At 51.0% G+C, this 69,862-nt stretch overlaps 2 protein-coding genes and 1 long non-coding RNA gene across 38 annotated transcripts; all 3 read right to left on the bottom strand.

The window, feature by feature from the left end:
• Nucleotides 1-26,947: 26,947 nt before the first annotated feature.
• LOC128145747 (uncharacterized) lies at nucleotides 26,948-45,864 on the bottom strand. 32 transcript variants are annotated; one of them, XM_052796359.1, is made up of 6 exons: nucleotides 45,722-45,864; nucleotides 45,073-45,156; nucleotides 42,274-42,338; nucleotides 42,155-42,191; nucleotides 31,349-31,509; nucleotides 26,948-30,783 (listed from the first exon to the last, which is right to left on the bottom strand). In XM_052796359.1, the coding sequence occupies exons 1-6, from the start codon at nucleotides 45,775-45,777 to the stop codon at nucleotides 30,695-30,697; spliced, it is 492 nt and encodes a 163-aa protein (XP_052652319.1). In that variant the 5' UTR covers nucleotides 45,778-45,864; the 3' UTR covers nucleotides 26,948-30,694. The 32 variants fall into 32 exon arrangements, 10 of the variants coding, with proteins under 10 accessions (XP_052652319.1, XP_052652315.1, XP_052652314.1 ...); XM_052796355.1 differs by having other exon boundaries at nucleotides 26,948-30,757; nucleotides 45,073-45,264; nucleotides 45,722-45,861; XM_052796354.1 differs by having other exon boundaries at nucleotides 45,073-45,264; nucleotides 45,722-45,860.
• Nucleotides 45,865-46,345: 481 nt separating this feature from the next.
• Nucleotides 46,346-55,168, bottom strand: LOC128145720 (uncharacterized). Of its 5 annotated transcripts, none has more exons than XR_008236559.1 (5): nucleotides 51,402-51,922; nucleotides 50,781-50,912; nucleotides 50,177-50,397; nucleotides 49,744-49,935; nucleotides 46,346-46,631 (listed from the first exon to the last, which is right to left on the bottom strand). It is a non-coding gene; the product is annotated as an uncharacterized LOC128145720 (long non-coding RNA). The 5 variants fall into 5 exon arrangements; XR_008236558.1 differs by lacking the exon at nucleotides 46,346-46,631 and adding an exon at nucleotides 52,634-55,168 and having other exon boundaries at nucleotides 48,254-49,935; nucleotides 51,402-51,465; XR_008236557.1 differs by lacking the exon at nucleotides 46,346-46,631 and adding an exon at nucleotides 48,255-49,645.
• A 6,061-nt stretch (nucleotides 55,169-61,229) lies between these two features.
• Nucleotides 61,230-65,954, bottom strand: MCL1 (MCL1 apoptosis regulator, BCL2 family member). Its single transcript, XM_052796291.1, has 3 exons — nucleotides 65,347-65,954; nucleotides 63,186-63,433; nucleotides 61,230-62,688 (listed from the first exon to the last, which is right to left on the bottom strand). Exons 1-3 carry the CDS (start codon nucleotides 65,918-65,920, stop codon nucleotides 62,572-62,574), a joined length of 939 nt encoding a protein of 312 aa, XP_052652251.1. The 5' UTR covers nucleotides 65,921-65,954; the 3' UTR covers nucleotides 61,230-62,571.
• Nucleotides 65,955-69,862: the final 3,908 nt, after the last annotated feature.

Genomic DNA, 69,862 nt, shown 5'->3' with positions numbered 1-69,862 from the left:
GGCTCGGCTGCCGGGACCATTTCTTCGACGAGGGCTCGGTTGCCGGGGACCTTTTCTTCGATGAGGTTTTGCCTGCTAAAGAAAAAATTTTCGACGAGGGCTCGGCTGCCGGGGACCTTTTCTTCGACGAGAGCTCGGCTGCTGGGGACCTTTTCTTCGACGAGGTTTTGCCTGCTAAAGAAAAAATTGTCGACGAGGGCTCGGCTGCAAGGGACATTTTCTTCAACGAGGGCTCGGCTGCCGGGGACCTTTTCTTTGACGAGGTTTTGCCTGCTAAAGAAAAAATTTTCGACGAGGGCTCGGCTGCCGGGGACCTTTTCTTCGACGAGGGCTCGGATGCCGGGAACCTTTTCTTCGACGAGGTTTTGCCTGCTGAAGAAAAAATATTCGACGAGGGCTCGGCTGCCGGGGACCTTTTCTTTGATGAGGTTTTGCTTGCTAAAGAAAAAATTTTCGACGAGGGCTCGGCTGCCGGGGACCTTTTCTTCAACGAGGGCTCGGCTGCCGGGGACCTTTTCTTCGACGAGGGCTCGGCTGCCAGGGACCTTTTCTTCGACGAGGTTTTGCCTGCTAAACAGAAATTTTTGAACGAGGGCTCGGCTGCCGGGGACCTTTTCTTCGACGAGGGCTCGGCTGCCGGGGAACTTTTGTTCGACGAGCTATTCCCTACTAAAGAAAAAATTTTCGGCGAGTGCTCGGCTGCCAGGGACCTTTTCTTCGATGAGGTTTTGCCTGCTAAAGAAAAAATTTTCGACGAGGGCTCGGCTGCCGGGGACCTTTTCTTCGACGAGGGCTCGGCTGCCGGGGACCTTTTCTTCGACGAGGTTTTGCCTGCTAAAGAAAAAATTTTCAATGAGGGCTGGGCTGCCGGGGACCTTTTCTACAACGAGGGCTCGGCTGCCAAGGACCTTTTCTTCGACGAGGGCTCGGCTGCCGGGGACCTTTTCTTCGACGAGCTTTTGCCTACTAAAGAAAAAATTTTCGATGAGGGCTCGGCTGCCAGGGACCTTTTCTTCGACGAGGTTTTGCCTGCTAAAGAAAAAATTTTCGACGAGGGCTCGGCTTCCGGGGACCATTTCTTCGACGAGGTTTTGCCTGCTAAACAAAAAATTTTCGACGAGGGCTCGGCTGCCGGGGACCATTTCTTCGACGAGGGCTCGGCTGCCGGGGACCTTTTCTTCGACGAGGGCTCGGCTGCGGGGGACCTATTCTTCGACGAGCTTTTGCCTGCTAAAGAAAAAATTTTCGACGAGGTCTCGGCTGCCAGGGACCTTTTCTTCGACGAGGTTTTGCCTGCTAAAGAAAAAATTTTCGACGAGGGCTCGGCTGTAGGGGACCTTTTCTTCGACGAGCGCTCGGCTGCCGGGGACCTTTTCTTCGATGAGGGCTCCACTGCCGGGGACCTTTTCTTCGACGAGGCTTTGCCTGCTAAAGTAAAAATTTTCGACGAGGGCTCAGATTCCGGGGACCTTTTCTACGACGAGGGCTCCACTGCCGGGGACCTTTTCTTCGACGAGGTTTTGCCTGCTAAAGAAAAAATATTCGACGAGGGGTCGGCTGCCGGGGACATTTTCTTCGACGAGGGCTCCACTCCCGGGGACCTTTTCTTCGACGAGGTTTTGCCTGCTAAAGTAAAAATTTTCGACGAGGGCTCGGCTGCCAGGCACCTTTTCTTCGACGAGGGCTTGGCTGCCGGGGACCTTTTCTTCGACGAGGTTTTGCCTGCTAAAGAAAAAATTTTTGACGAGGGCTCGGCTGCCAGGGACCTTTTCTTTGACGAGGTTTTGCCTGCTAAAGACAAAATTTTCAACGAGGGCTCGGATGCTGGGGACCTTTTCTTCGACGAGGTTTTGCCTGCTAAAGAAAAAATTTTCGACGAGGGCTCGGCTGCCGGGGACCTTTTCTTCGACGAGGGCTCGGCTGCCGGGGACCTTTTCTTTGGCGAGGTTTTGCCTGCTAAATAAAAAATTTTCGACGAGGTCTCGGCTGCTGGGGACCTTTTCTTCGACGAGGGCTCGGCTGCCGGGGACCTTTTCTTCGACGAGGTTTTGCCTGCTAAAGACCAAATTTTCGACGAGGGCTCGGCTGCCGGGGACCTTTTCTTCAACGAGGGCTCGGCTGCCGGGAACCTTTTCTTCGACGAGGTTTTGCCTGCTAAAGAAAAAATTTTCAACGAGGGCTCGGCTGCCGGGGACCTTTTCTTCGAGGAGGGCTCGGCTACTGGGGACCTGTTCTTCGACGAGGTTTTGCCTGCTAAAGTAAAAATTTTCGACGAGGGCTCGGCTGCTGGGGACCTTTTCTTCGACGAGGGCTCGGCTGCCGGGGACCTTTTCTTCGACGAGCTTTTGCCTACTAAAGAAAAAATTTTCGACGAGGGCTCAGATGCCAGGGACCTTTTCTTCGACGAGGTTTTCCCTGCTAAAGAAAAAATTTTCGACGAGGGCTCGGCTGCCGGGGACCATTTCTTCGACGAGGGCTCGGCTGCCGGGGACCTTTTCTTTGACGAGGTTTTGCCTGCTAAAGAAAAAATTTTCGACGAGGTCTCGGATGACGGGGACCTTTTCTTCGACGAGGTTTTGCCTGCTGAAGAAAAAATTTTCGACGAGGGCTCGGATGCCGGGGACCTTTTCTTCGACAAGGGCTCGGCTGCCGGGGACCTTTTCTTCGACGAGATTTTGCCTGCTAAAGAAATAATTTTCGACGAGGGCTCGGCTGCCGGGGACCTTTTCTTCGAGGAGGGCTCGGCTGCCGGGGACCTTTTCTTCGACGATGGCTCGGCTGCCAGGGACCTTTTCTTCGATGAGGGCTCGGCTGCCGGGGACCTTTTCTACAACGAGGGTTCGGCTGCCAAGGACCTTTTCTTCGACGAGGGCTCGGCTGCCGGGGACCTTTTCTTCGACGAGGTTTTGCCTACTAAAGAAAAAATTTTCGACGAGGTCTCGGCTGCCAGGGACCTTTTCTTCGACGAGGTTTTGCCTGCTAAAGAAAAAATTTTCGACGAGGGCTCGGCTGCCGGGGACCATTTCTTCGACGACGTTTTCCCTGCTAAAGAAAAAATTTTCTACGAGGGCTCGGCTGCAGGGGACCATTTCTTCGACGAGGGCTCGGCTGCCGGGGACCTTTTCTTTGACGAGGTTTTGCCTGCTAAAGAAAAAATTTTCGACGAGGGCTCGGCTGCCGGGGACCTTTTCTTCGACGAGAGCTCGGCTGCTGGGGACCTTTTCTTCGACGAGGTTTTGCCTGCTAAAGAAAAAATTGTCGACAAGGGCTCGGCTGCAAGGGACATTTTCTTCAACGAGGGCTCGGCTGCCGGGGACCTTTTCTTCGACGAGGGCTCGGCTGCCAGGGACCTTTTCTTCGACGAGGTTTTGCCTGCTAAACAGAAATTTTTGAACGAGGGCTCGGCTGCCGGGGACCTTTTCTTCGACGAGGGCTCGGCTGCCGGGGAACTTTTGTTCGACGAGCTATTCCCTACTAAAGAAAAAATTTTCGGCGAGTGCTCGGCTGCCAGGGACCTTTTCTTCGATGAGGTTTTGCCTGCTAAAGAAAAAATTTTCGACGAGGGCTCGGCTGCCGGGGACCTTTTCTTCGACGAGGGCTCAGCTGCCGGGGACCTTTTCTTCGACGAGGTTTTGCCTGCTAAAGAAAAAATTTTCGACGAGGGCTGGGCTGCCGGGGACCTTTTCTTTGACGACGGCTCGGCTGCCGGGGACCTTTTCTTCGACGATGGCTCGGCTGCCAGGGACCTTTTCTTCGATGAGGGCTCGGCTGCCGGGGACCTTTTCTACAACGAGGGCTCGGCTGCCAAGGACCTTTTCTTCGACGAGGGCTCGGCTGCCGGGGACCTTTTCTTCGACGAGCTTTTGCCTACTAAAGAAAAAATTTTCGATGAGGGCTCGGCTGTCAGGGACCTTTTCTTCGACGAGGTTTTGCCTGCTAAAGAAAAAATTTTCGACGAGGGCTCGGCTGCCGGGGACCATTTCTTCGACGAGGTTTTGCCTGCTAAACAAAAAATTTTCGACGAGGGCTCGGCTGCCGGGGACCATTTCTTCGACGAGGGCTCGGCTGCCGGGGACCTTTTCTTCGACGAGGGCTCGGCTGCCGGGGACCTATTCTTCGACGAGCTTTTGCCTGCTAAAGAAAAAATTTTCGACGAGGGCTCGGCTGCCAGGGACCTTTTCTTCGACGAGGTTTTGCCTGCTAAAGTAAAAATTTTCGACGAGGGCTCGGCTGCCGGGGACCATTTCTTCGACGACGTTTTCCCTGCTAAAGAAAAAATTTTCGACGAGGGCTCGGCTGCCGGGGACCATTTCTTCGATGAGGGCTCGGCTGCCGGGGACCTTTTCTTCGACGAGGTTTTGCGTGCTAAGGAAAAAATTTTCGACGAGGGCTCGGCTGCCAGGGACCTTTTCTTCAATGAGGGCTCGGCTGCCGGGAACCTTTTCTTCGACGAGGTATTGCCTGCTAAAGAAAAAATTGTCGACGAGGGCTGGGCTGCCGGGGACCTTTTCTTCGACGAGGGCTCGGCTGCCGGGGACCTTTTCTTCGACGAGGTTTTGCCTGCTGAAGAAAAAATATTCGACGAGGGCTCGGCTGCCGGGGACCTTTTCTTCAACGAGGGCTCGGCAGCCGGGGACCTTTTCTTCGACAAGGTTTTGCCTGCTGAAGAAAAAATTTTCGACGAGGGCTCGGCTGCCGGGGACCTTTTCTTCGACGAGGGCTCGGCTGCCGGGGACCTTTTCTTCGACGAGGTTTTGCCTGCTAAAGAAATAATTTTCGACGAGGGCTCGGCTGCCGGGGACCTTTTCTTCGACGAGGGCTCGGCTGCTGGTGACCTTTTCTTCGATGAAGTTTTGTCTGCTAAAGAAAAAATTTTCGACGGGGGCTCGGCTGCCGGGGACCTTTTCTTCGACGAGGGCTCGGCTGCCGGGGACCTTTTCTTCAACGAGGTTTTGTCTGCTAAAGAAAAAATTTTCGTCGAGGGCTTGGCTGCCAGGGACCTTTTCTTCGACGAGGGCTCGGCTGCCGGGGACCTTTTCTTCGACGAGGGCTCGGCTGCCGGAGACCTTTTCTTCGACGATGGCTCGGCTGCCAGGGACCTTTTCTTCGACAAGGTTTTGCCTGCTAAAGAAAAAATTTTCGACTAGGGCTCGGCTGCCAGTGTCCTTTTCTTCGACGAGCTTTTGCCTGCTAAATAAACAATTTTCGACGAGGGCTCGGCTGCCGGGGACCTTTTCTTCGACGAGGGCTCGGCTGCCGGGGACCTTTTCTTCGACGAGGTTTTGCCTGCTAAACAGAAATTTTTGAACTAGGGCTCGGCTGCCGGGGACCTTTTCTTCGACGAGGTTTTGCCTGCTAAAGAAAAAATTTTCGACGAGGGCTCGGCTGCCGGGGACCTTTTCTTCAACGAGGTTTTGCCTGCTAAAGAAAAAATTTTCGACGAGGGCTCGGCTGCCGGGGACCTTTTCTTCGACGAGGGCTCGGCTGCCGGGGACCTTTTCTTCGTCGAGGTTTTGCCTGCTAAAGAAAAAATTTTCGACGAGGTCTGGGCTGCCGGGGACCTTTTCTTCGACGAGGGCTCGGCTGCCGGGGACCTTTTCTTCGACGAGATTTTGCCTGCTAAAGAAAAAATTTTCGACGAGGGCTCGGCTGCCGGGGACCTTTTCTTCGACTAGGGCTCAGGTGCCGGGGACCTTTTCTTCAACGAGGTTTTGCCTGCTAAAGAAAAAATTTTCGACGAGGGCTGGGCTGCCGGGGACCTTTTGTTCGACGAGGGCTCAGCTGCCGGGGACCTTTTCTTCGACGAGGGCTCGGCTGCCGGGGACCTTTTCTTCAACGAGGGCTCGGCTGCCGGGGACCTTTTCTTCGACGACGGCTCGGCTGCCGGGGACCTTTTCTTCGACGAGGTTTTGCCTGCTAAAGAAAAAATTTTCGACGAGGGCTCGGCTGCTGGGGACCTTTTCTTCGATGAGGTTTTGCCTGCTAAAGAAAAAATTTTCTACGAGGGCTCGGCTGCCGGGGACCTTTTCTTCGACTAGGGCTCGGGTGCCGGGGACCTTTTCTTCGACGAGGTTTTGCCTGCTAAAGAAAAAATTTTCGACGAGGGCTGGGCTGCCGGGGACCTTTTCTTCGACGAGGGCTCAGCTGCCGGGGACCTTTTCTTCGACGAGGGCTCGGCTGCTGGGGACCTTTTCTTCGACGAGGGCTCGGCTGCTGGGGACCTTTTCTTCGACGAGGGCTCGGCTGCCGGGGACCTTTTCTTCGACGAGGGCTCGGCTGCCGGGGACCTTTTCTTCGACGAGGTTTTGCCTGCTAAAGAAAAAATTTTCGACGAGGGCTCGGCTGCTGGGGACCTTTTCTTCGACGAGGTTTTGCCTGCTAAAGAAAAAATTTTCGACGAGGGCTCGGCTTCCGGGGACCTTTTCTTCGACGAGGGCTCGGCTGCCGGGTACCTTTTCTTCGACGAGGGCTCGGCTTCCGAAGAATAAATTTTCTATTAGGACTCGGCTGCTGGGAACATTTTTTTCGACGAGGGTGTCGTGGTTTAACCCCAGCCAGCAACTAAACACCACGCAGCCGCTCACTCACTCCCCCCCAACCAGTGGGATGGGGGAATAAATCGGGAAAAGAAGCAAAACCCGTGGGTTGAGATAAGAACGGTTTAATAGAACAGAAAAGAAGAAACTAATAATGATAATGATAACACCAATAAAATGACAACAGCAATAATGAAAGGATTGGAATGTACAAATGATGCGCAGTGCAATTGCTCACCACCCGCCGACCGACACCCCGCCAGTCCCCGAGCGGCAAATACCTGCCCCCACTTCCCCGTTCCTATACTAGATGGGACGTCACATGGTATGGAATACACCGTTGGCCAGTTTGGGTCAGGTGCCCTGGCTGTGTCCTGTGCCAACTTCTTGTGCCCCTCCAGCTTTCTCACTGGCTGGGCATGAGAAGCTGAAAAATCCTTGACATTAGTCTAAACACTACTGAGCAACAACTGAAAACATCAGTGTGTTATCAACATTCTTCGCATAATGAACTCAAAACATAGCACTGTACCAGCTACTAGGAAGACAGTTAACTCTATCCCAGCTGAACCCAGCACAGAGGGTTTGGCTGCCGGGGACCTTTTCTTCGACGAGGGCTCGGCTGCCGCGGACCTTTTCTTCAACGAGGTCTTGGCTGCCGGGGACCATTTCTTCAACGAGGGCTCAGCTGCCGAAGGAAAAATTTTCAGTGAGGGCTCGGCTGCCGAAGAACAAATTTTCAACGAGGGCTCGGCTGCCGAAGAACAAACTTTCGACCAGGGCTCGGCTGCCGAAGAACAAATTTTCGACCAGGGCTCGTCTGCCGGCGACCTTTTCTTTGACGAGGATTCGGCTGCAGAAGAAAAAAATTTCGACGAGGGTTCGGCTGTGGGGATCGTCTCTTCGATGAGGGCTCAGCTGCTGAAGAAAAAAGTTTTGACGAGGGATCGGCTGCCGAAGAAATAATTTTCGACGAGGGCTCGGCCCCCGGGGACCTTTTCTTCGACGAGGTCTCGGCTGCCGAAGAAAAAACTTTTGACGAGGAATCGGCTGCCGGAAATAATTTTTTCGACGAGGGCTCGGCTGCCGGGGACCTTTGCTTCGACGAGGGCTGGGCTGCCGGGGACCTTTCCTTCGACGAGGGCTGGGCTGCCGGGGACCTTTCCTTCGACGAGGGCTGGGCTGCCGGGGACCTTTCCTTCGACGAGGGCTCGGCTGCCGAAGAAAAAATTTTCGACAAGGGCTCGGCTGCGGACAAAAAATTTTCGATGAGGGCTCGGCTGCCGGGCACCTTTTCTTCGACGAGGGCTCGGCTGCCGAAGAAAAAATTTTCGACAAGGGCTTGGCTGCCGGGGACCTTTTCTTCGACAAGGGCTCGGCTGCCGAAGAAAAAATTTTCGACCAGGGCTCGGCTGCCAAAGAAAAAATTTTTGACGAGTGCTCGGCTGCCGGGGACCTTTTCTTCGATGAGGTCTCGGCTGCTGAAGACAAAATTTTTGACGGGGGCTCGTCTGCCAGGGACCTTTTTTTCGACAGGGGCTCGGCTGCCGAAGAAAAAATTTTCGACGGGAGCTCGGCTGCTGAAGAAAAAATTTTCGACAGGGGCTTGACTGCCGGGGACCTTTTTTTCGACGAGGGCTTGGCTGCCGAAGAAAAAATTTTCGACGACGGCTCGGCTGCCGAAGAAAAGATTTTCAACAGGGGATCGGCTGCCGGGGACCTTTTTTTCAATGGGGCCTCGGCTGCATAAGAAAACATATTCGACGGGGGCTCGGCTGATGAAGCAAAAATTTTCGACGGGGCATCGGCTGCCAAAGAAAAAATTTTCGATGGGGGCTTGGCTTCCGGGGACCTTTATTTCAATGGGGGCTCAACTGCCGAAGAAAAACTTTTCGACGGGGGCTCGGCTGCCGAAGAAAAACTTTTCGACTGGGACTCGGCTGCCGGGGACATATTTTTCAATCCGGGCTTGGCTGCAGAAAAAAAATATTCGACGGGGGCTTGGCTGCCAGGGACCTTTATTTCAATGGGGGCTCGGCTGCCGAAGAAAAACTTTTCAACGGGGGCTCAGCTGCCGAAGAAAAAATTTTCGACAGGGGCTCAGCTGCTGAAGCAAAAATTTTCGACGAGGGCTCGGCAGCCGAAGAAAAAATTTTCGACAGGGGCTTGGCTTCCGGGGACCTTTTTTTCAATGGGGGCTCGGCTGCCGAAGAAAAACTTTTCAACGGGGGCTCGGCTGCCGAAGAAAAAATTTTTGACGAGGGCTCGGCAGCCAAAGAAAAAATTTTCGACAGGGGCTCGGCTGCTGAAGAAAAAATTTTCGATGGGTGCTCGGCTGCCGAAGAAAAGATTTTCGACGGGGGCTCGGCTGCCGAAGAAATAATTTTCAATGGGGTTCGGCTGCTGAAGAAAAAATTTTCGACGGGGGCTTGACTGCCGCAGACCTTTTTTTCGACGGGGGCTCGGCTGCCGAAGAAAAAATTTTCGACGACGGCTCGGCTGCCGGGGACATATTTTTCGATGGGGCCTCAGCTGCCGACGCAAAAATTTTCGACAGGGGATCGGCTGCCGGAGACCTTTTTTTTGATGGGGCCTCGGCTGCCGACGCAAAAATTTTTGACGGGGGCTCGGCTGCCGAAGAAAAAAATTTCGACGGGGGATTGGCTGCCAGGGACCTGTTTTTCGATGGGTGCTCGGCTGCCGAAGAGAAAATTTTCGACGGGGGCTCGGCTGACAAAGAAAAAATTTTCGATGGGAGCTCGGCTGCTGAAGAAAAAATTTTCGACAGGGGCTTGACTGCCGGGGACCTTTTTTTCGACAAGGGCTTGGCTGCCGAAGAAAAAATTTTCGACGACGGCTCGGCTGCCGAAGAAAAGATTTTCGACAGGGGATCGGCTGCCGGGGACCTTTTTTTCAATGGGGCCTCGGCTGCATAAGAAAACATATTCGACAGGGGCTCGGCTGATGAAGACAAAATTTTTGATGGGGGCTCGGCTGCCAGGGATCTTTTTATCGACGGGGGCTCAGCTGGCAAAGAAAATATTTTTGACGGGGGCTCGGCTGCCAGGGACCTTTATTTTGACATGGGCTCGGCTGCCGAAGAAAAAATTTTCGACGGGGGCTTGGCTGCCAAGGACCTTTATTTCAACGGGGGCTCAGCTGCCAAAGAAAAAATTTTCGACAGCGTTCAGATGCCAAAGAAAAAATTTTCGACGGGGGCTCGGCTGCTGAAGCAAAAATTTTCGACGGGCGCTCGGCTGCTGAAGAAAAAATTTTCAACGGGGGCTTGGCTGCCGGGGACCTTTATTTCAATGGGGGCTCGGCTGCCGAAGAAAAACTTTTCGACGGGGGCTCGGCTGCTGAAGAAAAGATTTTCGACCCGGGCTCAGCTGCCAAAGAAATAATTTTCAACGGGGATCGGCTGCTGAAGAAAAAATTTTCGACGGGGGCTTGACTGCCGGCGACCTTTTTTTCGACGAGGGCTTGGCTGCCAAAGAAAAAATTTTCGACGACGGCTCGGCTGCCGAAGAAAAAATTTTCGACGGGGGGCTCGGCTGCTGAAGAAAAAATTTTCCACGGGGGCTCGGCTGCCGAGGACCTTTTCTTCGATGGGGCCTCGGCTGCCGAAGAAAAAATATTTGACGGGGGTTCGGCTGCCGAAGAAAAAATTTTCGACTGCGGCTCGGCTGCCGAAGAAAAGATTTTCGACGGGGCCTCGGCTGCCGGGGACCTTTTTTTCGATGGGGCCTCGCCTGCCGAAGAAAAGATTTTCGACGGGGGCTCAGCTGCCGAATAAAAAATTTTCGACGGGGGCTCGGCTGCTGAAGACAAAATTTTTGACGGGGGATCAGCTGCCGGGGACCTTTTTTTCGACGGGTGCTCGGCTGCCGAAGAAAAAATTTTCAACGAGGGCTCGGCTGCTGAAGAAAAAATTTTCGACGGTGCTCGGCTGCCGAGGTAAAGATTTTCGACAGGGGCTCGGCTGCTGAAGAAATAATTTTCAACGGGGTTCAGCTGCTGAAGAAAAAATTTTCGACGGGGGCTTGACTGCCACGGACCTTTTTTTCGACGGGGGCTCGGCTGCCGAAGAAAAAATTTTCGACGACGGCTCGGCTGCCGAAGAAAAGATTTTCGACGGGGGCTCGGCTGCTGAAGACAAAATTTTTGACGGGGGCTCGGCTGCCAGGGATCTTTTTTTCGACTGGGGCTCAGCTGGCAAAGACAAAATTTTTGACGGGGGCTCGGCTGCCAGGGACCTTTATTTCGACAGGGGCTCGGCTGCCGAAGAAAAAATTTTTGACGGGGTCTCGGCTGCCAAGGACCTTTATTTCAACGGGGGCTCAGCTGCCAAAGAAAAAATTTTCAACAGCGTTCGGCTGCTGAAGAAAAAATTTTTCACGGGGGCTCAGCTGCTGAAGCAAAAATTTTCGACGGGGCCTCGGCTGCCGAAGCAAAAATTTTCGACGGGGCCTCGGCTGCCGAAGAAAAAATTTTCGACGGGGCCTCGGCTGCCGAAGAAAAAAATTTCGACGGGGGCTTGGTTTCCAGGGACCTTTATTTCAATGGGTGCTCGGCTGCCGAAGAAAAACTTTTCGACGGGGCTCGGCTGCCGAAGAAAAGATTTTCGACAACAGCTCGGCTGCCGAAGAAAAAATTTTCGATGGGGGCTCGGCTGCCGAAGAAAAACTTTTCGACGGGGGCTCGGCTGCCAAAGAAAAACTTTTCGACTGGGACTCAGCTGCCGGGGACATGATTTTCGATGCGGACTCGGCTGCCGAAGAAAAAATATTCGAAGGGAGCTCGGCTGCTGAAGAAAAAAATTTTGACGGCGGATTGGCTGCCGGGGACCTGTTTTTCGATGGGTGCTTGGCTGCCGAAGAAAAAATTTTCGACGGGGGCTCGGCTGCCGAAGAAAAAAATTTCGACGGGAGATCGGCTGCCGGGGACCTGTTTTTCGATGGCTGCTCGGCTGCCGAAGAGAAAATTTTCGACGGGGGCTCAGCTGCCGAGGACCTTTTTTTCGATGGGGCCTCGGCTGCCGAAGAAAAAATATTCGACGGGGGTTCAGCTGCTGAAGACAAAATTTTTGATGGGGGCTCGTCTGCCAGGGACCTTTTTTTCAACGGGGGCTCAGCTGGCAAAGAAAAAATTTTTGACGGGGGCTCGGCTGCCGGGGACCTTTTTTTTGATGGGGGCTCGGCTGCCGGGGACCTTTTTTTTGATGGGGCCTCAGCTGCCGAAGAAAAAATTTTCGACTGGGGCTCGGCTGCCGGGGACCTTTTTCTCGACAGGGCCTCGGCTGCCGAAGAAAAAATTTTCGACTGCGGCTTGGCTGCCTGACAAATAATTTTCGACGGGGGCTCTTCTGCTGGGGACCTTTTTTTCGACGGGGGCTCGGCTGCCGAAAAAAAAAATTTTGATTGGGGCTTGGCTGCCAGGGACCTTTATTTCAACGGGGGCTCAGGTACCAAAGAAAAGATTTTCGACGGGGGCTCAGCTGCAGAAGAAAACATTTTTGACGGGGCCTCAGCTGCCGAAGAAAAAATTTTCAACGGGGGCTCGGCTACCCGGGACCTTTATTTCGAAGGGGGATCAGCTGCCGAAGAAAAAATTTTCGACGGGGCCTCAGCTGCCGAAAAAAAATTTTCGACGGGGGCTCGTCTTCCCGGGACCTTTATTTTAACAGGGGCTCGGCTGCTGAAAAAAAAACTTTCAATGGGGGCTTGGATGCCGCGGACCTTTATTTTGACGGGGGCTCGGCTGCCAAAAAAAAATTTTCGAAGTGGGCTCGGTTGCTGGGGACCTTTTTTTCGATGGGGGCTCCGCTGCGAAAGAAAAATTTTCGACGGGGCCTCGGCTGCCGAAGAAAAAATTTTCGACGGGGGCTCGGCTGCCGGGGACCTTTATTTTGACGGGGGCTCGGCTGCCGAAGAAACTGAGAGGGTTGCAAAAGATGCTCCAGAGATAAAAGCATGCTGAGGCGACCCTCTAAAGCCTTAGGGTGAACCTGCAGAAAAGGGGAAAAAATAAAGAAAAAAACCTCTAAGTAAACTTAAAAAGCAATGGGGTATGTGACAAACAAGAAAGAAGTCAAAAATAGGGATAGAGAGCTTGATAAATGTAGACATAGAAAGAAAATTTTTAAAATGACTGCACTAAGACAAGAAACACTTAAATAAAGACAGTGAATGGGATAAATGTAGACATAGAAAGAGCATTTTAAAAAAAGGATTAAGAAAATAAGGGGGGGGGGAATGAAAAATAAGGACAGCCAACCAACCAACCAGAAACATAGAAAGTAAATTTTTAAAGTGATGGGGATTAAGAGAGGAAAAAATTAAAAAATAAGTACAGCAAACTAAATAAATGGAGATATAACAAGTACATTTTAAAAGTGACAGGGTACATGACAGACAGGAAAGAAATAAAATACAGAGATAGGGAGCTTGATAAAAGTAGACATAGAAACAAAAGGGAGTAAGAGAGGAAAACATGAAAAAATAGGGAGAGCAAACTAAATAACATAGAAAATTTAAAGAATGAGGGCACTACAAATTGCAAGAAATAATAAAAAACAAAGACAGTGAACTGGATAAGAGCAGACACAGAAAGATAATTTAAAAGCAACATGTTAAATGACAGACAGGAAAGAATTAAAAACTAAGGATAGGCCTGTTCATAAATGTGGTCACGGAGAGAACACTTTAAAAGCTATGGGGTACAGGGCAGACAGGACAAAATTTAAAATAGGGACACCAAAATAGGTTAAAGTAGACAGAAAAACAAAATTTTAAAAGTCAACGGATTAAGAGATGAAAAGATTAAGAAATAGGGACAGCAACTAGAAGGTAGACATAGAAATAAAATTTTTAAAAGAGAGGGCACTAAGGAAGGACAAGAAATAATTCAAAACTAAAGACATTAAACAGGATGAAAGCAGACATAGAACATTTTAAAAGTGAGAAGGACTAGGAGAAGTAAAGAAAAAAAGCCTGAAGTATAGAGAAAACAAACTAAATGGAGACATATAAAGTAAATATTTTAAGCAATGGGGTATGTGAAAGGCAGGAAACAATTAAAAAATAGGGATAGGGAGCATAGTAGGCATAGAAGAATAATTTAAAAAGCGATGAGGTACAGAACAGACAGGAAAGAATTACAACTAGGGACAGCAAACTAGATAACGGTATACATAGAAGCAACATTTTAAAAGCCAAGGGATTAAGAGAGGAAAGAATTAAACAATATTGATAGCAAATGAAAATGCAGACATAGAAAGAACATTTTAAAAGGGAGGACACTAAGGTGATGTGCAGAAAACAGACTCCACAGTCAGTGAGATTGTAAAGTAGGTATGTTCATTCAGCGCTGGGCCGCACGGGGGGTAGTCCCACCAAAGTCGTGCGCACCCGACTCGGCAGTTTGTCTCAAGTTTATACAGTCAAGTGTTACATATTCACAATACGCCTATACATATGCATGAGCTATCCCCGCTTCGCATTAAAATTAGCTCCGAGAGGTCATTTCCATAGTCTCCTCTCAACTGCGCTTGCGCAGTGCCTCTTTATGGTGGTTGTCTGGTGGTCGCAGAGATGAAGATAGATGACTCCGTCACCACTAGTAACCTTTTTTCTTGCGCAGGCTCAGTGATTTCTTAGTATTCACCCAAGTTGCAAGACCAGTCTTAGCTGGCTCTTGGGGCCTGCTCCTGCTTCTTATCAGGAACTGTCTCTACCTCATTGGCTGGTCCTTGGGACCAGCTCTTCTTATCAAAGACTGTCTTTGCCTCAGCTAATTTCAGCTAATTTCAACAATGTAAGCACTAAACATCATCTCTCATCCCCCTTTATTATGTCTACTGAGATTCTTTTGACTCCCCTTGTCTCAAAGGAAAGACAAGAAATAGTAAAGAAATTAAAACAGCAAATGGGATAAAGGTAGAAAGAAAGTTTAAGGAAATAAGAAAAAATGGCAAAGGCAAATTAAAATGGAGATGTAGAAATGAAATCTAAAAAGCAACAGTGTAAGAAAAGACAAGAAATAATTTTTAAAAGACAGTGAAGGAAATAAAAGTAGGCATAGAAACAACATTTAAAAAGCAATAGGATTAGGGAAATAAAGGAAAAACTTATGAAATCAGGACAGCAATCTAAAACAGATGTAGAAAGAAAATTTAAAAAGCAACAGCACTAAGGAAAGACAAGAAAAAAGTAAAAAAAAAAAATAAAGACAGTGAAATAAAGACATCAAATAGGATAAAAGTAGGCAGAAAAATTTAAAAGAAACAGGGACTAAGGAAAGAAGAAAAAATAAAAATTAGCGATGGTTGTCATGGTTTAACCCCAGGCAGCAACTAAGTGCCTCACAGCTGCTCACTCACTGCAGTTGTCAGATCCAAAGACCTTCTCTTCCCTTTGAGGGTACTGAATAGTGTTGAACAGGGCTCGATAGGCATGGGGCCAGGCCCCAGTATATTGCAGGGATTTGTATCTCTCTGGAATTGTTGGGGTGACAGCATACTTCTTCCAAATGTTCTACTAGTTTTTCAGGATTCTGCACTTGTTCAAGGGTGAATTTCCAAAACATTGGAGGTGCCCAGTGTTCTAGGTACTTGCCCATACTATCCCACACACCCTGCCACTCATAATTATCCAGCCTCAGGGCAGATCTCTGGGTGATACTCTTAAATAGTTGTTTAACCCTAAACAAGACCAGAACTGCATTTAGGAACATGCTAGTTCCTAGCAAGAGGACCATATCCTAAAGATATTGAAATTTTTCAAAATTCTCAAATGCTGTTGTAATTAGCCTGGAGGAGAAGGGAAAGGTGTCTTGCCCATAGATTGGCGCTCTGAGGAGAAAAGGTAAATGGTGTAATTAATAGTTTCCCACAGGTGGTTCCCAAAGTATAGAGTTGATGACCATGCTGAGTACAAATACCGGGTTAGTCCATGACCGATAATTTTATCATACCGTAAGCCAGTGTTACATAGTACATCAAAGCAAAAACCTTACTCCACCTCCCATGGATGATAAGCAGCAGCACAGAGACTATATACAGCAAGTGAGGTGGTACATAACAAAACTCTAAAAATGAGCACCACAACTCTAAGAGCCAATAAATCAACATTGTGACCAGTGAATATTAAACTAATATAATGAATGCTTGTAACAAATTTGTTTTAAGATGCTCTGGTCAGATCTGTCATTATCTCAACCCTTTGTGCCCCATGTTGGGTGCCAAAAAGGACTGTCATGGTTTAACGCCAGCCAGCAACTAAGCACCATGCAGCCGCTTGTGCACTTGTCCCCTACCCAGGGGCATGGGTGAGAGAACTGGGGGGGGGGGGGGGGGAGTAAAACTCATGGGTTGAGATAAGAACAGTTTAATAGGACAGAAAGGAAGAAAATAATGATAATAATAACAGCAATAAAATGACAATAGTAATAATAAAATAATTGGAATATACAAACCAAGTGATGCACAATGCAATTGCTCACCACTTGCCAACTGATGCCCAGTTAGTTCCTGAGCAGAGATTTCCCCCCCTCAGGCCAACTCCCCTCAGTTTATAGACTAGGCATGATGTCACATGGTATGGAATAACCCTTTGGCCACTTTGGGTCAGCTGCCCTGGCTGTGTCCCCTCCCAACTTCTTCTGCCCCTCCAGCCTTCTTCCTGGCTGGGCATGAGAAGCTGAAGAATCCTTGACTTAGTATAAACGCTGCTTAGCAACAACCGAAGACATCAGTGTGTTAACATTCTTCTCATACTGAACCCAAAACAGCACTATACCAGCTACTAGAAAGAAAGTTAACTCTATCTCAGCTGAAACCAGAACAATGGTGAACTAAAACAGAGATGTAGAAAGAAAATCTAGAAAGTGTTGGCAAGAAGAAATATTTAAAAATAAAGACACCGAAGGGAAAAAAGTAGGCATAGAAAGAACATTGAAAAAGCAATAGTCATTAGGAAAATAAAGGAAAAAGATAAAAAATAGGGACAGCAAACTAAAAGAAATGTAGAAAGAACACTTAAAAAGCAACAGCACAAAGGAAAGATGAGAAATAACTAAAAGAAAGGATCACAAAATAAAGTCAGAAAATGGGATAAAAGTGGAAAATTTTAAAAGTGACGGAGACTAGGGTGTCGTGGTTTCAGCCCAGCCAGTAACAAAGGACCACGCAGCTGCTCACTCACTCCTCCCGCCCCCCCTCCAGTGGGATGGGGAGGAGAATCAGAAAGGAGAAAAGAAAAAAAAAAACCACCAGAACCTCGAGGGTTGAGATAAGGACAATTTACTGGGACAACACAAAAAGAGAAGTTACAACAACAACAATGGTACTGATAAAAGAATATACAAAAAGAGTGATGCACAGTGCAACTGCTCACCACCCGGAACCCAATGCTCTGCCACTTCACCCACCGAAAGCCTAGAGGGCACCCCCCACCCCCCTCCCCATTTATATACTGAGCATGATGTCACATGGTATGGAATAGCTTCTTGGCTAGTTCAGGTCAGCTGTCCCAGCTGTGGCCCCCCTCCCAGGTTCCTGTGAAAATTAACTCTATCCCAGCTGAACCCAGGACATTATCCACCCCTTATTCTATGCCATCTACATCATGCCCAGATCCTACATTTTCCGATTAATCACCACCACTTTCCTTGTCTTATATATATATATATATGGACACACACACACACACACACAAATAGCATTCCCTTAGTCTATGGGCCATCCCTCTAATATGTCCATCAATTTTATTTAGTCCATGACTTTGGGGCTCCATCTGTTGTAGCAGTCCTTCAGGATAGGAGAGATGGTGGGAGGTGTTGGATTGTTGCATGCTGCCTCTGGAGTTTGCGGCTGGTACATTTGGTGCAACCCATGCACTTGGTCTGCAGGTCGAAGATGTTGGTCTTGAGGAAATAGCTGGGCACCAGTTCAAGTTCCATCACTGTTGCACTTGGCTCGGTTTCAAAGTACATCCTTCAGTCATTTGGGTAATTCTCACTGTAATACCCTTGATATGGCATATAGACACTATAGATACAATGACATACATTGGCAGGTTATTTAGTAGTTAACATCATACAGCCTAATTCACTGGCTATCCTCTCCCAAAATCAAATCCCCTTGAGGCACACATCAAACTTCCCCATCCTTCTGCATCACCCACCAAGTGTACCCAGGTCCTTGAGCAAAAGCAATCCCTTGGATGGGTTTGTCTCTGCTTGAGGCAGGACTAACCCAGACTGTCTTCCCTAATGTACTCCTCATGCGCACTACAGGGGCTTTATCCCCTTCTACAGTATGTGGAAGTCTTGGTTGGGCGGGGCCAGCCCAATTGGCAGATCCTCTAGTATTAACTAACCAGGTGGCTTTTGCTAAATGTGTATCCCAATGTTTGAAAGTTCCACCCCCCATTGCTCTCAATGTAGTTTTCAGCAGTCCATTGTATCGTTCAATTTTCCCAGAGGCCGGTGCGTGATAGGGGATGTGATATACCTGCTCAACGCCATGCTCTCTGGCCCAGGTGTCTATGAGGTTGTTTCAGAAGTGAGTCCTGTTGTCCAACTCGATTCTTTCTGGGGTGCTGTGTCACCGTAAAACTTGCTCTTCAAGGCCCAGGATAGTGTTCTGGGCAGTGGCATGGGACACAGGGTATGTTTCCAGCCATCCAGTTGTTGTTTCCACCATTGTAAGCGCATGGCACTTGCCTTGGCAGGTTTGTGGGAGTGTGATATAATCAATCTGCCAGGCCTCCCCATATTTATATTTCATCCATCGCCCTCCATACGACAGGGGTTTTAGCCGCTTGGCTTGCTTAATTGCAGCACATGTTTCACATTCATGGATAACCTGCACGACAATGTCCGTGGTCAAGTCCACTCCTCGATCACGAGCCCATCTATATGTTGCAGCTCTTCCCTGATGACCTGAGGTATCATGGGCCCACCAAGCTATAAATAGCTCACCCCTATGTTGCCAGTCCAGATCCACCGGAGACACTTCAATCTTGGCAGCCTGATGTGCCTGCTGGCTGTTTTGATGTTCTTCAGTGGCCCGACTCTTGGGTACATGAGCATCTACATGACGTACTTTTACCACTAGCTTCTCTAGCCAAACAGCAGTAGCTTGCCACAGTGCGGCAGCCCAGATGGGTTTACCTCTGCACTGCCAGTTGCTTTTCTTCCATTGCTGTAGACACCCCCATAGGGCATTTGCCACCATCCATGAGTCAGTATAGAGATAGAGCACTGGCCACTTCTCTCTTTCAGCGATGTCTAACGCTAGCTGGATGGCTTTCACTTCTGCAAATTGACTCGATTCACCTTCTCCTTCAGCAGTTTCTGCAACTTGTCATGTAGGACCCCATACAGCAGCCTTCCACCTCCAATGTTTTCCCACAATGCGACAGGACCCACCAGTGAACAGGGCACATTGCCTCTCATTTTCTGACAGTTTATTACACAGTGGGACCTCTTCAGCACGTGTCACCTCCTCTGGCGACATTCCAAAATCTTTGCCTTCTGGCCAGTCCATGATCACTTCCAAAATTCCTGGGCAATCGGGGTCTCCTATGCAAGCTCGTTGTGTGATCAGTGCGGCCCACTTACTTACTCCACGTGGCATCAGTTGCATGATATGTAGAGGAGACTCTCCCTTTGAACATCCAGCCCAGCTGTATTGGCTTTGTGTGGCAAGGTTTTGGTAGCGGGGGGGGTTACAGGGGTGGCTTCTGTAAGAAGCTGCTGGAAGCTTCCCCTGTGTTCGAGAAAAGCCCATACCGGCCGGCTTTAGACAGACCCGCCGCCGGCCAAGGCCGAGCCAATCAGCGATAGTGGTAACGCCTCTGTGATAACATTTTTAAGAAGGAAAAAAAAATTGGGACGGAGGTATTCGGCAGCCGGAGAGAGGAGTGAGAACATGTAAGAGAAACAACTCTGCGGACACCAAGGTCAGTGAAGAAGGAGGGGGAGGAGGTGCTCCAGGTGCCAGAGCAGAGATTCCCCTGCAGCCCATGGTGAAGACCATGGTGAGGCAGGTTGTCCCCCTGCAGCCCATGGAGGTCCACGGTGGAGCAGATATCCACCCGCAGCCCGTGGAGGACCCCACGCCAGAGCAGGTGGGTTCCTGAAGGAAGCTGTGACCCCATGGGAACCCTGCGCTGGAGCAGGCTCCTGGCAGGACCTGCAGATCTGTGGAGAGAGGAGCCCACGGAGCAGGTTTTCTGGCAGGACTTGTGACCCCGTGGGGGGCCCACGCTGGAGCAGTCTGTGCCTGAAGGACTGCACACTGTGGAAAGGACCCATGCTGGAGCAGTTCATGAAGAACTGCAGCCTGTGGGAAGGACCCACGTTGGAGAAGTTCATGGAGGACTGTATCCTGTGGGTGGGACCCCACGCTGGAGCAGGGGAAGAGTGTGATGAGTCCTCCCCCTGAGGAGGATGAAGCGGCAGAAAATAACGTGTGATGAACTGACCGTAAACCCCGTCCCCGTCCCCCTGTGCCGCTGGCGGGGTTGGTAGAGAATCTGGGAGTGAAGTTGTGCCCGGGAAGAAGGGAGGGGTGGAGGGAAGGTGTTCTGAGATTTGGTTTTATTTCTCATTACCCTACTCCAGTTGATTTGTAATAAATTGAGTTAATTTTCCCCAAACTGAGTCTGTTTTGCCCGTGATGGTAATTGGTGAGAGATCTCTCCTGTCCTTATCTCGACCCACAAGCTTTTTGTTATATTTTCTCTCCCCTGTCCAGCTGAGAAGGAGGGGGAGTGATAGAACAGCTCTGGTGGGCACCTGGCTTCCAGCCAGGGTTAACCCATCACACCAGCACTAGCAGTAGGGGTGCTAAGAGGAGCTGTGTTTCAGTACCAACCACTTCTGAGGCAGCTCGAACTCCTTCATATGCTGCCAATATCTCTTTTCCAGTTGCAGTATAGCGAGCCTCGGATCCTCTGTATCCCCGACTCCAAAACCGCAGGGGTCAGCCTCAGGTCTCCCCAGGTGCTTTCTGCCAGAGGCTCCAGGTAGGGCCATTCTCCCCAGCTGCAGTATAGAGCACATTTTTAACATCTTGTCCTGCCCGGACTGGCCCAAGGGCTACTGCATGAACAATCTCCCGCTTAATTTGTTCAAAGGCTTGTCATTGTTCAGGTTCCCATTTAAAATCGTTCTTCTTCTGGGTAACTTGGTAGAGAGGACTTACAATTTGACTGTAATTTGGAATATGCATTCTCCAAAAGCCCACAACACCTAAGAAAGCCCGTGTTTCCTTTTTATTGGTCGGTGGGGACATAGCTGCTATTTTGTTGATCACATCCATGGGAATCTGACGATGCCCGTCTTGCCATTTTATTCCTAAAAACTGGATCTCCTGTGCAGGTCCCTTGACCTTACTTTCTTTTATGGCAAAACCAGCCTTCAAAAGGATTTGGATTATTTTCTTCCCTTTCTCAAAAACTTCTTCTTCTGCTGTGTTGCCCCATGCGATGATGTCATCAACGTATTGCAGGTGTTCTGGAGCTTCATCTTTTTCCAGTGCAGCCTGGATCAGTCCGTGACAAATGGTGGGGCTGTGTTTCCACCCCTGGGGCAGTCAATTCCAGGTGTACTGGATGCCCCTCCAAGTGAAAGCAAACTGTGGCCTGCACTCCACTGCCAAAGGGATTGAGAAAAATGCATTAGCAATGTCAATTGTGGCATACCACTTGGCTGCCTTTGATTCCAGTTCGTATTGAAGTTCTAACATATCTGGCACAGCAGCGCTCAGCGGTGGCGTGACTTCATTCAGCCCACGATAATCTACTGTTAGTCTCTACTCCCCTCCCCTCTGCACGGGCCATATGGGACTACTAAAGGGTGAGTGAGTCTTGCTGACCACTCCTTGGCTCTCCAGTCAGCAAATCAGCTTATGGATGGGAATCAGGGAGTCTCGGTTGGTGCAATATTGCCACCGGTGCACCATCGTAGCAATTGACACCTGTTGTTCTTCAACCCTCAGCAACCCCACAACTGAAGGGTCCTCAGAGAGGCCAGGCAAGGTGGACAGCTGTTCAGTTTCCTCTGTCTCCAGTGCAGCTATACCAAAGGCCCAACGGTACCCCTTTGGGTCCTTGAAATACCCCCTCCTGAGACAGTCTATGCCAAGGATGCATGGGGCCTCTGGACCAGTCACAATGGGGTGTTTATGCCACTCATTCCTGGTTAGACTCACTTCAGCTTCCAATACAGTTAGCTCTTGGGATCGCCCTGTCACACCAGAGATACAGATGGGTTCTGCCCCTTTATAACTTGATGACATTAGGGTACATTGTGCACCAGTGTCTACTAGAGCTTTATATTCCTGTGGGTCTGATGCCAGGCCCTTGAATCCACACTGTCCAGTAGACCCGGTTGTCCCTTTCCTCCACCTGGCTGGAGGCAGGGTGTCCTGGTTTCAGCTGGGATAGAGTTAATTGTCTTCCTAGTAGCTGGTACAGTGCTATGTTTTGAGTTCAGTATGCGAAGAATGTTGATAACACTGATGTTTTCAGTTGTTGCTCAGTAGTGTTTAGTCTAAAGTCAAGGATTTTTCAGCTTCTCATGCCCAGCCAGCAAGAAGCTGGAGGGGCGCAAGAAGTTGGCACAGGACACAGCCAGGGCACCTGACCCAAACTGGCCAACGGGGTATTCCATACCATGTGACATCACATCTAGTATATAAACCAGGGAGAGTGGGGGTGGGGGGGATCTCCACTCGGGGACTAACTGGGTGTCGATCGGTGGATGGTGAGCAGTTGCACTGCGCATCATTTGTACATTCCAATCCTTTTATCATTACTGTTGTCATTTTATTAGTGTTATCATTATCATTATTAGTTTCTTCTTTTCTGTTCTATTAAACCGTTCTTATCTCAACCCACGGGTTTTGCTTCTTTTCCCGATTTTCTCCCCCATCCCACTGGATGGGGGGGAGTGAGTGAGCGGCTGCGTGGTGTTTAGTTGCTGGCTGGGGTTAAACCACGACACAGGGCCCCTCTAATCCTGGTTAGAGTATCCGTTATTCACTTTTCACAAACATGAATCAGAAGTCCCTTCAAGAGGATCAGAAATGAGATCAGCCCTTCTACTCTGTCTGGAGGACTGCTCACGGGAAACTGGAGCAGCATTTTTCCAGGAAGAATCCTCTTTTCTGATTGCTTTTTCTCACAATTCCTGTACCTGTGCATCTAGGACTGAGGTAGGTTCTCCATCCCACTTCATTATGTCCTCTCCATGGTCACGCAGGTGAAACCACAGGTTAGCCCATCGTGTGTACTTTCTCTCTCCTCTCTCTTGGGCAGAGAAATGCTTACTCCTAATAGCTGCGATGAGGGCCTGTACAGGTGGGGAGGAGGACATATCCACTTTGAATTGCTGGAACTCCCGGGACAATTCCTCTACAGCCGAGACACAGGCCCATAGGGAGGAAGAGAGACTTCCTTCGTATTGCCGGAGTTGGACAGCCAGTTCATCCACCCTTTGTCCATAGCCTTCTTTCCAGGACATTACTGCCAATGAGTTGGCATAGGTTGGTGGTGCACTTCGTAGAAACTTCCGCCACATCGGTTGTGTGCGTTGGACTTCATCTGGATCTGTGGGTGACTGCCCATTTTCTGGATCATTATAAATTACTTCCAGCACGGCTAATTCCCTCAGGTACTGGATACCTCTCTCCATGGTGGTCCACTTGCCTTGGTGACATGTAACTTCATCCTTGAAGGGGGTATCTTTCCTTCACACCTGACAGAAGTCGCCTCCATAGGCTGAGGACTTGTGTTTTTCTCCCAGTCGCCTTGTCGATGCCCCCTTCCCTATACAGGCATCCCAACTGCTTGGCTTCCTTACCCTCTAATTCGAAACTACTGGCCCCATTATCCTAGCATCGGAGCAGCCAGGTAACAATGTGCTCACCTGGGTGGCAGCTAAAATCTTTTCGCATGTCACGCAACTGACTCAGGGATAGAGATCTGGTGATTATTTCAGGTTCTGCCTTTTCCTCCTGTTCTCACGATGACCCTGGTTCACTTTCATCTCTCACTAAGTGAACTGATTTCTTTGTGTGTTTCTTTTTCTGTACAGGGGCGACTGATACTGGCACAGGTTGGTTCTCTGGTTTAGCTGCAGTACCTGTCGCCAGGGTTGGGGTAGCCACGGTGCCTGTCACTCTGTTTTCCCTCTCTTCCCCCTGAGGGTGCTGCCTAATATCAAGCAGTGTTTGGTAGATACTGGCCAGGGCCCAGCACAGTGCAGTAAGTTGTGCATCTCTGGAATAGCCACAGCATTTTCCTTTCAAATATTCTACCACTTCATGAGGGTTCAGGAGTGAACTTCCAAGTCACTGGAGGTGAGAAGTTCTCTAGATACCTGCCCATATCCTCCCACATGCCGTGCCACCCATGAATATCCAGCTTTAGGGCAGATCTCTGGGTGGTATTCTTAAAAAAACTTTTTGTAGCCCTAAACAAGACCTGAAACATATTCAGGAGACATAGCACTAACAGCATGCTGGCTTGCGCATCCCAAGGATATTCAAAATTCTCAAAAGTTGTTGTAATTAGCCGGAAGGAGAGAAGGGAGGTGAACAGACAGGGGAAGTATTCCCCCCTGACTTCACCATGGATTGGGTGCAATTACCAATAAAATCCGATAGAAGGCGCCCGAAGTATGGAAATGATATCACTGCTGCATACAGATACCAGCTTAACCTCATGACCAGTGATGTAATCATTTCATAAGTCTACATTGCCCAGTATAGCAAAATGATAATCCCAATCCCTCTCCCAGAGGTGATAAACGTAACCACAGGCAATACATAGAGCATATAAGAACTTACAAAACACCACCATGTGAACAAATGAACCAACATTGTGACTAGCATCTATTTATCTAATATAAGAAATGTGTATAACAGATTTGTTTTAACACGCTCTGGCCAGATCTGTTATCTCAACCCTTCGTGCGCCACGTTGGGTGCCAAAAAGGACTGTTGTGGTTTCAGCCCAGCAAGTAACAAAGGACCATGCAGCCACTCACTCACTCCTCCTGCCCCCCTCCAGTGGGATGGGGAGGAGAATCAGAAAGGAGAAAAGAAAAAAAAAAATGGAACCTTGAGAGTTGAGATAAGGACAATTTACTGGGACAATACAAAAAGAGAAGTTACAACAACAACAATGGTACTGATAAAAGAACATACAAAACGAGGGATGCACAGTGCAACTGCTCACCACCCGGAACCCAATGCTCCGCCACTTCCCCCACCGAAAGCCAAGAGGGCACCCCCCAGCCCCCTCCCCATTTATATACTGAGCATGATGTCACATGGTATGGAATAGCTCCTTGGCTAGTTCAGGTCAGCTGTCCCAGCTGTGCCCCCCCTCCCAGGTTCCTGTGAAAATCAACACTATCCCAGCTGAACCCAGGACACCTGGTTATCCCTTTCCTCCACATGGCTGGAGGCAGGGCCCCTCTAATTCTGGTCAGAGTATCCAGTACTCACTTCTCATAAAATTGGCTCAGAAGTCCCTTCAAGAGGATCAGAAATAAGATCAGCCCTTCTACTCTGTTTGGAAATTGGAGCGGCATTTTTCCTGGTAGAATCCCCTTTTGTGGTGTTTTTTTCTTGCAACTCATGTACCCGTGCATTTAAGACTGAGGTAGGTTTTCCATCCCATTTTCTCATGTCCTCTCCGTGATCACATGGGTAAAACAACAGGGCACCTCGTGGTGTGTACCTTCTATATTCTCTCTCTTGGGCAGAGGAATGCTCACTCCTAATAGCTGAGACATTGGTCCTTACAGGTGGGGAGTAGGACATATCCTCTTTGAATTGCTGGAAATCCTGGGACAGCTTCTCCACAGCCAAAATGCAGGCTTATAGGGAGGAGGAGAGATTTTCTTCGTATTGACGGAGTTGGCGAGCTACTTCATCCACCATTGGTGCCTCTTCATCTTTCCAGGTCATTATCACCAGTGAGTTGGCATAGGACAATCGTGCGCTCCGTACAAACTTGGGCCACATGGGTCATGTGCATGGACTTTGTCTGGATCTTTGGGTAATTGCGTGTTGTCTGGGTCATAATGAATCATCTCTAGCACAGCTAATTCCCTCAGATATTGGATACCTCTTTCCATGGTGGTCCACTTACTTGACATATAACATCTTCCTTAAAGGGGTACCTTTCCTTCACACTTGACAGGAGTCGCCTCCAGACGCTGACGGCTTGTGTCCCTTTTCCAATTGCCTTGTCAATGACACCTTCCCTGGCAAGCGATCCCAGCTGCTTGGCTTCCCTACCTTCTAGTTCCAAGCTATTAGCCCCATTGTCCCAGCATCGGAGAAGCCAGGTGATAATATGCTCACCTACATGGCAGTCGAAATCTTTTCGCATATCCCACAGCTCACTCAAGGATAGGGATCGGGTGATTACCTCTGGTTCTGCCTCTTCCTCCTGTTCCCATGATGACCCTGGCTCATCTTCCTCCTTCGCTAAGCAAACTGATTTTTTTGTATGTTTCTTCTTCTGTATGGGGGCAACTGATACTGGTGCGGGTTGGTCTGCTGGTTCAGTTGCAGTACCACTCACCGGGTTTTGGGTAACTGCAGCGTCTGTCACCAGGGCCAGAGGGGCCACAGTGCCTGTCAGCAGGGTTTCAGTAGCTGCAGTGCTCATCGCTGGGGCTGGAGGGGTCACGGTGCCCGTCGCCGAGGTTTGGGTAGCTGCAGTGCTTGTTGCTGGGGCTGGAGGGGCTGCCAGTGCCCATTGCCGAGGTTTGGGTGACCGTAGTGCTTGTAGTCTTGTTAGATCCAAAGACCTTCTCTTCCCCTTGAGGGTACTGAGTGGTGTTGAACAGGGCTCGATAGGCATGGGCCGGGCCCCAGCACGTTGCAGCGATTTGTATCTCTCTGGAATTGTTGGGGTGACAGCATACCTTTTCCAAATATTTTACTAGTTCTTCCGGATTCTGCACTTGTTCAGGGGTGAATTTCCAAAACATTGGAGGTGCCCAGTGTTCTAGGTACTTGCCCATACTACCCCACACACCCTGCCACTCATAATTATCCAGCCTCAGGGCAGATCTCTGGGTGATCTTCTTAAATAGTTGTTTAACCTTAAACAAGAGCTGAACCACATTCAGGAGCATGCTAGTTCCTAGCAGTAAGACTGGGACCATACTGGTCTCAACATCCCAAGAGTATTCAAATTTTTCAAAATTCTCAAACACCATTGTAACTGGACTGAAGGAGAAAGGAGAGGGGAAGAAAGGTACCCCACCCATAGATTGGCTTTCTGAGGAGGTAAGGTAAAGGGTGTAATTACTAATAGTTTCCCACAGATGGCTCCCAAAGTATAGAGGTGACGACAATGCTAAGTTCAAATACTGGATTAATCCCACAATTGATAACTTTATCATACCATAAGCCAGTATTACACAATACATCAAAGCGAAAACCTTAATCTGCCTCCCATGGATGATAAGCAGCAGCACAGGGACTACACACAGCAAGTGAGGTGATACGTAACAGAACTTTAAAAACAAGAGCAACAACTCTAAGAACACAAAAATCAACATAGTGACCAGTAGCTATTAGACCAATATAATGAATGCTTGTAACAAATTTGTTTTAACAAGCTCTGGTCAGGTTTGTCATTATCTCAACCCTTCGGGCCCCACACTGGGCACCAAAATGGACTGTCATGGTTTAACCCCAGTTAGCAACTAAGCACCATGCAGCCGCTCACTCACTTCCCCCACACCCAGTGGAATGGGGGAGAAAATCGGGAAAAGAAGTAAAAGTCGTGGGTTGAGATAAGAATGGTTTAATAGAACAGAAAAGAAGAAACTAATAATGATAATACTAATAAAATTACAATAGTAATAATAAAAGGATTAAACTATGTAAAGGGAACTAGGCCTTAAGCCTCATTGTTTCTAAGACTATTCATATCAGACATATAACTAATGATTAGAGATTGTTTTAGATGTGATTAATAGAATGCAGGTGCTTATAAAACAACATGCATAAGTTGCTTATTTGTCCCTTGTGTAGCCCTCACCATGGCTGGCTTAAAACCCAGTCAAGCTGAATCAACAGAAAAAGGATCATACATCTTAGACCTAAGACATAAGAATAGATAAGAGTAAGTGATTAACTTTAGAGTAAGATGAATTAATAAAACAACCTGAGTGATTCTTAGAAATTCAACGGTGATCTTTGATGTGTAAGAAGATAAGTGACAGTGGTGACCGGAGACCTTCTGCCTACAACCACTAACTTCAGAAGAACCAGGACAAGACAGTAAGAATCAGTGGAGACAGGAAAATGTATTGGACTTTTGAAACCACTGGAGAATAGAGAACTGAAAGTTCATAGAAAAACACCAAGAACACCAATAACTTCTTTTGACAAGACATCAATTGCATTATGTTTTGTAAAATTGTATATATAGAAGGAGTTTTTGAGTTATCTTTCACCATTCACTGCGGTAGCGGCCCAAGTCTGAGTTGTTAATAAAGCAAACCTAGAGAAACCCATGACAGAAAATTCCTTAACAGAATATACAAGTGATGCACAATGCAATTGCTCACAACCCACCGATTGATACCCAGTTAGTCCCCAAGCAACGATCCCCCCACCCCCACTCCTCCCAGTTTATATACTCGATGTGACGTCACATGGTATGGAATACCCCATTGGCCACTTTGGGTCAGCTGCCCTGGCTATGTCCCCTCCCAACTTCTTGTGCCCCTCCAGCTTTTTCGCTGGCTGGGCATCAGAAGCTGGAAAATCCTTGACTTTAGTCTAAACATTACTTAGCAACAACTGAAAACATCAGTGTTATCAACATTCTTCTCATACCTAACTCAAAAACATAGCACTGTACCAGCTACTAGGAAGACAATTAACTCTATCCCAGCTGAAACCAGGACAGGAAAACAGAAATAAAGGGAAAAAAATATGAAATAGAGACAGCAAACTAAAACAGAGATGTAGAAAGAAAATCTAAAAAGCAAGGGCACTAAAGGAAGACAAATAATTAAAAAAATAAAGACATCAACAGGAAAAAAGGAAGCATAGAAAGAACATTTTAAAAGCAATAGGAATTGGGGAAATGAGGGAATAAATTATGAAATAAGGACAGCAAATTAAAACAGATGCAGAAAGAAAATTTTAAAAGCGACGGCACTAAGGAAAGACAAGAAATAATTATAAAAAGCCAGCAAAGGGTATAAAAGTAGGCACAGAAAGAATGTTTAAAAAGTGAGGGGGATTAGGAAAATAAAAGAAATATTAAAAAAAATAAGAACAGTGAACTAAAACAGACACGTAGAAAGAATATCAAAAAAGCGAAGGCACTAAGCAAAGACAAGAAATAATTAAAAAATAAAGGTAGGCAAATAAAGACCACGAATGGGATAAAAGCAGACAGAAAGTTTTAAAAGCAACTGTGATTAAGGAAATAAAGAAATAATAAAGGCAGTGATTAGGCTGAAGTAGACATAGAAGGAAAATGTAAAAAGCAACACGGTAGACAATAGCAAGGAAAGAATTAAAAAACAGCGATATGCAGCTTGATAAAAGTAGACAAGGAAAATTTTAAAAGTGATTGGGCACGGGACAGACAGGAAAAATTTAAAAAATAGTGACAGTGAACTAAAACCGAGAAATAGAAAAGAAATTTAGAACTGATGGGGTGCAGAATAGAGAGGAAAAAATGAAAAAATAAAGACAGTGAACTGGATAAAAATAGACATAGAAAATTTTAAAAGCAATGGGTTACATGACAGGCGATAATTAAAAAGTAGCAATAGCCATCTTCATAAAACCAACTTCCACCCCGAGTTTTATTGCTGAGCATGACATCATATGGTCTGGAATATCCCTTTGGTCAGTTGGGGTCAGCTGTCCCAACTGCGTCCCCCTCCCAACTCCTTGTGCATCCCCAGCTGCTTGCTGGCAGGGTAGGGTGATGAGCAGAACAGCCCTTGGCACTGTGCAAGCACTGCTCAGCAATAACTAACACATCCCTGTATCATCAACACTGTTTTCTGACAAATCCAAAACGTAGCCCCATACCAGCTACTGTGAAGAAAATTAACTCTATCCCAGCCAAAACCAGCACATTCTCCACCCCTTATTCCACACCATTTACGTCATGCTCAGGTCCCACGCTATCCAATACATCCTCATTAACCACCACCTCCCTTCCCATCCTTTGATACAACATACAGATACTCTCTTAGTCTATGGACCGCCCCTCTAAAATGTCCATAAAACATCCACAAAATGTCCATTGAATTCATTTAGTCCATGACTTTGGGCTCCACCTGTTACGGTGGTCACTCAGGACAGCAGAGGTGGTGTGTTGCATGGAGTTACTGGGCACCAAAGCCAGCTCAGGTCAGGTCGCTGCTGCGCTTGTGCTGCTTCTTGTAAGGCTTGGCCTCCATTGGTTCGGATGGTTCCTGCTATATTAATTCCTATAACATGCAACTCAAATCATGGGTTACAACAATTTAAAGTTATTTCCATTACAATCTCCACCCCTGGTCCCTTTGGACCAGACCACAGGGTTTAACATTGCAATGAACTCCTCACCTTGCCCAGGCTCCGGCTTGGACTTATTCACAGACTGGAGTCTCTTCAGGGGTATACCTGCTGCGGCAGAGACTTATCCACAGCCACAGTTGCCTTGAGGTGCACCTGTTCCAGCATGGCCTTATCCATGGGCCACAATGCCTTCGGAGATGTACCTCCTCCAGCATGGCCTTACCCACAGCCACAGTCCCTTCAGAAGTAAACCTGCTCCAACATGGCCTTATCCATGACTGCAGTCCCTCCAGGGGTGTACCTGCTCTGTCATGGGCTTATCCATGGCCACACGCTTTGAGGTACTCCAGCATGACCAGCACAGCCACTGATGCTTCAAGGAATACCTGCTGCAGTGTGGACTTATCCTTGGGCCACAATCTCTTCAGAGGTACACCTGCTGCAGCACAGACACAACTGCGGCCATAGACGCTTTGAGATGTACCTGCTCTGGCATGGGCTTATCCATGGCCACAGACACTTCAGGGTGTCCTGCTCCCACATGAACTCATCCGCAGGTCGCAGTCCCTTCAACTCGAGTTCACACTGGAGTTCCAGCCTGTCCAGTACAGCACCACAGAAACAGCAGCGATGCCCTGGCCATCTGCCAGCCCCGGTGCATCGCCATTGCTGTTATCAAAATGTTCCCAGGCACAGCAGAGTTAAGATGATAAGCAGTACAGCACTGCAGCAAGCAGCAAAAGCAAAAAGCAGCCGCTGATGAGCACTAGACTCTAATATACAGTAAGGCAAGCAAGTGCCACGGCAAGCACGGAAGCCTGTTGATTAATAGCTAAACAGCAATAACAGCTATAAATTTGATCGAGCACATTCAAATCAAATCTGTCGTTATCTTGAGCCTTTTGAGCCCTACATTGGGGACCGTTGTGGTTTAACCCAGCTGGCAACTAAGCACCACATGGCTGCTTTCCCACTCCCCACCCCCACCAGGATGGGGGAGAGAATCAGGGAAATAAAGGTAAACCTCGTGGGTTGAGATAAAGGCAGTTTAATAGGTAAAGCAAAAGCCACGCACGCAAGCAAAGCAAACCAAGGAATTAATTCACTACTTTGCATCAGCAGGCAGGTGTTCAGCCATCTCCAGCAAAGCAGGGCTCCATCATGTGTAACAGTTACTTGGGAAGACAAATGCCATCACTCTGAATGTCCCCCCCCATCCTTCTTTTTCACCCACCTTTATAGGCTGAGCATGATGTCATATGGTCTGGAATATCCCTTGGGTCAGTTGGCATCAGCTGTCCCAGCTGTGTCCCCTCCGAACTTCTTGTGCCGCCCCAGCCTCCTTGCTGGTGGGGTGGAGTGAGAAGCAGAAAAGACCTTGATTCTGTGTAAGCACTGCTCACCCATAATGAAAACATCCCTGTGTTATCAACACTGTTTTCAGCACAAATCTAAAACGTAGCCCCATACCAGCTACTGTGAAGAAAACTAACTCTATCCCATCCAAAACCAGCACAGCAGAAATAAAATTTTAAAAGTTAAGTGGTACAGGAAACACAGGAAAAAATTTAAAAATGGAGACAGAAAACTAGATAAACAGAGACATAGAAAGAAAATTTAAAAGGAGGCAGGGTACAAGAAAGACAGGAAAACAATAAAAAATAGGGACAGCAAACATAATAAATGTTGACATAGAAAGAAAATGCAATACAGAAGGCATTAAGACAGACAGGGAAAAAAATAAAAAATAAGGATAGGGTAAAAAAAGGGACATACACATGCAAATGTAATTTTAAAAGTGACAAGGTGTAGTGGGTTGACCCTGGCTGGATGCCAGGTGCCCACCAAAGCCGCTCTATCACTCCCCCTTCTCAGCTGGACAGGGGGGAGAAAATATAACAAAAGGCTCATGGGTCAAGATAAGGACAGTTTAATAAACTGAAAGCCAAGGTCGCGCGCGAAAGCAAAGAAAAACAAATGATATTATTCTCCACTTCCCATCAGCAGGCGATGTCTAGCCACTTCCTGGGAAGCAGGGCTTCAGAACGCATAGTGGTTGCTCCAGAAGACAAAAATGCCCCCCTTCCGTCTCCCTTTACTTAGCTTTTATATCTGAGCTGACATCATATGGTATGGAATATCTGTTTGGTTAGTTTAGGTCAGCTGTCCTGGTTACGTCCCCTCCCGAGATCTCGCCCTGCCCCAGCCTGCCATTGAGGGGGGGGGGGCAAAAATGTTGGAGAGACAGCCTTGATGCTGTGCCAGCACTGCTCAGCAGTAGCCAAAACACTGGTGTGTTATCAACACCTTTCTAGCTACTGATGCAGAGCACAGTGCTATGAGGGCTGCTATGGGGAGTATTAACTCCATCTCAGCCAGACCCAATACAATCTCCACCCCTTATTCCATACCATTTGCGTCATGCTCAGGTCCCACATAATTTAATACAGATATCTTCTAACTATGCTATTGTATTTAATTCTCATTACTGAAATCCCTTCTTACCAACACTTATAACTGAAACTACATACTTAAACCACTTTTATACCCAGCATACAGATTTATACATTCTTATTAATTACTATTCCCTGTCCTTTAAGAGATAGATATTCCATGGGCTTCTTCCACTCCTCCAGATGTTCACACACAGGTTATGACTTGGGCCCCATCCGTCAAGATGAGTGGTCAGGACAGGAGAAGCAGTATGTTCGATCGTTGGGCACCAACACCGGCTTGGTTTGGGTCACCGATGCACTTGTCTGGTTCCTTACGAAGTTCACTCCTCTGCAGTTCAGGTCATTCCTGCTACATTACTTCCTACAACATACAACTCACATCACAGATTATTTTTCCCTCAAGGTTAAATGTCCTTGAGGCACACACTGGGTCTCCCCATCCTTCCGCATTACCCACCAAGTACACCCAGGTCCCTGAGCAAAGACAATCCCATGAATGGGTTTGCCTTTTCCCATGGGAGGAGAAATCCACACTGCCTTCCCCAGCCACTTCCCCATGTGCACTACGGGGACCTTATCTCCTCCCACAGTATGTAGGGGTTTTGTTTGGGCAGGACCAGGACGGTTAGCAGACCCTCTGGTGTTAACTAGCCAAGTGGCTTCTGCTAAATTTGTATCCCAATGCTTCCATGTCCCACTGCCTAGCGCTCTCAACATAGTCTTCAACAGTCCATTATATCTCTCAATTTTTCCAGATGCTTGCGGGTGATAGGGTATGTGGTACACCCACTCGATGCCGTGTTTCTTTGCCCAGGAGCTTATGAGGTTATTTCGGAAATGAGTCCCATTGTCTGATTCAATTCTTTCCGGGGTACCATGTCGCCATAAAATTTGCCTTTCGAGGCCTAAGATGGTGTTTCAGGCAGTGGCATGGTTTACAGGATATGTTTCTAGCCAACCAGTAGTTGCTTCCACCATCGTGAGTATGTAGCGCTTGCCTTGGCGTGTTCGTGGCAGTGGTCCAATGTAGTCAATTTGCCAGGCCTCGCCATATCAAAAGCCCAGCCACCACCCTCTGTTCCAGGGAGACTTTACTCTGGTGGCTCGTTTGATTACAGCACATGTTTTACATTCATGAGTGACCTGTGTGATGGCCTCCATGGTCAGGTCCACTCCTCGATCACGAGCCCACCTATATGTTGCATCTCTCCCTAGATGTCCCAATGTCTCATGGGCCCAGCGAGCTACAAATAGCTCACCCTCACGCTCCCAGTCCAGGTCCACCTGAGCTACTTCTATTTTGGCAGCCTTGTCTACCTGTTCATTATTTCGATGTTCTTCAGTGGCACGGCTTTTGGGCATGTGAGCATCTACATGACATACCTTTAAAGTCATGTGTTCTACACGGGCAGCAATGTCCTGCCACAATGCTGCTGCCCAGATGGGTTTACCCCTGCGTTGCCAATTGGTCTTCTTCCACTGCTGTAGCCACCCCCATAGGGCATTAGCCACCATCCAGGAGTCAGTATAGAGGTAGAGTACCGGCCACTTTTCTCGTTCAGCAATGTCTAGGGCTAGTTGGATGGCTTTCACTTCTGCAAACTGACTTGACTCGCCTTCTCCTTCAGTGGCCTCAACAACTTGTCGTGTGGGACTCCACACAGCAGCTTTCCACTTCCGATGGTTCCCTACCACACGACAGGATCCACCGGTAAACAAAGCATAACACCTTTCATCTTCTGATAACTCATTATATGGTGGTGCCTCTTGGGCACGAGCCACCTCCTCAGGCGATGCTCCAAAATCTCTGCCTTCTGGCCAGTCCATGATCTCTTCCAGAATTCCTGGGCGGTTAGATTTCCCCAGTTGAGCCCGTTGTGTGATCAATGCTATCCACTTACTCCATGTAGCACTGGTTGCATGATGTGTAGAGGGGATGTTTCCTTTGAACATCCAGTGTAGCACGGGCAATCGTGGTGCCAAGAGAAGATATGCTTCTGTACCAACAACTTCTGAAGCGGCTCGAACCCCCTCATATGCTGCTAGTATCTCTTTTTCAGTCAGGGTGTAGTGGGCTTCTGGTCCTCAGTACCCCCGGCTCCAAAACCCTAATGGTCGACCTCAGGTTTCTCCTGGTGTTTTCTGCCAGAGGCTCCAGTTGAGACCATGCTCCCCAGCTGCAGTGTAGAGCACATTTTGTACATCTGGTCCTGTCCGGACAGGCCCAAGAGCTACTGCACGAGCTACTTCCTGTCTGATATGCTCAAAGGCTTGTTGTTGTTCAGGGCCCCATTCAAAATAGTTCTTTTTCCACGTTACTCGATAGAGAGGGCTCACAAGCTGACTATAACCTGGAATATGCATTCTCCAGAACCCCACAAGGCCTAGGAAAGCTTGTCTTTGTTTCTTGTTAGCTGGTGGAGACATAGTTGCTATCTTGTTAACCACATCCATAGGGACATGACAGCGTCCATCCTGCCATTTTATTCCCAAGAACTGAATCTCCTGTGCAGGTCCCTTGACCTTGCTTTTCTTTATGGCAAAACCAGCTTTCAGAAGAATCTGAATTATTCTTTTTCCCTTCTCAAACACTTCTGCCTCGTTGCCCCACACGATGATGTCATCTATGTATTGTAAATGTTCAGGGGCATCGCCTTGTTCCAGTGCTGTTTGGATTAGTCCGTGACAAATGGTAGGGCTGTGCTTCCACCCCTGGGGCAGTCGATTCCAGATGTATTGGACACCTCTCCATGTGAAAGCAAACTGTGGCCTGCACTCTGCTGCCAAAGGAATGGAGAAAAACGCATTGGCAATATCAATTGTAGCATACCACGTGGCTGCCTTTGATGCCAGTTCATACTGGAGCTCTAACATGTCTGGTACAGCAGCACTCAGTGGCGGTGTCACTTCATTCAGGCCACGATAATCTGCTGTTAACCTCCACCCTCCATCAGACTTTCGCACTGGCCATATAGGACTAGTAAAAGGTGAATGAGTCTTGCTGATGACTCCTTGGCTCTCTAGTTGATGAATCAGCTCATGGATGGGAGCCAGGGAGTCTCGGTTTGTCCGATATTGCCGGCGGTGCACCATCCTGGTAGCGATTGGCACCTGCTGTTCTTCAACTTGCAGCAGTCCCACAATGAAGGGATCTTCCGAGAGGCCAGGCAGAGTAGATAGCTGTTTGATCTTCTCTGCGTTTACAGTGGCTACACCAAAAGCCCATCGGTACCCCTTTGGGTCCTTGAAGTACCCTCTCTTGAGGTAGTCTATGCCAAGGATACAAGGGGCCTCTGGGCCAGTCACAATGGGGTGCTTTTCCCACCTGTCCCCTGTCAAGCTCACATCAGCCTCCAATACAGTCAATTCCTGGCATCCCCCTGTCACTCCAGAGATCCAGATGGGTTCTGTGCCCCTGTACACTGATGGTACCAGCGTACACTGTGCACCAGTGTCTACCAAAGCCTTATACTTCTGTGGGTCTGATGTGCCAGGCCATCGAATCCACACAGTCCAGTATATCCGGTCATCCCTTTCCTCCTCCTGGCCGAAGGCAGGGACCCTCTATTGCTGTTCCTCATCAGAGTATTCACTGTCTGACCCTTGCGGTGCGAGACCAGAAGTCCCCTCACCAAAGTCAAGGGAGGTCGTTTCAGTTCTTCTATGCCTGGAGGATCGCTGATTGCTTTCTTGGGCCTCTACAGCAATGACACTGACAGCCTTCTTCTTGGGTGACCCCTTCTTAACAGCTGTCTTCCCTCTCAGTTCACGTATGCGGGCTTCCAGCTTAAAGGTGGGTTCACCATCCCACTTCCTCATGTCCTCCCCTTGGTCACGCAGGAAGAACCAGAGTGTACTACGTGGCATACGCCTTGGGCTCCCTTTCCCTCTGACCGGGGCAGGAGAGGACTGATTTCTTGGAGTGTCCCTAAGAGCCAAGGCACTGTCCTGTAGGGATGAGGAGACACAGAGATTTTCTTCAAAGTTTTGGAGCCAAGACGACACTTTCTCCACAGTTGGTGTTTCCATATCTGGGCAATACATTGCTGCCAAGCTGTTAGAATATGACGCTGGGGCACCTTGAATCACCTTTCTCCACATGGCCTGTGTGCACAGGACATCCTCTGGATCTTTTGAGACTTCCTCATCATCTAGATCACTGTAGATGACTTCCACCACTGCTAACTCTCTCAGATACTGGATGCCTTCATCTGCGGTAGTCCACTTTTCTGAGGAATTCACAAGATCTTCCTTGAATGGATATCTTGCCCTCACACTTGAGAGGAGTCGGCTCCAGAGACTGCAAATTGCTGCCTCTTTTCCAATTCCTCTTTCAATTCCCCGGTTTCTAGCGAGGGATCCCAGCTGTTGGGCTTCTTTGCCTTCCAGTTGCTGACTGTCGGCCCCGTTATCCCAGCATCGGAGCAGCCAGGCAGCAATCCGCTCACCTGGCTGGCGGCTGTAGTCTTTCCGCAAGTCCCGAAGTTCTGAGGACGTCAGGGACCGGGTAGTTTCCGCTTCCTGTTTAAGTTCCCTCACTCCTTCCTCCAATTTCTTTATCGAAGGACCAGCTTCTAGATTAAGCCTTTCCTCTCCTTCTTCTTCCCTCACTAATCGATGGTATGGACCTGTTGATCTCCTTGTCCACTGTTTCTTTTTCACTATTGGGGCAATTACTGTAGTTGTTGTTGTTGTTTGGGTCCCTGCCTCGAGCATGGTGTCCTCAGATGCAGTCTGGGTCCCTGCCTCAACCGTGGTCCTCTGAGAGTGTTGAACTATGGCTCGGTAGGCATAGGCCAGGCCCCAGTACAGTGCGAGAAGCTGCTGGTTTTCATTGGGATAGGCAAGGCACCCTTCTATCAGGTGGCGCGTCAGTTTGCCAGGGTTACTTGCCTGTTCAGGTGTAAAGTCCCAGATTATGGGAGGTGATAACCGTCCTAGGAATCTGCCCAAATCCTTCCATATACCCTGCCACCCAGGGACCGGTCGCTTGAGGGCACATTTCAGTATTGCCTCACCCAAAACTTGTCTTCTCTTATACCAGGATGAGACCAGATTCCACAATACCCATAATATACCACCAGTATTAATTATTAGTACTGAACAACTCACATAAGGGTGAACAAGGACCTCGGGAGCCTGCATAATAAAACCATTCACATCAATGCCCGGTAGGGAGAGGGAGATGTGTTCCCTCATCTCCTCCACAAGATAGCTCCCACAACACAGCAAAGCCATCAGTGCCAGGACAAAGCACATAGATATTATTTGTATTAGCATGTTCCCGAGTTCCTTCGTTCTCCCCACAAGATAGCTCCCACAACACAGCAAAGCCATCAGTGCCAGGGCAAAGCACACAGCCATTATTTGCGTTACCATGTTCCAAAACTCAGCAAGGTAGAGATAAGCAAGCAGCCAACAAGCTCCGTGACCTGCACAGGAGCTTGCCACTTAATAACTAGCTATGGCATGTTTAATGCAAAACTGCCGTTGTCTTGCCCCACGTTGGGCACCAAAAAGGACTGTAGTGGGTTGACCCTGGCTGGATGCCAGGTGCCCACCAAAGCCGCTCTATCACTCCCCCTTCTCAGCTGGACAGGGGGGAGAAAATATAACAAAAGGCTCGTGGGTCAAGATAAGGACAGTTTAATAAACTGAAAGCCAAGGTCGTGCGTGAAAGCAAAGAAAAACAAATGATATTATTCTCTACTTCCCATCAGCAGGCGATATCTAGCCACTTCCTGGGAAGCAGGGCTTCAGAACGCATAGTGGTTGCTCCGGAAGGCAAAAATGCCCCCCTTCCGTCTCCCTTTACTTAGCTTTTATATCTGAGCTGACATCATATGGTATGGAATATCTGTTTGGTTAGTTTAGGTCAGCTGTCCTGGTTACGTCCCCTCCTGAGATCTCGCCCTACCCCAGCCTGCCATTGAGGGGGGGGCAAAAATGTTGGAGAGACAGCCTTGATGCTGTGCCAGCACTGCTCAGCAGTAGCCAAAACACTGGTGTGTTATCAACACCTTTCTAGCTACTGATGCAGAGCACAGTGCTATGAGGGCTGCTATGGGGAGTATTAACTCCATCTCAGCCAGACCCAATACACAAGGTACAGGACAGACAGGAATAAATGAAAAATATGGATAGGGAGCCTGATAAAAGTAGACATAGAATGACAACTGAAAAAGCAACAAGGTTCAGGACAGACAAGAAAAAAATTTTAAAAATAAAGACAGTGAATTGGTTAAAGTAGACATAATAGAAAGAAGAATTTAAAAAGCAACTTGGTAAAGGACAAGCAGAAAAAAAATTAAAAATGGAACAGAAAACTGGATAAAAGTTGACATAGAAAGAAAATTTAAAAACCAAAGGCATTAAGGAAAGACAAAATTTTCAAAATAAGGGTAGGGTGATAGAGACATAGGAAGAAAATTTCAAAAGGGAGGCATTAAGGGAAGAAGAAAAAGTTACAAAATAAGAACAGGCAGAAAAAATACAGGGAGACATAGGAAGAAAATTTCAAAAGCAATGGGGTACAGGACAGACAATGAATTGGTTAAAGTAGATACAGAAAGAAAATTTTAAAAGCTACAAGGTACAAGATAGAAAGGAAAACAAAAAATAGGGACAGCAAAGAGGATAAATGTTGACAGAAAATTTAAAATGTGACAGCTTTAAGGAAAGACAAGAATAAATTAAACAATAAGAACAGGGGTACATGGCACAGGAAAGAATTAAAAAATACCGATAGGGAGCTTGATAAAAGTAGACATAGAAAGAAAATTGAAGAAGCAACAGGATACGGGACAGACAAGAGAGAATTAGAAAATAAAGACAGTGAACTGGATACAAGTAGCCATAGAAACAAAATTTAAAATTGATGGAGTATAGGACAGAAAGGGAGGAATTAAAAAAATAGGGACAGGGAGTTGGATAGAGGGAGACATAGAAAGAAATTTTACAGAGTAACAGGCTACAAAAAACACAGGAAAAAAATAAAAAATAGCAACAGGGATGGGAAAAGAAGGAAACATTGAAAGAAAATTTACAAAGTGACAGCGTATGCAGAAAAAAGGGAGAAATTAAAAATTAGGGAAAAGGAGCCAGATAAAGGGAGTTGTTGAAAGAGAAATTAGATAGCAATGGAGTACAAGAAATACAGGGAAGAATTTAAAAAAAAAAATAATAAAAAAAAAAAAAAATCGAGAAAGGGAGCCAGATAGAGGAAGACGTAGAAGGAATTTTAAAAAGCAACCAAGTACAAGAAACATAGACAAGAATTAAAACATAGGGACACGAGATGGATACAGGACAATGTAGAAAGAAAATGTAAAAAGTGATCGGGTACAAGAAACACAGGCATATTAAAAAAACAGGGACAGGGAGATGGATAGAAGGAACCACAATAAGAAAATTTTTAAAGTGACAGGGTACAAAAAACCCACAGGAAATAATTAAAAAATAGAGATGGATGGAAGGAAACATGGAAAGAAAATTTTAAAAGCAACAGGGTACAGGACAGAGGGAGGAATTAAAAAAAATAGGGAGAGGGGGCCACAGAGAGGGAAACATAGAAAAAAATTAATTGGTGAAGTGGTACAGGGCAAAGTTGGCAGAAGAGTAACAACTTTCAGGGAGCCAGACAGGTAGGTGGGCTAGCGGAGAGGGAGACAGATCACTCACCAATTACTGTCACAGGTAAAACAGACTCAACTTGGGGAAATTAATTTAATGTATTGTCAATCAAAATAAGAGTAGGATAATGAGAAATAAGAACAAATCTAAAAACCACCTTCCCTCCACCCTTCTCTTTTTTCCTGGGCTCATCTTCACTCCTGACTTCTCTACTTCCTCCCCCCAAGTTGTCTCTGCTGCTCCTTCCTCCTTCTTCTTCTGTTCCACTGTGGGGTCCCTCCCATGGGTGCTGCCAGAAAACCTGCTCCAGCATGGGCTCCTCTCCACAGGTCCTGCCAGAAGCCTGCTCCAGCACAGGCTCCACAGGGTCATAGCTTCCTTCAGGCACATCCACCTGCTCCAGCATGGGGTCCTCCACAGGCTGCACATGGATATCTGCTCCACTGTGGACCTCCCTGGGCTGCAGGGGGACAGCCTGCCTCACCATGGTCTTCCCCACAGGCTGCAGGGGAATCTCTGCTCTGGCGCCTGGAGCACCTCCTCCTCCTCCTTCTTCACCAACCTCGGTGTCTGCAAGGCTGTTTCACACTCACATTTTCTCTATCACAGCTTCTGTGCAGCATTTTTTAGCTGCCCTTAAATATGTCATCAGAGGCACTACCAGCATTGCCAATAGGCTCAGCTTTGACCAGCAGCAGATCCATCTTGGAGCTGGAACTGGCTGTGCCCAACATGGGGGCAACACCAAGTGCCCTCTCAGAGAACCCACCCCTGTAGCCCCTGCTGGCCCCTGCTAGCAAAACCTTGCCACGTAAACCCAATACAACAGCAATGGGCTGCAGGGCAGAGGTGGGGGGATTGAAAAATATGCAAAGGGAGCCACAGAGAGAGAGGCAGAGGGAAAAAAATAATAGCAATGGGCTACAGACCAGAGAGGAGGAAGGGAGAGGGAACCAGACTGAGATGGAGAAAAACAAAGATTAGTGATGGGCCACAGGGTAGAGAGGGAAGAATTAAAAAAGGTGACAGTGAGGTAGACAGAGAGAGACAGAAATACCAAAAAAACTTGATGAGCTAAAGGGGAGAGGGAGAGGAATTAAAGAATAGGGACAGTGAGCCAGACGGAGAGTGAGCAGTAAAGAGGAAAACAGGCTACGGGATAGAGAGGGAAGAAATTAAAACATAGGGACAGGGACCTGGAATGAGAGAATCTAAGAAAGAAAAAGTATACCTAGGATACAGGGCAGAGAAAGAGGTATTTTAAAATCAGACAGAGAGAATGGGGGGGGGGCAGGCAGTGAAGAGCTAAAGGGCAGACAGGGAGGAATTAAAATTTGGGATAGGAAGACAGATAAATGGAGAAAGACAAAAATAGTGACAGGCTGCAAGGCAGAGGGTAAAAAAAAGAGGGACTGGGAACAGGACAGAAGCACAGACTGAAAAAGAAAACAGAGGGGTAGAACAACAAATAAAGAGGGGGACTTGGAGAAAGAGAGAGGGAGAGGTGCAGGGAAACAGAAAAAAATTACAGCAGTGAGAGAAGGGGGGGCAGGGAGGGACCTGGGATGCAGGAGAGAGGCAACATGACCCCAAGGGTCCAGGACTCACTGCAGCTCCCGCTCTTGGAGGTGTTGGGAGAATTTGACAGTTTGGACATGTCTTTGTCTCTCTCTGCCCCCACTCCTCCTCTGTAGCTCTGGTCACTTGACTGTCATCCACCTAAAAGCATAGATTGGTGTCTTACAGCTCTTACAACATGAGGCTTCCCAAATACATAGCCTCCCACATGCACACACTACATCTCTGTAGTGTGCTTTTGGTTATGCATACAGACCCTGCTGTGCACATTAGTGATCGGATCTGCTGAGAACTGCACTAAGAGGGATCCTTCCTCACCTGGAGAGGCAGGCTGTCTCCTGTCTGCCCTTTATTTTATTCTTCAGTTGCTTTACCTTCTTCTGGCCTCTCTAGCTTCAGCCACTGCAGCTCCTGTCCACAGCCAGTAAGTCTCCAGCTGTCCGTTTTCGCCCATGCCGCTAGGAGAATGAGGCCAAAGGCAACCCACACAAACCTGAGCCAGACACAGTCAACAACATCCCCAGAGAGGAATCGACAACTAAGTCTTCAATGCTGCCTCTAGGAAAGGGAAAGAACAAGCAACTCTTATCCACAGTGATGACTGTAGTTCTCCTCAGGCAGGAACCCCTCCTTCTGCAGCAGCTTCTGGAGACACCGCTCTTTCCCCAGACTGATGCTAATGGCACCTGCACTTATGGTGCAATAAAGCATATTCAAGGGCCACCCTGATGCCATGAGAACAGGGTTTGTGGCCAGTCAGTGGCTATGGGACAGGCTTCAGGGGAGGTGCTAGAGCTGGGGGCAGCTGCATGGGGTGAGCAGGGCTGGAGTTTTGTTGAGTTGGTGAGGCACTCAGGGCCTTTTCCAGGGAGTGGGAAGGCCTCCAGGTACCTGGAGGGGTGGGGGCAGCCATCTCCTGCCCCTCTTCCTGCTTCCTCTCCACCAGCTCTCAGAAAATCCCTGGGAGCTGCCCTAATGGGGCCTGACTCCAAGTGACTGTCAACCTGTCTGTTGGAAACATCCTCGCAGCTTGTCAGCACTCTCAGGCAGGCATGCCCCAGCAGCACCACACCCTGGGGCTGCAGCCCTTTTACACAGAGGGGCCATTGCCATCAGTCTCGCTGGCCCCCCCGGGGCTCCTCCACAGCCCCAGCCATGGCCCCTTACACCCACTACGTAACCTGCTACCCTGGACATTATGACAGCCACTCACCAAGTACAAAGGACTACAAACAGAGCCATGAGTGGAAAGGAGACAGCAAGTGTTTATTCATTAATGCATGTAAGTCCCAGGAGTGAGTCTGCTCTGGGGCTCAGTGCCTGTACACTCGCCCTTCCCCCGGGACAACTCAGCAGTCATTACTGGAGCAGCAGATACAGAGAATGAAAATATAGCAATGGGGAACAGGATAGAGGAACAGAAAGAGAAAAATAAAATTAGGGAGAAAGACTAAGGAGCAGAGAAAGAAAGGTACAGGGAAAAAGACAGTGAGGTGGAGAAATCAGTTAAAAAGGGATGAGGAGCCCTGCAAGGACATGGCAGAAGAAAAACAGGGTCAGGGAGCAGGACAGAGGGAAAGAGAGAGAAAATGATGAGCAGGGAGCAGAACAGACTGATTGAGAAAGAAACTGAATGAGAGGAATAAAGAAGGCAGGAAGGAGAGAAAAAGACAGGTAACAAGCCAGAGGGATTGAGGGGAAAAGAGAGAAAGATCAGGACAAACAGATGGAGAAAGGAAAACCAGTGCTGGGCTGCAGGATGAGAAAAAAGGCCAGGGAGCAGGACAGAGGAGAATAATGGGACAGCGAGCTGGGCAGGGGGATATAGCAACAAATGATGGGACAGGCAGCAGTATGGACATACACAGAAAAAAAGTTAGGAGGAGGATGGAGGACAGAGCATAGGAGAAAAGGGACAGGGAGTGGGGCAGGGATGGAGAAAGAAACATTAGAGAGAGAGAGGAGGAGAGTGACAGGACCAAGGCAGAATGATGGAGAAAAAAAGACAACAGTGATGGGTAGCAGAACAGAGGGACAAGGAAAGACAGGATGAAGGACAGAGGCATATAGAAAACAGGTGAGGGACAGGGAGCCAGAAAGTGGGATACTGCAAAAGAGAGAGGGACAGGGAGCAGGACACTGGGATAGAAAGCCAACGAGAGCAGCAGAGAAAATGACAGGGAAATGGAGCAAGACAGAAAAAACAGGGACAGAGAGGTGAAGCAAGAAATAATAGGGACAGGGAGCAGGACAGAGCAAGAGAGACAGAGAGGGACAGGTAAGACAACAGACAATTGGAGAAAAAAAAAGAAAGGGAACAGCACAGAGGGTCCAGAGAAAAAGAGAGGCATGGCAGAAAGAAGAGTAAGATGAGGGAGCAGGGCTGAGGAGCAGAGAGAAGAAGGTACAGGGAAAAGGACAGTCAGATAGAGAAAACAAAGACTGAAAGCAGAACAAAGGGAAAGATCGACAAGGACAGGGAGCAGGACAAAGGGATGGAGGAGGAAAAAAAAATAGCGATGGGCAGCAGGATAGAGGAAGAGAAGGAGAATAACAGAAGGATGTAGAAAGACCAGGACATGTAAAAGGAGGGGTTGGGGGATACACACATCAGAAGGGTAGAAAGAAAGAGCGGGATCAGGAGCAAGACAGTGTGATAGAGAGAGAGGGAGGGAGGGAGTAGGATGCAAGGGAGCAGCACAAAGGGTCAGAGAGAGTAAGAGATGAACAGGAAGGAGAACAGGGGCAGTGAGATATAGAATGAAAAAAAAACAGTGAGTGAGCAAGACGAAGGGATACAGAGAGAAAGCAAAGAAGGAGGGAGGAAGATAGGAAGGCAGGGACATGGAGCAGCACATACAGGCACAGAGAGGAAAAGAATGCCACGGAACAAGCCAGAGAAATTGTGGAAAAAAAGAGATGGATGCAGATCAGGGCAAAGAGATGGAAAAAGAAAAAACAGCAATGGGATGCAGGACAGAGACAGAGGATTTAAAAAAAAAGAGGGAGAGGGAGCAGAACAAAAGTACAGATAGAAAAAGAAAAGGGAGCAGTAGAACAAGAGAGAGAGAAAGGGAGGGAGGAAGAGGGAGCACGTAGCCTCGCTCGCTTGTGCACTATGTGGCCGTACGGCACTGTTGGTGGCGCATACAGACCCTACAGTGCACGTTGGCAGCCTGGCCTGCTGTGGACTACAATGAGGGATCCTTCCTCACCTGGAGAAGCAGGCTCTCTCTTGCCTGCAGCAGGAGGCAGTTGCCGGCCAGATGGCCTTCAATTTCTTCATCTTTACCTTTCTCTGGCCTCTCCAGCTACAGCTGCAGCAGCTCCTGCCCACAGCCAGTAAGCGCTCCGCCTGTCCCTTTTTGCTCCCATGCTGCGAGGAGAGCAAGACCAGGCAGAGTCAGCCCACACAAGCCTGAAGCGGGTGCAGTCAACAGCATCCCCAGGGGAGGAACGGACAAACGCATCCTCAGCGCAGCCTCTGGGAGAGGGAAAGAAGCAGCGACCATTATTACCATAGTTTGCCACTCGCCAGAGCTGCTCCTTCTGCAGGGGCTCCTGGAGGTGCACTGAGGGCCAGCTTGCTGCCCTCACGACAGGGCTTGGGGGCTGCCTGGGGCTACAGGACAGGCTTCAGGGGAGGGGCTGGAGCTGGGGGCAGCTGCACGGGGCGAGCGGGGCCGAGGGAGGCTCCAGGGGAGCTCTGGCGAGTTGGGGAGGTGCCCAGTGGCTGCGCCTGGGGGGTGCCCGCCTCCGTCCGCTCTTTCCTTCTGTCAAGCTCTCGGGGAACTCCCTGGGGCTGCCCTGGCCCGGCTCGCCTCCAGCAGACCGGGAGCCTGCCGCAGCGGCAGCTTTGAAGCTTCCCGCCCCGCCACCCCCGGGCGACCAGAGGGCAGGAGACACCCCCCACCCCCGCCGAAGGGGATCGCTCACCTCACCGGTGATCCTGGCGCTCACCCGCTGACGCCGACGCCCGCGCCCTTGGCGCCGCCATGCTGCTCCCGTGGACCGCGCATGCGCCGGCCGCCGAGGGCGTGCAGGAGGGGCCAGAGCCGGCGCGCGAACCCTGGGCTGCAGTGCCGCGCTTCGGCCGCCAGGTAGCAGCAGCGAGGGCGGCGGCGGCACTGCTGCGCACCTCTCCCGTGCCGGCGCTGCAGTTCCGCGCTTCGGCCACAAGGAGGCAGCAGCAGCGAGTGGACGGCGGGAGGCGCGTGCCCAGGGGCGGCACCGGTGCTGCAGTTCCGCGCTTTGCGCGCCGAGCGCCCGCTGACACAGCGCGCGTGGGGCGGCGGCGGCGGCGTTTCCTTACCGGGAGGCGGCAGCGAGCGCGGCGGCAGCATGGGCCCGCAGGCACCGCAGCATCGCATCGCCGTTACCGGCGGACGGCAGCGTAGAGCGCATGAGCGGCGCCCGAGCTACAGTACCGCCTTTTCGTCGCCGGGCGGCAGCGGTGAGCTGGACGATCCTGTTCTGGGCATCAGGTGGATGAGAAATGACTGACAGCTCAGCCCAGTTTAGACCAGCCAAAGACGGTAACTACGTACTGGGGGTACAGGGCTTGCATTTCCCTGCCCTTTCCCCACTCGCAGCCCGGGCACTAATCTTCATTGCCTCCATACCAAAAAGCACCCGAGTGGCTGGAGCGTTTCTGTCCTTTGCATTTGACTGCTTTAAAGGTCCGGGGGTTCCTTCTGTCCCTGCTCCCCACCCCATTACCTGGGGAGGAGAAGCAGCGTGGGAACATGTGGAACAGGAGTTGTTTTCGCCCGGAGCAAGCCCCGGGGATTGGTGTATCGGTCTGCATGTGACATCAGAGTTGTGGGAGTGACAGCAGCGACTCAACAGATGCTGTAGAGAGATTTTTTTTTTTAAATAAGGCAACACAAACATCCTGAAGGGAAGAGAGAAGAATCCAAAAGCTACTTTGTGTGATGGGGCAGCTATGTTCAGCAGGAAACAGAGCGTCCAAGCAGACCAGGTGCAAGAGGCTGATCCGCAAATGAGTGATACGCTGGTGATCCTTGGGCTTTGTTGCGTTGTTTGCACCTTCCCTCACGTCTGTGCTATCAGTAATCTGCTCTCCTAACCCTGCATACGCAGGAGGCTTCCTGTGCAGGGCTTGACACTTAAGAGATGCTGCACGGTGTTACTTACCACCCTGCCCTCCAGCATGCAAAGTAATTAGACATGAAGCAAAGAAAGCAAAGAGGCATGTTGGGATATTAGATGTCCTCAGCAGATGACCACAGAGCCCTGGAGGTTCCATCTTTGCTCTGTACAGGAGCGTAGCTCTGCACTCCTTGTGACTCCTGCCAGCAAGCGTTGCAGTTGCACTTTGCTACCTGCAACACGCAATACTTAGTAGGCTGGATAGGCTGTTCTGCCAATGTGTCAGGTGAGCAGCTCAGTTCCTTTGGCTGCCTAATTCACCTCCTTAAAACAAACACTTCAACACTCAGTTTCTTTAATTCAGACCCCTCTAAATATCTCTTGGCCTGCAAGCCATTTTCAGCTAATAATACAGCGCTGGTAGAAATCTAGTTGTCTTCTTGCTTTGACATCAAAAGGCTTTTGTAGCTTGAACCCCTGTTTTATCATCAAGACTGCAAGGCAAGAAATACACCTCTACTTGAACAAGCAAGACACCTGCCAAATATCCATGCACAGTGATATGTGGCTGCCTGTGACTGACATCCTTTTCTGCCAAAACCAGAGCACAGTTCCCTTGTGAAAAGCCACTGGCAGCGTGGAATATGCCTCAGCTTTCCCTGCACCAGGTCCCCAGAAAACAGCATCTTCGGAGCGTGCAGCTGCCTGTTGTCGTCCCAGCCCCTTGCCCTTGAGAAAATGGCTGTTTGTAGCAGCAGCAGAACTGCTCCTGCCCAAAGGAGAAAGGAATGACTTGGTGTAAAGCTTTCCAGGGTGCCTGTGTCCCATGCAGAGTCGATGACCTCAGCAGCCTGTACACAGGGCCAAAGTGACAACCTGAGAAGGAGTCAGAGGGTGTAGCAGTTCCTGCGACAACTGTTCTTTCCAGCCTAGCTGGACAGAGTAAAAGGCGAGAGAAAGGCGCCTGCTGGGTCCTTTGAGAGGCAGAATTGCTTTAGATTGTGCCATGGCTGTTTCGCGCTTTGTCTTTGACAGAGTTACTTCCCAGTGGTTGGGAGACAGGTATGCTTGCACAGCCCGAGTACTGCTGCTTATGGAGCAAAGGGCACTATAAAGCAGCAATGAAGAACAAGGATGGCTGTCCTGGTTTCAGCTGGGATAGAGTTAATTGTCTTCCTAGTAGCTGGTACAGTGCTATGTTTTGAGTTCAGTATGCGAAGAATGTTGATAACACTGATGTTTTCAGTTGTTGCTCAGTAGTGTTTAGTCTAAAGTCAAGGATTTTTCAGCTTCTCAATCCCAGCCAGCGAGAAAGCTGGAGGGGTGCAAGAAGTTGGCACAGGACACAGCCAGGGCAGCTGACCCAAAGTGGCCAACGGGGTATTCCATACCATGTGACATCACATCTAGTATATAAACTGGGGGGAGTGGGGGCAGGGGATCACTCCTCGGGGACTAACTCGGTGTCAATCGGCGGGTGGTGAGCAATTGCACTGCACACCATTTGTACATTCCAATCCTTTTATTATTACCGTTGTCATTTTATTAGTGTTATCATTATCATTATTAGTTTCTTCTTTTCTGTTCTATTAAACTGTTCTTATCTCAACCCACAACTTTTACTTCTTTTCCCAATTTTCTCCCCCATCCCACTGGGGGGGGGGGGGGGGGGAGTGAGCGGCTGCGTGGTGCTTAGTTGCTGGCTGGGGTTAAACCACAACAATGGCCTATCAAGATGGTAGGAATAACATGGAGAGCCTTAAGCATTAGCCAGGCAAGGCTTGCAACAGACCTTGTGCTGTGGTTTCATCCCAGCTGGCAACTAAGCACCACACAACTGCTCACTCACTCCCCGCCCTGCCTCGGTGGGATGGGGGAGAGAATCAGAAGGGCAAAAGTGAGAAAACTTGTGGGTTGAAATAAACAGTTTAATAATTAAAAAAAAAAACAACACATTATAAGGGGGATGGGGACACAAAGAGAGAAAAGTAAAATCCAAGACAAGCGATGCAAATGAAAACAATTGGTCAACACTAACAGACCAAAGCCCAGCCAGACCCCGAGCAGTGTCCCCCCCACCAACCTCCCCCCTAATTTTATTACTGAGCATGACATCATACGATCTGGAATATCCCTTTGGTCAGTTGGGGTCAGCTGTCCTGGCTGCGTCCCCTACCAAATTTCTGTGCACTCTAGTGTGGAATAGGGGGGGTGGAGGGAGAGGGGAGTGGGAAGACAAGATAGGAGGGCAGGGGATGTGCATGGGGGTGTCACACGGGAAAAAATGTCATGTGGGGAAAAACTCACATGGGGTACATTTCGGTAGAAAGCATTTGGGGGGTGGCAAGACATGCAGAGGGGGACAGAGGGACACGTGGAGGGGGATGGGACAGCGAGACAGGCATGGGCAGTGGGGAGAGATGGATGGGGTTGGGGAGAGATGGACACAGTGTGAGGAAGGGGGGAGATGGGGCACATCTTGTCAGATGCACCTTCTGGGGCTGCATCACCTCTAAAGATGCAGGAAGGAAAGGACAATCTTCCCACCCCACCAAGGCTGTGCAGGGCCAAGACCCCAAGATGGGTGTGGGGAGTGTCCTAGAGCCAGGCTGGGGGTTGTGACCGGGCACGTCTTTTTCTGGTGGTGGGCAGGTGCCAGGTTTCCTGCACTGGCATTGGTAGCACAGACCCAGCTCAGACATCGTACAGAACCCCTCACCCTCTCTGTCCTGCAGCTCCCACCAGATGAGACCCTGGGAAGACAGAGAGCCCAAAGACACAGGAATTTACCTTCAGTGGAAACGTATAAAACCCAAGACTGCCTTTTAGCAATGAAAAGGAGCAGTGATACCTGTCACTGTGGTGGGTCTCAGGTCAGGAGATGGAATGCTGCTCTGCTGAGGCATATCGCATAGTGATGCCAGCTCCATCTCTGTAATACCGCACCGAAGATGTGCCCTGCCATCCCATCCCCAGCACTGCATGATGGGCAGCCGTTCCCCCTTGAACACCATGTACGACAGGACCTAGAGGATCAGCCAGTCTGGAAGAGACCCCAAGAGCAGCAGCTGCAAGGGGCCCTGAAAGAGGGATGCATTTTGAAGAGGAGGGGAGGCAAAAGCCCCCATAACCCAGTTTGCAGCACCCCAAACCCAATAGCGTTGCCTTCATTAACCCCACAGGAGCTGCATTTGTCCCAGGGCAGGACAAGCAGGTCCACAGCGAATCCTAGGGGTCTTGGGGCAGGAGGATAGCAGGGATCATCCCTGGGCCATGTCACTCACCATAGGAGACAGTCAGGGTAACACAGTTGCTGTGCCTGGAGGCAGGGCTCTGACACTCATTCTGATCCTGTAGGTGTACATATCTGTGGGTGCCAAGAGCTTGCCATTGTACCAAGCCGTGGGGTGCTGCCACAGCGAGTGGGAGCCCCAGCACCTAAGGATCATGCTCTCTCCTGGAAGCATCATGCTCCAGGGTGGGTCCAGGGTCAGCAGGGCTATCTCTGCAGCCATGGAGGTCCAGGCAGGAGGGAGGAGCAGGACAGAGCAGAGATCAGTGCAACAGCATGCATGGTGGGGAGCCCCCAACCCTGAGCACATACTCTGGGAGGAGGGAAGAGGGCAGAACCCCAATGCTCACTGGGGTTTCTAGGGCACTGGTGGGATCTGGGGAGACTGTCTAATCTTTCAGAGGGGTGGCAGGGCTTGCGCCTGGTGCCCAGTGCTGCCGGACACCTTTTGAGCCAGGTAGCACATGGAAGGACAGCAGAGTCACAACATGACTTGCTGCCGCTTGAGGGGACACCAAGGCCTGTCGCCTTATTCAGCAACAACTGTTCAGAGCCCCAAGAACTGTCACCGTAACTCTGCAAGCAAAGAGACTCACCAGCAAGGACAAGGGCTTGAGCTGAGAGGAGGAAAGGAAGAAGGGATGAGCACTCCTGGGATGTGCCTGCCAGGTCTCCTGCAGTGTCCCTGGCATAGAAAGGAGCAATGCTGGCCTTGGACATGAGCCATCCTGTGGGAGGGAGGGTTTGGCAAAGCCTGCCAGGTCCCTGAGACACCCACCAGCATCACCCCACTGCTCCAGAGCATGGCATCCCCACCCTCACCACGCTCATACCCACCAGCCTTGCTGGACCCGTTTCCTTCCTCCCCAATAAATGAGACCACCCCAAGGAGGAAATCCTGAGCCTACATCGTGACAGGGACAACCACTGCTCCATCCAATCTCCTCAGCCTGGCAGGACAAACGAAAATCTTCCCTTCCCTGAGCAGAGCAAAACCCCATCCAGACAAAACCCCCAGCCCCAGAGAGGTACATGGGACAAGTGCCCAGCAGAGCTTGTGCTGGAGATGGAGTCTTCGTCCTGCAGCCCCCGAAGCTCACTGGGGCTCTTTGGGCACACATTACCTCCTGGCATCCACACTGGCTGTCCATCCCCTGGAAGGACAGCAGGCACCAGACCCCACCACGCTTCCCACCAGACCCCTTTGCCGCAATCACCCAGGAGGAGCAGAACTCTGTTCCCTGCCATCCCAGGCTAGGGATCCAGCACTTGGTGACTTTCCTGCGGAGAACAACAGTGACATCCATTGCACAGAGAGAAAGAGTAAGGAAATGGATTTCATTATTGTTGTTGTGATGATGATGCAAGTAAACAAGCACAGCTTACCAGAAGCCTCTGTGTTGCCATAATGACTGTGCCTGAATGCAATTTTTTTTTCCCCTCACTTCATAGAGGACTCAGGGCTCACTCTGTCCCTGGAACCCACAGCCCCATGCAACCACTCTGAGATCCCTCCTCCACTCCCTTGGGAGACTCTGCTTCTCCTGGGTGGCTGTCGGCATTTGCTGGGGGTTTTTCCACCCAGAGAAAAGGGGTTTTGACAGATCCTTCTCCCACAAGCCTTTTTGCTACATGTTGTTTCCCTTCTTCCCCAGCATCTTAGAGTCCACCCACAAGTCAGCACCAGCCTAGCTCTCAAGCAGCAGGAGTCTCAGGCTCTTCTGGGGTGATATTTGTGATTTCTTTGGAGCTTTCTCCCTGCCTTCCCAGAAAAACTTTACCTACGCTGGAGACCAGGCACCAGTGGGAAACAAACAGGCTTGTTTCTGCTGCTTGCCCCTGATATGGATCAGGTTGGATGGGTTGCGACAGGCACAGGACTAGTTATGGGACCCTGTGCAACATACAGCTTCTTGTAGAAACCATAATTCAGCAGAGCTGCCCTGGAAGATATAAGAGTGAAGCACAGACCAAGTCTGCCCCACGGTCTTTACCTGCATCTGATTTATCATTTGAGCATGTCCCATGGGCTTTGGGACAGACTTGAAACAAACAAAAGCACCAATGTAACCCCTGAACTCGAAGCTCATCTTCACTAAAGAAGCCAAGTCCTTGAATTTATCAACTTTCCAAGAACCAACGTGTGCTGCAGGGAGCTCCTCCACACCTCCAAGAGCCTTGCAGGAGGACACACAGTGCCATTACAGAAGGACAAAAAGAAAAAAGAAGAAAAGCTTGTTCTAATTTTTGACACAGGCTGACTTCCTATGAGGAATTTGTAAGCTTGAAAGGAAGGAAAAGATCCTGTATGTGTTCAGGTACTGTACTGAGGGGAAGTTTTATTACCGTTTTCTCCATCCTTTTCTGAATTTCTAATTCTTGGGAACATTGATTTTCCTTCTGCCTTTTGGATTCTTATTCTGCTTTCAGCCTGAGGTTCAATTCTTACCTTCTGTTGCAAGAGCTCTGAACGTGGCAACCAAGACTGCCCAACAGATGAAGTCCTGAGGACGAGGCCTGCCTTGAAAGTGGCTCAAGACACCTGTTACGGAGATGCTTTTTTTTTCCCTCTCCTTCCTGCCCAGAGAAGTTTTGTTTCCTGTCGGGGTGGGTGTACCTGCCACACACCCAAACCCAATTACCTACGAAGCCCCTTATGCTATTACAGAGGTGGTCAGCCAATGGGAAAAACCACAATGGCGTGACGTGGCAACTCAAGATCTAAAACAGACACCCTACAGCTACAGAAACTGGTGCTGAAAACACAATAAACAAGGACAAGAGAACATAACTGCCATGACTGATACTAAAGCAAACCTCATTGGACAGTTAAGGGAAAAAAGTAAAACTGGGATAATGGAGAAGGCTTGTGTGCCCAGGGACTGCGATAAAGAAAAGGCCCCTGGACAGAGACCATTATGAGCTGGGATAATGTACATATTCTTCTCTGAGAAATTCCAGGGAAGACTGTGCCAGAAATCTGCAATGGACATAAGCGCCTCGTCGATGCCTCTAAGTAGCAGTGACCATGACATCTGGATGGACGGTGAAGGGATGAACATGAAATTAAGTCAGGGAATGTGGTGACTAAAAGGCACAAGGGAGCAGAGACCTCAGAGTTCTGGACAGTATATTTTAATTTACATCTCACATACCAAATGAGCAACGGGTACTATTCCCTCTGTGGCCTGCTTTGTACAGCTGATCCTCCTACCTCTCTGGCCCTTGATGTTTCTGAGCCATAGTTTGGAGTTTTCTACACTCACACCTAGGCCATGACATGTCCCTATTAAAATACCCTTAAACCATCCTATCCCCTCCATTACCACTTAATTCCAAACAGCCTGTCATCCACTTCAGCTCTATCATCGCCAGAGCTTGTACCTCAGGACCTCCTGTGGGGATAAGACCCATCTGACAGTCAGCTCCATGCATGGTGACATAGAGGCCCAGATGGTTGACAGTGCATTTCTCATAGCTTCATCGTACCTTGTATTGGCTGCAGAATGACTCAGACTGAACAGACCTCATCGACAGCTAAATCCGACTGCAAAACCAGTCTGAGGACAACTGATGAACCCACCTCTCTTTCCCAACCAACCCCTCAGTCCTGAAACTTCCGAAACCCCTTCTCTTCTTAACTGTTGGGGAACAAACCCCGCTCCTTCCCAACAGCTCCTTGCCCTGTATTTGCACCCCTGAACTCCCTGTGTCAGCTGCTCCTCATGAGCACCTCTTCCAAGCCCTGCCCTGCCTCCTGCAGGCACCTCCTGTCCTCTGACATCCCACAGGCTCTGCACTCTGCTACAGGCCCACATAGTAAGTGAATTTCAGACACTTATAGCCTGGAAGGGGCCTGCTGCACGCTGCAAAGGCTCTAGGAACAACGTGGTACCTTGTGGGTGATCGGGAAAGGCAACAAGCTGTCCCATGCCCTGAAAAACACTGTGCCCAATATGCCTGCTGCTTTCTTGAGAAATGCTGAAACTCCAGATAGATACAAGATGCTCACCCTAACCCCTGCTCGATGATCTTACCATCAGTCCCATAGAAAAAGATGATGTCAACAACTTCAACGATATCCGGCAGAACCAGTGAAAAAACCAAGGTTCCTTCTACAGTAAACTCAGAAATGCCAAAAAATAGCAATGCGCCCAAAAAAAAAAAAATCGAGAATGCAGAATATTAAACCACCTTGCAACTCCTGAACACCCCATATACGATCACTGATCCAACAACAAGCTGTGGACCACAGATGTACCTTCTACTGCAGACACGGCTCAACCTAGACTCACCCTGAAGCTCCTACCTCAGACCCCCACCTCGACCGCTCTGCGCGCTAGAACGCAGCTGCCCGAACAGCTCAGCCAGCCCGGAGCCGCGGCCGCCCAAAGGGGCCGAACCCCGACCCGCGGCCGCCCAGGGCCCGACCCCGCTCCCGGCGGGGCAGGCGCGCCTCCTGCCCGCGGGCCCCGCCCGTCGCCTTCCCACAATGCCCGGGGAAAGGGGCTCGCGGGCGGGCGGTAGGCGGGCATTCGGCCCCGCGCTAAGCGCCGAACAAAGAGACGGACCGTTACCGGAAATGACGACACCTGTTCTTTTGCTACAGCTTCGCCTGCCACGCCAGCAGTGGGAGTGGGTCGGTAGTTAATTTTACTAGGACAAACACGAACTTGTATTTAAATAGATTTAAAAAGCTTGAGATCACGCTAACGCATGTGGGAAAGTCGCCCATTAAATGCAATAGCAGAAATTATGTGCTTTAGTTTCCAATCGAAGAAATCAAGCAGCGCGTGGCTACATTTTTAGCAAGACCAGCCGTATTTCCTAACTTACACCAGAGCTGCATTCTGGGGAGCGCTGAACAACAAAGCAGAACTAGATCCGGTACGAATCCCTTCTCAAATGTATCTCTGGTTGCAAAGTGAATTATTGACTGTAAATCACCAGCGACTCCGAGTCACCAGGACTCCTCAATGGTCTCTCTAACTCCCTTAACAGAAATAGATGGGCCTGAAGGATAGAAAACACCCCAAAAAGCATGGAAATGCAAGAAATGCATCTTGTAGGACTACAACAGCAAGAGAAGGCTCTCGCCTTCCCTGAAAAACCCAAGAGGAGATCAGAGCTGACAAAAGGTATCTTTGGCATACCAGGGACTGAACAGAAACACACTATAAGCCATAGAAACAAAAAGACTGCTCTGGAGCACAAAGATGGCTTCAAAAAAGGTTCTGACAGAACAGTAGACATCATCACAGGGATTAGAGAGGAGGCCAGAGAGACCAAAGAAGTCCTAGGGACACAATGAGGAACTCAAAAGGGAATTTAACAAGGTACAGATGCCCTCGGGGGCCAGGGACTGAATGGAGGCATGCCAAAAGGACGAGAGGACAAAAAGACCAACCTGGTTAACAAATACGGACTCAGGAAGGGTTCTGAGGAAAAAAGGGGTGAAAGTGTCCTCCCAAGCTAAAATAGTGCTCTGGGGCACTGGGGATGTCTCAGGAGAGCTCAGCAAAGGGAGCAGAGGGGTCTTGAGGGGGGCAGAGAGACCAAAGAAGCCTCAGTTACAACAATGAGGAACTCTGAAGGGGATTTCAACAAAGTACAGATGTTGTCAGAGGGGCAGGGGCCAAATGGAGGTACCCTAGATGGCAAAGAGGGGACTGAACAGAGCAATTCTAGATAGCGTAGAGGATAAAATGTGTGTTCTGGGCCTCAAAGAAGGCATTGGGAATGGTTCTGAGAGAGCAAGAGGGGTCCAAAGTGCACTACAGAGATGAAAGATGGCTGTGGTACCCAAGGAAGGTCTTACGAGGCATCATGAAAGATGTTCCCTATGGCTTTTGCTGAGCTTTGCCAAAGCCCGCAAGAGGCCCTGCTGCCTTCCAGAGCATCCCGGGGCTTTTGCCAGTTTTGCCATGGCCCATGTAGGACCCTATTCCTCTCCAGCATCTGATGTCTTTTCCGGGGCTTTGCCGAAGCCCACAAGGGGCCCTGCTTCTCTCCAGAGTGCCCCAGGGCTTTTACCACGCTTTGCCAATGTCCAGACAGGGCTCTGCTTCATTCCAGTGTGCGACAGCTTTGGACAAGCTTTCCTGAAGCCGGCAAGGGGCCATGCTGCTTTCCAGAGTTTCTGACAGCTTTTGTCAGGCTTTCCTGAGGCCCACAAGAGGCTCTTCTGCCTTCCAGAGCATCTTTACAGCTTTTCCCAGGCTTTCCTGGTGCCCACAAGGGGCCCTGCTTCCCTCCAGAGTGCCCCAAGGCTTTCACTGGTCTTTGCCAGGGTCCACAAGGGTCCCTGCTGCCTTGGAGAGGTCCACAGAGCTTTTGCCAGGCTTTGCCGTGGCCCTCAAAGAGTCCTGCTGTCTTCCAGAGTGCCCCAGGGCTTTTTCCGGGCTTTGCTGACACCCAGGCTGGGTGTGAGCTGCTCAGGGGAGAGGGCGTTGCATGGGTGGGTGCAGGGTGTGAGGCTCAGAGCTGGGCTGGAGGCCAGATTTGGGGCTGGGTGTGAGTTAGTACTGAGCCAAGCATGGTGCTGGTTGTAGGTAGGTGCAGGGGGCAGCAGAGGGAGTTCCAGGTGGGTGTAGGGTAGCTGTGGGGATTGCAGGTGGGCACAGGGACTTAGCTGTCATGGTGCCCTGCAGTGCTCAGCTGAGTGCAGGCCAGGGGCACAGCACAGGGCGATGGTGTGCCTAGCCAGGGATGCCAAGGAGACGCTGGTTGGGACACCAGAGCAGATGAACGCAGCCCCCTGGAGTGGCCCCTGCACCCTCCCCCCACCACCACCTTTTCTACTGGTTCATCGCTGCCAGAGCCCCTGAGTCCCCGCACCTGGCTGTGGAGTGCCCTGCATCCCCTGTCCCACAGGTGCCTAGCTGTGGGGTGCCCTGCATCCCTGGCCATGGGGTCCCCCATGTCCCCCCCACCTCAAAACCAGCACCAAGCACTCCTGCAACATGCACCCCCGTGCCCTGGAGCTCAGTGAGGGGCTGAGGCGAGACAGGGGCTGGGCCGCCAGGATGCCGGGGTCCCCAGTGCCCCATCCCTCAGTTTCCCCCGCACCAGCAGACAAGAGTTGCAGGTACACATACCTCAGCTGTGTGGTGGTGGTCCAGGCCTGGCTCCGTGTCTGCTGCACTGCCTGCACCCACAACCCACCACTGCCACCCCCAGCCCATAGTCCCCTGGGACCCTGCGGCCACCCCAGCCCACAGGATGCTTCCTGGGGGACAACAGCCACATGGGGCAAATTAATTTGGCGTCCCATCTGCTTCCTGCAGGGACATGGAGGACAGGCCACACATCACACATGCCCCCATCAGGGGTTGTGCTGCTCCACGGTCTGTCCCCAGTGTCCCCACAGGCACTGTCCTGCTCAGGGACACCCCAGTGTCCTGCCTGTTCCCTGCATCGCTCCTGGGCACCTCACAGGACACATGCATCAGTGCTGGGGTGCACGGGGCACCCCCAGCCCCAGCAGAGTATGGGACTAGGGCTGAGCCAAGTGGGGCAGGGCTATTCAGGGGTGCTGGCCGTGAGGCTGTTAGCAGCATGCCAGATGCAGGGCTGGGGACTGGCCGTGGGGCTGGGTGCTGGCCACGGGCTTGGGTGCTGCCGGAACACCATGTCCTGCCAGCACATTCCTGCCTGAGTCACTGCCGGCTCCTGCCTGGGCAGATCTGTGGCCACAGCCCCACAGCAGCCCCATGCTGGCACCACGCAAGGCCCACACCAGCCCCACTCCACCCCATGCCCTGCAGCTGGGCCAGCCCCACACACACACACCCAAACCCTGCTCCTCTCACCCCAATCAGTGCATATACACATGTCTAAGCACCCATACCCCCATTCACCCCTATGCCCCCCCACACCTTATAAACCCTGTAACTGCAGAGCCCCACCCACAGCCTGTACACCCCCTCTGCCTATACACACACCCTATACACATTATAACCCCCATATCCTGTACTCCCTAAAGCCCCACAAACACCCCTGTACCCCACACTCACAGTGTTTACACCCCCATACCTCACTACATACACCCTACACTCCTCATAACCCCCATGCCAGGGGGGAATGAGGCATCCAGGCAAGGAGGAGGAAGAGGGAGGCCTTTGTCAGGGCAGCCTCCTGCCCAGGGCCAGGCTTGTGAGCCAGGGCAGGTGTGGGGGGCACATGTCTGCTACCACGCTGGTGTCACCCCAGGCCCTGGGAGGGAGATGGGCCACCGAATGCCTGGGTTCCTGGAAGAGGCCCACGTGACTTCCCCAGATACTATTAGCAGCCCTTGTTGCTGGGCGGAGCTTCGCCAGGCAGGCCAGAACCCAAGGGTGCACCCCAACACCCGGCCCTGGCACCCCCAGAGAGGCCAGAGTTGGTGGAGGCAGTGGGGCCAACCCCTGGGCTCAGCCTGGGGAGGGGATGGGAGCCCACCAGAGCTCAGCATCCCTTCCCTGGGGGGATGGGATGGGACCCCAGGCAACCACCCAGCTGGCCTGGCCACACACCCTTCCACGGGGAGCTGAGGCCCGACAGGCTCATTACAGGAGTGCAGTGACACCTCCCGACCCCACACCTGCCGAAACCAACAACCAAATACTTGTCATCTCAGCCCAAATGAGTCACCCGCCCCCACACCCAGTGGCCTCCCCCCATAGGGACAATCCCAGGGATCTTGCGGGGGGGGGGGCAGTCCCCAGCACCCACCTGTGGCCATCCTGATAACCCCAGGGCTATTTCTCTGGGGGAGCAGTGCTGCTCCAGGAAGCCCCTCTCCCCCCCCAAAGTCTCTCTGTTTCAAGAACCTGTCCCTTGTGGGGGCAGGGGGGCTCTTCTGTCCCTGCCCAGTGCGCCTGAGTCAACCCCCAGGGGCTCCTCATGGACCCAGCTCCATACTTCCCCCCCCCCCCCCCCCCCCAAGACATCAGTTCTGGGAGGGGGCTGCACCACCCTGCCCCAAAGATGGCAGGGGCGGGGGGGGGGGGGGGGGCAGGGGCCAGGCCAGGTTGTAAGGGGAAGCCTATGCCAGCAAGATAGGGGGACAGCCACCAAGCAGCCCCCCTGATCTCCTGGAACCCCACAGAGAAGAAAAGGGCACATTTGGGGCAAAAGCAGCCCAGGCTCCTGTCGTGAGAAATAACATGAAATATTATCCAAGCCCCCAACACATGGTTGGAGCCACCGCGCCAGAAATGGGCAGGAATTGGGTTTTTTGTGCTCAGCCAGGAATTTTCTGCATTTGCATGTGCCCCCCCCCCCCAAGCATCGTCAATGCAAGCTTTCAAACACCCTCCCCACCAGAGGCAGTGGGGCCAGATCGTGGTTCAGCCCCATTTGGCACAGAGGAGGCAGCAGGAGAGGAGGGTGCTGCTTTTCCAACACTTCCCCTGCCACCACAGGGCAGTGCCCAAAAGCCCAGCTGATGGTGAGAAATGCCCACCTGCCCTATTTCCCAGGGGCCCCACGCAAAGGGGGACCCCAAATCAGGCAGGCCAGGTGCTGAAGACACCCCTAACCTGCACCCCCCCCCCACCATCAGACACAGCGGCCACTTTAATTCCCCCCCCCCCACCCTCTTATTTACACAAAAGGTTCAGAGAAGTCGAAGCTGGCTTCTGTGAAAAACCCTTGCTGGAGCGGAAGAGGAAGCCCCTGGTTTATCGGCACCGAGTCAGGCGTTATCAGAGCAGTGCGGCTTCCAGGAAACACCAGCAGCCCCGACCCCCTCTGAGCCCGCCCAGCACCTTTGCATATTTCCATGGCAAAGGCCCAGCTTTGCATGAGGGCCCCGCCACATCCCAGGGGACCAAACAGGCCCAAAATAGCCCACAAAGACACAGCATTAAAAAAAAAAACAAAAAAAACCAACAAAAAGCGCCACACCAAAAAAACATTTTGCAATATCTGCATAACAGGTCTGAGCCACCAGCTTGTTTTCAGTAGCAAGGGCCTCACCAGCACTGCAGGAAGCTGTCGCCTCTCCCCTGCCTCGTCCCATCTGCAGCAAGGTTTGACAGCCCACAAGGCTGGAGCCACCAGCACATTTTTTGGGGTAGGGAAGTGCTTTGCCCCTCAGGAGGGGGATTTTCCAGCCGAGGCTTCCACAGCAGAACCCGGTCCTGGCAAGAGGAAGCTGTTCATCAAACCACTGCCCAAGCGAGGTCTGCACATAACTGGGCTGCGCCCTCTGGGGGAGCAGGGTCCCCCTAAAGAGGCGTCAGAGGAGGGACAAGACTATGCTAGACAACAGAAGCCACTGAGAGTGTCTCCCCCCTTGGAAAAGGCAAGGAGCACAGCTCACCCCCAGGCTCCAGGAAGAGTCCCCTCTCCTCAGGACTGCAGGCCCCCACCTCACTGACACAGAGGGTGGTAAGCCCCAGCTGCCAAGCGCAGGCACCCAGACCGCCACAGCACACTTCAGGGCACCACAAGAAAACCTGTTTCAAAGTATGCAGGCACTGAGCACAAGGCACCTCATGGACTTTCCCCACCCACATACACAGTGACGGAGAAGAGCATCTCAGTACACAGCAGCTCTGGGGAGCCCCGATGGGTGACACAAGATACCCAGAGCAGTTTTATCTTTCTAATAAGCAAGAGGCTGTGGGGTGCCCCACAGGCAGCATCTGTGCAAACAGGCCCACACCAGCAAAGCAGAGCAGGAACATTCAGCATGTCAGCATCTCATTATAGGAAACAGCAAGTTTTATACTAGAGGAATGAGAACAAGAGACATTTATTTGACAAAACTAAGTGCTCGTTCAGCAAACAAGCAGGCCTGACAATAGCACCACCTTTCAGCTCTCCACTTGGGTTTCCATTGGGCATCACTTGGGCTGCAGGTCAAGCACCATGGACGAGGATGTTCCTTGCTGTGTGGGTCCCAATCCCACAGAGTAGAGCTCCCAAGAACCAACCGATCCACAGTCAGAGGGCACAAGGCGGATGAGCACTGCAAGCCCACCAAGAAGCAATGTTACCAGCTGGGGACCAAGGACTGAGCCCAGGGCCGGCACTGATGGACTTGCACAAGCTGCGGATCCAAGCCAATGAGTTTTATTCTGCTCCAGAACATTTACATTCAAACATCAGCTTTGTTCCACTCATGGCTTAGAGGATCAAAATGAAGGGAAGACAGGGAAGTGACCGATACCAACTTCCACAGCTCCCCACCCACTAGAAGGGCTAGAATAACCAAAAAGATTAAAATAAACAGAAACATCAACTGTTGCCAGCAAGCCATGGGCACAATGAGAGTCCACCAGGCCACTAATCCTTGTTATGCTCCCTTGCAATGTTGCTCAAGTACATCAGAGAAAGGCTCAATTGGAGTCAAGGCAGGAAAAGGCTTCGCCACAAAAATGCTACTTCACATGAGGAATGAAGTGCAATGCACCCATAAGCAGTTCTACCACATTCAAAATTCTTCCTTTTTGTATCATTAGCTCTGTAAAAATGTACATATTCTACAGATTTATAGATATTTACAGGTTCTCTATAGCCTCCCCACCCCATGTGGGGTTTTACATACTTACAAATGCACTCCCTATTTTTAAACTGCCTGTGTGTGGTGAGTCACATCAATGTAGCAGAGGATCAGCCAGACAGGCCAATGCAGCCAAGCTGCAGCTGGCTGTGGTTACCACCTCAAGCCCCACCTCACCCATCCCCCCCCCCACCCCTCTGCCTGCTCAGTGACCTGGCTGAAGCCCTGCTGAGAGGGAAGGGGCTAAGCAGGGCTCCAGCACCCCATGTTCTGGCAGCAGGTCGCACGTCTTGGCTGCTGGCACAGCTCTACCAATTCCAGAGGGCAGATGCATGCAGAGCCAGCAGCAACCAAAGGCTCCCTTGCCAGCACACCTGGGTGTAGGCACAGGCTCACACAACACCCACCATTCAATGCTTCTGCTCCAACAGAAAAGCCGCAAGTTCAGGCAGGACACCATCAGCAGAAGATGCTATTTCCAGAAACCCACAACCCTGAAACATCTGCTCCACACACAGCTGCCATGCCAAGCCCAGGAGGCTTCAGTCCAGACAAGAGCTGCTGGTGCTCACTGGCTTGCTGCTAAGCAGATCGGTTCCCTCCAGGATAAAACTGAAGCAGTCCACTTCAGCTTTCTGTCATCATCCTCTTGAAGGAAGTAGAGTATCAATTCTTCCACTTTCTGTTCCCAAAACAATAAATCTTCATCGGTACCTGCAATCTGACCAGATCACACCTTCCTTCTTCAGAAAGGATTGGTCAGGGGATGCCTAGATATTTTCCTTCGGTCACTCAAGTCCAGCTTCATAAGCACTCACAGTAGGAAGTGATCAGCTTGCCAGCCCCAAACAGAGCCAGTCCACCCAGAGTTTTGTCCCTCTGCAGCATACCCTGGCTCACCGGATCATGTAGGCCAAGCTCGCTCCTAGTCCAGCCACACCTGCAAACGCCATCAGTACATTTCTGATGCTGCCTTCTAGGTCCTCGACTCGAAAGAAGTCAACAAAGCCCTCCTAGGAGAAAGAAGGGAAAGTCATTTTTCTGCCAGCCACCCTTCTTTGACAGGAAGGCATGGAAAGCCTTTTTCCCTGGCAGAGTGGGCTGGGATACAGCCTGCTCAGCACATCCACTGTGGTGCAGTCCCCCAGACTCATTACAGCCACAGCCTGGCCCACAGAGATGGCAATCAGGAGACAGCACCAAAGCAGCTGTGGACCAGCTCCAAGCAAGCTCAGCACACCAGGGATTGACTCGGCTTTGGGAATGCTGCCCCCTCCATGCTGGGCAGGGGCACATTTTTACGTTAAGACTGCTTCAGGCAGCTCATTGTAAGGAGCTCCTGAAACACCAGAACTCCAGCTAGATGTTTCAGACTGTGGTTTTAACTGGAGCAGTGAGTCATTTCTGTGCTTCGCTGACACACATGGTTGTCAGTGAGCAGGTCACAGAAATAGGAAAATACTGGATTGTTCTGAAAACCTCGCAGTGTTTGGGATAGGCAGTGACTTACCCAGCCTCCCTGGCTCATTAGCCACTCGCGCTTAGATGAGACAAGTGCATCTGTGATGATCCCTGCCAGCAAGCTGATGCACCTCTCCTGGTTTATGCTTTTCAGGTGTTTTGCAACAAAGGCACCAAACGAGATGAGCGTCACCACTCGACCCCAGTTTGTTACTCCATCACTGAACACATGGGCAGCCACTTCACACACCGACCGCAGATCTTCCTCTTTCTGGATTTCCAGTTTCCGAAGCATTCCTGCAAGAGATGCTGGTTTAGAAGCAGGCATGCGCACAACGCCGAATATCCCACAAGGCCACTAGTGAGAAGATGCAGCCCCCACACTCTAGGTCCAACAGCTGTTAAGAGTCACTACCAAGTGTCAGGGATGGAAAGCAAGTACCTGCCTGCTTCTGCAGAGCGCTTTGCTGCTCACACTCGCCTGGACCAGACAAAAAACAGCCCATAACCCATTTCTAGTTCCTTCCTCCCCACCTCGGGCACAGCTGCTGTCTCTGCGCACGTCACACTCCCCTATCTCACAAGGGCTTTAAAGCCTCACCACGTCAGAACCACAGCACAGAAATAATTTTGCAGCCTGACACAAGCCCTGCCCCTCAAGCCAAAAACAAAGGACAGTCACCTACAGCCAGGCAGACATGTCGCCTTTTTATTAATTGGGTTTTAGTGACTGGAACAACAGAATTTCCTAGTTTGACCTGCAGTGCCCTCTCATGAATAAGCAAACAAGACAAGCCTTTATGAAACTGAAAGGCATTGCTTGTTGCTCAAACTAACAGGAAGCCTTCCTGAAGCCCGTGCCTTTTCTGCACACATGAAGATAACTGTCCCTGCAGAAGTCTCAGATACCAACACCAGCTTGCGTTGGTCTGAACATTCCTCCCAAGCATGGCTTGTTCAACAAGCACATCCATGAAATTGGCCAGGGTAACTGAACCCACAGTCTTAAGCATCAGCACAGCTAAGGACATGACAAAGTAACTGAAGCCCTTTGCATTAAAAAAAAAAAAACTCAAAAACTAGAACATCCTCCTGCAAGAAAGGAGGCATTTCACCACTTGCCATCTCAGGAGAAAATGCAGACACTACCCTTCTGCGCCAGGCACTGTCCTGATCTGGGATCAGATGTGGTGTGGCATGCCAAAAGCAGTCCCAGCATGAGCCCTGAGGCCAGGAGCTCAGTCCCACCACCCCAACGACTCAGGCTAGCCCCAAACCAGCTCATTTCCGAGTTACACAAAACCAGGTCAAAATGGTCAGTTCTCACTTCCAGTCCGTTCCCAGGACACTCTGCAGTGAGGACACCTGCTTATCCAAGCCCAGGCGCTGGGGTTCAAGTTTCTATGGCTATTCTAGGACTCATAAGAAGTAGGCAAAATACATTAGAATAGCTATAACCCAAACACATTGTCCAGGACAATTTCTCCCCCCAAAACCCCCTTCCACCCGAGCCAGGGGTGTCAGAAGTTTAAACTCACAAGCTAATTAATCTTTGGACACTTGGGGTTATTTGCATATAGTCCTGCTGAGCAAAGCAGGACACGAGGAGGCACTGGGGCTAATCTGTAACTAGATTATCTCCTCTGCACACGTTACCAGCAGTTTTTCCACCTCCCATCGAACAAAGTTCAGTTTCATTTTTAATCACTTCTCAGCTGGTCTAACTCACTCGAAACCAGGGACACAGCCCATCCTGTAAATGACCAGGCCAAGAGCTCAGGCATGCCCTCCGACACGCTCTCCTTGCTGGGGGTGATGGGTTGGCGCAGAGGCCTTGCTCCAGCCCCAAGGGCCAGCTCCGGCCTAGGCCTCTCCCAGCGCCTACCATGCAGCAGCCTGCAGCCCACCTACCTTGAGGGCCCACACACACGACAGAGGGAGCACACATGGGGGCAGGATCTCCCGGGGACCCACATCCCTACACCCCCCTCTTCGAGGGGCAAGCCCCAAAACCCCCCAGGACCCCACCCTGGGAAGGAACAGGACTGGAGTCCATAACTCGCCTCCAAAGGAGGGGAAGTGGGTCCCAGGCACCCCCATGGCCTCAAGCACTCCTACCCAGGCAGGCCCACAGCAGGGCCTGAGGCGCCCCCACCCCACACGCCGCCTGTTCCCCACCCTCCGCTGGGGAGGAGCCGGCCACCACCCACCCTGGAAGGCCAGCTCGTGTTTCTGCATGACGCCGTCGCCCACCCTCCGCAGCGTCTCCAGCGCCTTCTCCATCACGGCATCGCCCGATCCGCCGGGCCGGCCGGGCCCGCCCAGCAGCCCCGGGAAAAGCTTCTTCACGGCGGGCTCGGCCTCGCCCGCCGCCTCCCGCAGGTAGCGGCTGATGAGCTCCAGCGAGTCCTGCCGCAGCCCATCGGGTGGCTCCGGCGGCCCGGGCGGCGTGCCGGGCAGCGAGTCCCCCGCCGGGCCGCGCTCGGCCTCCGGCTCGCAGCCGTCCAGCTCCTCCTCGGGGCTCCACAGCGCGCCCGACCGCGCCGCGGGGGGCAGCGCCGCGCGGGGGGCCGCGCCGCAGCCAACCAGGGCGCGGGGGTGCTCAGGGCGACCGGCGGCGGCCCAGGCCCCCACGGAGCCAATCAGGGTCCCGGGTACCTCAGCGGCTGCGGCGGGCGGCGGCGGCGGGGCCGGCCCCCCCCCCGGCGAGGCGGGCGCCAGGGCCGGGCCACCGCCGCAGTAGAGGTTGAAGCCGATGACGGCGTTCCGCTTCACGGCGAACATGGCGCCCTGTGCGCACCGACAGAGAGCTACGCGGGCGTGAGCGTCGCTGTCGCTTATATGGCGGCGGTGACGAGGGTGTGGGGCGCGGCGGAGGCGGGGCGAGGCCACGCCGGTGTTTCCGGCTCCGCTTCCGGCCCGGCCCGGCCCCGCCGAGAGAGCGCCACCATAGGGGTGGGGGCCACGCCTCGCCTGGCCGTGGCTTTTTGGGGTGAAAGAGGGCGAAAGAGTCGCCGCCTCCGCGGATAGGCCTTCCACCTCTCGCCGGGCCTCATCTGGGCCTTGCTGTGGCCCCACGGCATCGACGCCCTGCCCCCGCCCCAGGACCTGCCAGGCCCCACACCGGGTACCCTTCCCTTCCCCCCCACCCCCGGTGCTGCCGGGGCCTGCTGTGGCCCTTCAGCCCTTCTTTGGTCCCGTGCAACAGCCCCTTAGCAGCGCAGGGTACCTCTGTGCTGGTACTCCCCCCCCCCCCAGTACCACCAGGCTCTGCCACGTCCCCCCCCAGCACAGGGCACACAATCTGTGCAGCCTGCACCATTTTCCAAGGGGCTGCACGTCCCTCCCATGCCTCAACCCCTGTTTTCTTTCTGGTTTTTGCAACACAAAGCATCCCCTGGCAAGGCTGTGAGCATGCGGCCAGGAGAACTGAAGCCCTGGCACATGGCAGGAGCCAGGACACCCTTGCTGGTGTACACCAAAAGCGCTGCTTGGAAGTGGGGAGCGTGATGTGCTATGGTGAGGCCCCCCCTGGAGTACTGCATCCAGCTGTGGGGGCCTCAGCACAGGAAAGACATGGACCTGTTGGAGCAGGTCCAGAGGAGGCCACAAAAATGCTCAGAGGACTGGAACACCTCTCCTATGAGGACAGGCTTAGAGAGTTGGGGTTGTTGAGCCTGGAGAAGAGAAGACTCTAGGGAGACCTTATTGTGGCCTTTCAGTACTTAAAGTGGGCTTGTAAGAAAGATGGGGACAGACTTTAGTAGGGCTTGTTGCAATAGGAGAAGGGGTAACAGTTTTAAACTAAAAGGGCAGATTTAGATTAGATATAAGGAAGAAATATTTACTCTGAGGGTGGTAAAACACTAGCACAGGTTGCCCAGAGAGGTTGTAGATGCCCCAACCCTGGAAACATTCAAGGTCAGGCTAGACAGGGCTCTGAACAACCTGATCTAATTGAAGATGTCCCTGCTCGTTACAGGAGGGGTTGGATTGGATGACCTTTAAAGTTCCCTTCCAACCCAAACTATTCTATGATTCTATGTCACTTCCCACCTGCTCAGCATTTTACCTGGCTCTGTCTGGTTAAAGCCCTCTCTGACTTTGGCTTGCTTAGCTGGACGTTCATAGGGAACTGCCCCATTTCTTCCAGTCATCGGTGGGTTGCCTCACATCTCTCCTGTTACTCAAAACCTCCTTGCATCCGCCAGCTCTGTGAGGTCTGCGGGGTCACAAAGCAGGGCATCGCCCCATGCCCTTGGGGCTGCCAGCAGGATCCAGCGCAGGTTAGGTTGTGAAAGGGCTGGTGTGTCCCCTGGGAGGCCAGACCTGCTCTGCCATCATCCATTGCCTGGGACACCCCGTGGGCACTTTAGCCAGTCTCAGCATTGTTGGGGCACTGGCTCTCAATTCCGGTGTTCCCTGGCCACAGGTCCCTCCTTCACCAACCTGGGACTGAGCGTGATGCCCTCAAAATCTGCCCCGGTTTGGGCAAAACTTGGTTGGGGAAGAAGCCACAGGGACCTGTGCCGACGCAGGTGGATCAGACACTCCCTGGAAAGGCAAATGCCACAGCTTTGCTCTGGGGTGGTGAGGAACGAAAGGAGGTCTCCCAAGCGCCCCTTTGCCAGATCCCTTGCCAGGGCTGTATCCCAGGGACTGCGCTCCACTCCATCCCCACCTCTCAGAAAGGCTGGGATGGAGAGAGAGGCGCAGGTACAGGAACAGCTGCTGTCCTGCAGAGCTCACATGTGGGGGATTTCCACCTGCAGAGCCAAGCACCAGTGCAGTTAGGCACATTTTGTGCCTAACCAGACCCAAGACACTGGAAATTGGGGTTTGGGGTCCCCAGAAATCACACCCCCAGTTACCCTCTCTGAAGGCAGGAAAGGGTATCCTTGCAGGCCCTGATGGCAGATGGCACACAGGTGGCCAGGCCGGGAACACTAGGGATGCATGCTGGGGCCTCTCTGCGCCACTGCGCCATCCAAAGGCCACCAAAATACCTCATGGTAGCAGAGCCCTGGCCCCCACCTGGGAAGGTGACGTCAGCCCCAAGTCACCCAGCTGATGCGAGGCGCTGCAGCATCACCGAACTGAGATGTGACAAGAGCAAGACACTGGGCCAGGGGCCACAGCGGGGAGGGGGTTTTTCTGGTTTCCCCTCCTGGTGCGAGCAGGTGGGCTCACTGCTGAACCCCGAACAGTCCTGCGAAAGGGACCTGGACAACTCCCACCCACCCTGACAGCAGGGCCTCAAGGGCAGGCGATCCTGGTGCCTTAGGATTTGGGGGTGTGGGGGGAACCCCAGATGTGGGGATAAAATGCTAGATGAGAGGAGAGAACACCAGCACATCTTCTCAAATGGGTCTTACCGCTCCAGGGAGGCAACGAGGACATGGGGAGCTGCCACCATGAAGAAGCCCTGCTCTGGTCAGTGTTTTTGGGGACAGAAACTGCAGCAAACCCAAACCTCTGTCACCATCCTGAGCATCACCATGCACCAGTGGGAACAGCAAAGGAGGAAGCTGCAGTGAGCACAGGGCACAGCCCTATCCCAAGTACCCCAAAGTGCTCTTGCCCCACATCTTACAAGAAACAGGGACATGCATCAACTCTGGGTGCCCCTTTACCCCCTTGCCAGCTCCTTTCCCAGCTGCCACCCCCACAAACCAGGGCAAGAGTGCGACTGGGTTGCACTGGGGTCCAGCAAGATGAAACCCGGCCCCTTCAAAATCCTTCCTGTGGCCCCAAGGAATGCGTCCTTGTCGGGAAGCGAATTCCTGGCACCAGTAGCAATAACAGAGGCAAGCTCGGCTTGATCCGCCAGCTTGGGGCAGCGCCAAGCTTTAAAGCACAAACACCGGCACATACTTGGCACCAGGGTGGAACAGCATGTCCCTGTGCAAACACCTGGCCCTGGTCCCCGCTGTGATGTGGGCTTGAGGGGCTGCAAAATGGCCAACTGGGCCGGGGGGAAAGATGCAGCGCAGAGGCTTCAGGCAGCCCCAGGGAGGGTCAGTGGGTTCCTTTGAACAGTGGCCTACCCTGGTGACACCATCAGCTGGGCTGTTAAACTCTAGAAAGGAAAGGTGTGATGTCAAGGCTGAAACTCCTGGACTTAAAGCCTCCAGGATGGCTGCCAGTGGGGACAGAGGGAGCCACAGTGGGAGGATGTCACTGTAAGGCAGCCCTGACCCCTGGGGAGGGCACCGGGAGCCCCTGCCCCACAGCACAGAGGCGGGGGGGGGGGGGTAGGGATTTGGTTTGAAGGCAGGAGGATAGAAATCACCTCCTCCTGTGCTCGCCCCGAGTCTCTCAGCTGTGAGCCAAGGTGGCTGCTGGCCCCACTTAGCCCCTGTGGCTGTTCAATGGGATGGACCCCATGCCCCCCCAACCCCAGCCCACACACATATGATAAAGCCCATGGCCCCATCGCTGGGTGATGTCCCCCATACACCCCACACCCACCCAACACACAGGGGTTAAACCATGACCACCATACACACCCCAGAGCCCTATGTGTACCACATGGCCCCATCCCTGGGGGACAGCCCATGGAGAACTCATGGCCCAGCACACACCCCCATAGCTGGGGTTCAGCCCACACACACCCCACAGACCTCATCACCAGGGGACAGCCCTACAAACACCCCACAGCCCCACTGCCAGGGGTTGGCCCCCTGCAAAGCCCACAGCCCCATTGCTGGGGGTCAGCTCTCCATA

The sequence above is a fragment of the Harpia harpyja genome, chromosome 9, assembly GCF_026419915.1.
Source record: "Harpia harpyja isolate bHarHar1 chromosome 9, bHarHar1 primary haplotype, whole genome shotgun sequence".
Taxonomy (NCBI): Eukaryota; Metazoa; Chordata; class Aves; order Accipitriformes; family Accipitridae; genus Harpia; species Harpia harpyja.
Note: the sequence above shows the minus strand (reverse complement) of the source record. Positions and strands in the feature narration are given on the sequence as shown.

Bases quoted from the DNA above. Each gene is read 5' to 3' on its own strand.
- MCL1 (XM_052796291.1), bottom strand. From the start codon at position 65,920: ATGTTCGCCGTGAAGCGGAACGCCGTCATCGGCTTCAACCTCTACTGC. The intron at 63,434-65,346 runs GTGGGTGGTGGC...CATCTCTTGCAG, and splicing joins ACACGAGCTGGCCTTCCAGG to GAATGCTTCGGAAACTGGAA. The intron at 62,689-63,185 runs GTAAGTCACTGC...TCTTTCTCCTAG, and splicing joins TAATGAGCCAGGGAGGCTGG to GAGGGCTTTGTTGACTTCTT.
- LOC128145747 (XM_052796354.1), bottom strand. From the start codon at position 45,777: ATGGCGGCGCCAAGGGCGCGGGCGTCGGCGTCAGCGGGTGAGCGCCAG. The intron at 42,339-45,072 runs GTAAAGATGAAG...TCCCTTTCCTAG, and splicing joins GCTGGAGAGGCCAGAGAAAG to AGGCAGCATTGAAGACTTAG. The intron at 42,192-42,273 runs GTTTGTGTGGGT...GGCTGTGGACAG, and splicing joins GTTGACTGTGTCTGGCTCAG to GAGCTGCAGTGGCTGAAGCT.